At 53.1% G+C, this 70864-nt stretch overlaps 1 long non-coding RNA gene across 1 annotated transcript; it reads left to right on the top strand.

Annotated features, from left to right (window-relative positions):
* The first annotated feature begins 12084 nt into the window (after positions 1 to 12084).
* LOC140389569 (uncharacterized) lies at positions 12085 to 51640 on the top strand. Its single transcript, XR_011934423.1, has 3 exons — positions 12085 to 12756; positions 45450 to 45632; positions 50176 to 51640. It is a non-coding gene; the product is annotated as an uncharacterized lncRNA (long non-coding RNA).
* Positions 51641 to 70864: the final 19224 nt, after the last annotated feature.

Below are 70864 nucleotides of genomic sequence, written 5' to 3'. Positions count from 1 at the left end.
GGGAATGGCAGGAATCTATATCAACATATTAAACTCTATGCAGTCAGTGAGATTGGGAAACAGGAGGACGCAGTCTCAGGATAAGGGGACCGATCATTTAGGACTGAGATGCAGAGAATTTACTTCACTCAAAGGATTGAGAATCTTGGGAATTCTCTATCCCAGAAGGTGTGGACGCTCCATCATTGAACAAATTTGAAGCTGGGATCAACAGATTTTTGGACATTCAGGGAATCAAGGAATATCCCAGATGCGAAAGCTTGGGAAACGGCTGGTTCTGCTCCGACTTGGTCTTGTATTCCTTAAAATGGAACTTCAGTTCGGAGCAGTACCAGCCACTTCCAGGTTTATGGGGTTTTTTTTTGTCTTTTGGTTGGGGAGTGGGTGGGAATGTGGAGATGAAGCCCATGATCGGCCATGATTATATTGAATGGCGGAGCAGGTTCGAATGTCTGTCAGGCCTCGTCCAGCACCTGCTTCATGTGTTCTTGTGCGAAGGGTTTAGATAGAGTAAATAAAGAGGAACTACTTCCAATGGCTGAAGGGTTTTGTGGTGATATGCATCACTGTAGATACACAAGGGGTTAATGTAGATACACTAGGACTGAGTAAACACTAGAGGGAGCACCAGAGACATCATGACACACAGACATTCAACCAATAGGGCAGTAAGATAGGGCACGACCAATGGGCAGTCAAGACACACCCAGAGGTGACACTACCACAAGGGGGCTATCCATCTAAAAGGACAGGGCACACATGCTCTTTCTCTTTCCATAGGCGACACTCAGAGAGACAGGGACAGATCAGGAAGCATCACACCCACCACATGGATTAGAGCAGACTGGTTAGTTAGATTGAGTCACTATAGCAAGATCAGCAGGAGAGTCGAACTCAAGTAGGAAAATTGTTAACTGTTCAATAAATGTGTTCAACCTATCTCCAAGTCTGAACCTTCCTTTGTCAGAGTATACATCAAGGAAGCAGCCTATGCTACATGAAGAAGTATAACACAACAGGTTGGTGACCGGAAGGCACAGATTTAAGGTGATTGGCAAAAGAGCCTCACAGCGCCAGGGACCCGGTTTCAATTCCAGCCTCGGGTGACTGTGTGGAATTTGTACGTTCTCCCCGTATCCGCGTAGATTTCCTCCGGGTGCTCCGGTTTCCTCCCACAGTCCAAAGATGTGCAGGTTAGGTGGATTGGCCAGGATAAAATTGCCCCTTCGTGTCCAGGGATGTACAGATTAGCTGGGGTTACCGGGATAGGGCAGGGGAGTGGGCCTCTTCCTTCCAGAGGGTCGGTGCAGACTCAATGGGCTGAATGGCCTCCTTCTGTACGCAAGAGATTCTAAAATACGCGGCAAGAGATTAGGATTTGCAATGCACTGCCTGAAAGGATGTTCGATACATTCTATAATAATAATCTTTATTGTCACAAGTAGGCTTACATTAACACTGCAATGAAGTTACTGTGAAAAGTCCCTAGTCGCCGCATTCCGGCACCTGTTCGGGTACACAGAGGGAGAATTCAGAATGTCCAAATTACCGAACAGCATGTCTTTCGGGACTTGAGAGAGGAAACCGGAGCACCCGGAGGAATCCCACACAGACACAGGGACTCAAGCCGGGAATCGAACCTGGGACCTAGGTGCTGTGAAGCAACAGTGCTAACCACTGTGCTACCATGCTGTCCTGAAGAAATAAAAAAATTACATGGATATGGGTTAACAATTTGAAGGAGCCAGTACAAGGGTTGCCATGTTGTATTATTTTATGGTTCCATCGTTCATTGAAGAGCTGTGGGTTAGGAGTCTGGCTTCTTCCTTCCCTGAAGAGCATTACTGAACTAGATAGATTTGGTTAGATTTTTATTGAATTCAAATTTCACCATCTGCCGTGCTGTAACCCCAGAGCATTACTGCTGGGGCTCTAGATTCCCACTCCTATGATACTACTACTACCCCACCATCTCTCCATGGTTGCGATGCAGAAACTCTCATCTACCAAATATCCTGTCTGCCTGCTTAGTGTGGATATAAAAGATCCCATCTGGACACCACTCACGAAAGGACCAATGCAGTTCTCCTGATTTCTCCTGGTTAATATTTTATTCCCAATAAGACCCCTTAAAAAACAGATTGACATGGACTTCTCGCTGTTTGTGGGATATTTCTGATTGCAAATTGTTTGCTCATAAAGCAGTAGTGTCGACACTTAATAAATCAGCTCATTGGTCGTGAAATACTCTGGGATGCCCGTGGGCAGCACGGTAGCACAGTGGTTAGTACTGTTGCTGCACAGTTCCAGGGTCTCAGGTTCGATACCTGACTTGGGTCACTGATTTTCCATTCTGCACCCCCCGCCACCCCCGCTCCAAGTATATCAATCATCACATTTCTATCCCTCTTCAGTTCTATCCAGCATTTTCTGTCTTTGTTTCAGATTTCCGGCATCGACAGTATTTTGCTTTTATCAGCCAGCCTATCGACACTCGTTGCGAAGCTGATTCATGATGGATGGCCTTGGCTTGGTAGTTGGTAATTGTTTTAGAGGTCGCAGACAGAGGGGAAGGGATTAAGGAAAATGTGCCCTGGTTATAGAAACAGAGTACTTGATATTCTTCAGATTCAACAATTTCACCTCAAAATTGAATTCAACAATTTTAGATCATCGCCTTTGGTTTCATTTGCTCAGGTAGCAGCTGTTTGGGAATGATGTTGCTTTTCCCATTTACAGCTCCTTCAAACACATCTTGAATCCCATTACCAGCTCCTCTTGCCTTGCGCTGTTAGCCCCTTGTCAATTTATCTCTCCTGCCTTTCACTCTATCACGCACCATTCTTCTGGTTCTCTCCTCCCATCCTTGTCTTTCCCTGCTTCTGTACGTGCTCTGTACAGGCTGGTTTAGCTCAGTTGGCTGAACAGCGGTTTGTGATGCAGAGAGAGGCCAGCAGTGTGGGTTCAATTCCCGCACCGGCTGCTTTCTCAACCTTTCTGAGGTGTGGTGATCCTCAGGTTAAGTCACCACCTGTCAGCTCTTCCGACTTCTCAAAGAGGAAAGCAGCCCCGATGGTGAATTTATCCGGTATTAATATACTGCATTGGAGGCAGTACAGCGAAGGTTCACTAAACATGAATGTGGATGTGAGACAGCCTCCCAGAAGGCGACCTCATCAATATATATCGGGTAGGGTATTTAAAGTTGGTGAACGATTGACGCTTACCATCTGAGAGTCTGTGCCTAACAGGGTAACTGATGACACTAGAACTCCTCCCGCTGGCTTCTAATGCTCACTTGAACTTTGAGTGGGTGGGACTTTGGTCCACCCTTGGTCCACCCTTGGTCCAACCCAACCAGAATTAGAACTGCAGCGCTCTGCCTGGGATTACGTCCCGGAAACATAGGTACAGCAGGAGAAATGTTCCTCCTGGGGGGGAAGAAGTGAAGGGGAGTTTTGGGGGTGGGCGGAAGCAATTGCGGCATCGGGAGGTATCGATGACAAGGTGGGAGGGGTCCCTGGAGCTCCAATATCCAACCCCACCCCACCATCTCAGAATCTGCCTTGGTGAGCGTAAAATTCTACTCATAAGATTCTGAAGGGGTTTGGTAGGGTGGTTGGGGGGGTGCAGTCTCAGGATTAGGGACCAATCATTCGGGACGCAGATGAGGAAATAAATTCTTCAGTCAAAGGGTTGTGAATCTTTGGAGTTCTCTCCCCAGCGGTTTGTGGGTGCTCCTTCGTTGACTACATTTAAGGCTGAGGTTTTCGGTCTCTCGAGAAATGAAGGGGTATGGGGAGCGGGTGGGAAATTGGAGTAGAAACCTAAGATTCGTCACAGTGGTATTGAATGTTGGAGTATGCTCGGTGGGCTATGTGTTACGTCCATTCCCGCTCCTATGTCATGTGTTGTGTTAAAACCTGTTAAATGTCTAACGTTTTCTATTTTTGATCTGTCTCCCTCTCCACAGATGCTGCTGGACCCGCTGAGTACTTCCAGCATTCGCCGTTTTTAGTTTTGGTGTTCCCCAGAGACCGGTACCGGAGATTTTCACTAAACTACATCCCAATGACTTGGTGAAGCAGTGCGGGGTTGGACATCCAAGTTTGCACTAAGTTAGGAGACACAGTAAGTTGTGCAGGTGGTAACAAGCAAGTAAAAGGAGACACGGACACAGGCTGAACTGTGGCAGTTGATTGTGCGGATGTTTGAAGTCACCATTTTAGATGATGAGGAGGCAAATCGGAAGATTTTGTTCGTGCCAAGTGAGCAAGAACTGCTGGGGAGCGACCGGATTTGGCAACTAATTGAACTGTTTAAAATAACAAACCATGTGATCGGGTGGTTACAGGAAATTGATTCCCTCTGGAGGGGGAAATCCAGAACCAATCAGAGTTAGGCCATTCAGAAGTGAAAGCAGGAACCAGTTATTCAAATGAAGGTTGGTGGCATTCTTCGACCTGCTTCCCCCACAAATGACCGTGAAGTTCAGGAGGCCAAGTAGATAGTCAAGGTTAGCTTAGAAAAGGAATATGGAGTTTAGGCAGGAAAATTGAATTAGATAATATTTATGAATGAGGGGAGCATGCTCAAGATTTGGGCCAATGGACTCAATGGGTTCTCAGTCGCCTTCTTTGAGGCAATGCTCAGGGTGGTTGCATTAAAGGTGGAGCAATGCCCGTTAGTGGCAGGATTCGGGGTATTGGAGCATCCAGTGCTCTTTACAGGGCAAGGGGCCAACACCCTGGCCGTCGCCTCCCTGATCGCCCAGCGGAAGACTTCTGCTCGGATGCACCACTCAGCGCCTCAGACTGGCTCTCCGACCTAGCGGAGTTCCTAAAATTAGAAACAATTTAATTTCCAATTAGGGGATCAGATTAAGATTCCACCATACGTGGAAAAAATTCACCAACCTTTTGAAGACCATTTTGTGACCAGCGACTCGGTTGGGGGGGGGGGGGGCGGGGGGGAGAGCAGGAAAGAGGGGAGGGTGCAGGGGGAGAAGGGAGGATCAACCAGAGAAAGGGAGGGGGAGGAGGGAGCACCCATACCACAGAGAGGAAAAGGGGAAATAGGCCCCACGCACCGAAGGGGGCAGGTGGCCCCACATGGAAGACAAAGAACAATACAGCATAGGAACAGACCCTTCGGCCCTCCAAGCCTATACCGGTCATGATACCAACCTTGGCCCAAACCCTCAGCACTTTCTTGGGCCATATCCCTCTATACCCATCGTATCCATGTATTTGTCAAGATGCCTTTTGAACGGCGTTAATGTATCTGCTTCCACAACCTCCCCAGGCAACACGTTCCAGGCACTCACCACCCTCTCTGTAAAACACTTGCCTCGCACATCTCCTCTAAGTTTTGCCCCATGGACCTTAAAGCTATGCCCCCCTAGTGCTGACCCCTCCACCCTGGGAAAGGGGGCCTGCCCATCCATTCTATCCATGCCCCTCATAATCCTGTAGACCTCAGATCACCCTCCATCTTTCTAATGAAAACAGTCTGAGTCCATTCAGCATCTCCGCATAGCTCACACCCTCCAGACCAGGCAACATCCTGGTAAACTTCCTCTGCAACCTCTCCAAAGCCTCCACATCCTTCTGGGAGTGTGACGGCCAGAATTGTGCGCAATTTTCCAAGTGCGGCTGTACCAAGGTTCTTATACACCTGTAGCATGACTTGCCAGTTTTTACACTCGATGCCCCGTCCAAAGAAGGCAAGCACTTGTCCACTTGTGTTGCTACTTTCAAAGATCTGTGGACCTGCACACCCAGATCTCTCTGACTTTCTATATTCCTAAGAGTTTTGCCATTTACGGTATATTTCCCCTCAATGCTAGGCCTACCAAAATGCATGACCTCACATTTGTGTGGATTAAACTCCATTTGCCATTTCTCTGCCTAAGTCTCCAACCTATCTATGTCCTGCTGTATCCCAGACAGTAGGTAGGCCCAGGAAACGTAAAGAAACAACAGAGGGCTCAGAGAATAAAGCCAACACCTGCTTTAAAGTCAATTGATGCAATGCCTGGGGCGAAATTCTCCGGTATCGGCGCGATGTCTGCCGACTAGCGCCCAAAACGGCGCAAATCAGTCGGGCATCGCCCCACCCCAAAGGTGCGGAATGCTCCGCATCTTTGGGGGCCGAGCCCCAACCTTAAGGGGCTAGGCCCACGCCGGACGAATTTCCGCCCCGCAACTGGCGGAAAAGGCCTTTGGTGTCCCGCCAGCTGGCGCGGAAATCATGGGCGAAATTCTCCTACCCGCCCCGCCACATTTCTGCGCCGACCGGCCGGCGGGAGTCTCCGTAACACCGGCCGGTCAATGGGGTTTCCCATTGTGGGGCACCCCCACGCCGTCGGGAAACCCCCGAGCGCCGGCAGAACGGAGACTCCCGCCGGCGGAGAATGACGCCCGACATCTCCGGGTGGCGCATGCGCGGGAGCGTTAGCGGTTGCTGACAGCATTCCCGTGCATGCGCAGTGGAGGGAGTCTCTTCCGCCTCCACCATGGTGGAGACCGTGGCAAAGGCGGAAGGGAAAGAGTGCCCCCACGGCACAGGCCCGCCCGCGGATCGGTGGGCCCCGCCACCGTGGGGGCACCGCCCGGGGCCAGATCGCCCCGCGCCCCCCCAGGACCCCGGAGCCCGCCCGCGCCACCTTGTCCCGCCGGTAAGGTAGGTGGTTTAATCTACGCCGGCGGGACAAGCATTTTAGCGGCGGGACTTCGGTCCATCCGGGCCGGAGAATTGCGGGGGGCGGCCCCGCCAACCGGTGCGGCGCGATTCCCGCCCCCGCCGAATATCCGGTGCCGGAGAATTCGGCAACTGGCGGGGGCGGGATTCACGCCAGCCCCCGGCGATTCTCCGACCCGGCGGGGGGTCGGAGAATCTCGCCCCTGGTGTGGTTTTCTATTCATAGAATCATAGAATTTACAGTGCAGAAGGAGGCCATTCGGCCGATCGAGTCTGCACCGGCCCTTACAAAGAGCACCCTACTCAAGCCCACATATCTACCCTATCCCCGTAACCCCCACTTAACCTTTTTGGACACTAAGGGCAATTTAGCATGGCCAATCCACCGAACCCGCACATCTTTGGAATGTGGGAGGAAACCGGAGGAAGCCCACGCAGACACGGGAAGAACGTGCAGACTCCGCACAGACAGTGACCCAAGCTGGGAATCGAACCTGAGACCCTGGAGCTGTGAAGCAACTGTGCTAACCACTGTGCTACCGTGTTGCCCTATTGATAGTTGTGTGTCAGTTGCTAGCTCATTTCACGTGTTTTCTATTTTCTGTTATTTATTGTTATTTTGGTGTTTTGTTTTTCTCTTTTATTTTACTACCATGTTTTCCCCATTATTTTCTGTATACGCTAATGCAAGTAATGAAACGCCAACAAAAACATTTAATAAAAAAGATTGGGGCCAATGGAGACTGGCCACATCTCCATTTTAAAATTCTTACTTTTTGTCAAATCCGTCCCTGGCCTCTCTGTAATCTCATCAAGCCTCACCACCCCCCTGAGATCTCTGCACTCCTCCATTTCTGTCCTCGTTTGAATTCCTGGTTGAATAGCTCTGACCATACTTGATAAGGACACGGGGAGTCCACATCAGGTAAAATAAGAAATCAAGTTTTACTTACACCAACCATATGTGCACTGCCCGGTAGATTCCTACCGGCTCCCTAACCTGGTTTGTGCCTCACTGGCCGACCTTTACTACATTGGTTAATTGAGATGCCCCGCCCCCTAGTGGGGGGAACTCGTACTCCGCAAGGAGCACTGGGCATGCCCACCCCGTAGGTCCCATGCGGATATTGGGCGGCACGGTAGCATGGTGGTTAGCACTGTTGCTTCACAGCGCCAGGGTCCCAGGTTCGATTCCTGCTTGGGTCGCTGTCTGTGAGGAGTCTGCACGTTCTCTCGTGTCTGCGTGGGTTTCCTGCGGGTGCTCCGAGTTTCCTCCCGACAGACGTGCTGTTAAGTAATTTGGATATTCTGAATTCTCCCTCCGTGTACCCGAATAGGCGGCGGAGTGTGGCGACTGGGGGATTTTCACAGTAACTTCATCGCAGTGTTAATGTAAGCCTACTTGTGACAATGATAAAGATTATTACACCATGTTTGCAGATGCCTTGGCCTACATTGGTTGTTGTTGTGGGGCCATATGGCCTACTCCTGTGCTCAGGGGAGGGGCTGAAAGAGGGACATGGTCACCCCTGAAGAGCACAACCCTCTCCTACGTTTACTTCCCCACCGCGAATGAGTACCTTCCTGGGAGCGAGGAGAACATTTTTTTTTTTAAAAAAAGGATGGAGTGAATTGGTACCACTGTGGAACTTTGACCAGAATGTGCTGACAAGTTACCGTACTCCGTCGATCTACTTGTTTCTGGAGGAAACAGTGGCCTTTTGGTTAAAAAGGCAGGTTTGCGCTGCTGGAACTGGTGCAGACAGATAGCTCCAGTGCAGAAGCAGCTTCTCAGTGAGCTGGTTTCAGCAAGTGGCTGGGGAGCTGGTGAGGCAGGAAGGAAGGGTGGATCTGAATCAGATTGCCTTTGTTGGTGTGAGTCACCGATGAAGTTTTCGCAGCTCTGCCAGGCTTTTCTCAGCCCGAGCCGTGAAGAAACAGCAAGCTTCTGCTTCAGCTCAGAGAAGCCACTGGTTGAGACACGGAAGGAGGAAGGGGAACTGCTTACACTTTAGAAATTGATACTTGGGCCTGAAATTCTGGAGTAATTAAGTACATTTCAAATCCCAAATGGCTCAACGGGATGGGAGCAAGAACTCCCACGACAGAGTTCAAAGGAAGAAGAGAGGAATTCCTCCCCGTGGAGTTTATCCTTCAACCAATGACTCAAAAACAGATTATCTGGTTATTTACTCACCACGCGGTAGCTTGCTGTGCCCACATTTCAACGACATAGGGCAGCACGGTAGCACAGTGGTTAGCACAGTTGCTTCACAGCTCCATGGTCCCAGGCTCGATTCCTGGCTTGGGTCACTGTCTGTGCGGAGTCTGCACCTTCTCCCTGTGTCTGTGTGGGTTTCCTCCGGGTGCTCCGGTTTCCTCCCACAGTCCAAAGATGTGCAGGTTAGGTGGACTGGACATGCTAAATTGCCCTTAGTGTCCAAAAAGGCTGGGTTAGATGGGGTGACGGGGATAGGGTGGAGGTGTGGGGATAGGTAGTGTGCTCTTTCCAAGGGCCAGTGCAGACTCGATGGGCCAAATGGCCTCCTTCTGCACTGTAAATTCTATGAATCTATGAATAATAATAATCTTTATTAGTGTCACAAGTACGCTTACATTAACACTCAATGAGGTTACTGTGAAATCCCCTAGTTCCCAACTCCAGCGCCTATTCGGTTACACGGAGGGAGAATTCAGAATGCCCAAATTCACCTAACAATCACGTCTTTCGGGACTTGTGGGAGGAAACCGGAGCACCCGGAGGAAACCCACGCAGACACGCAAGAACGTGCAGACTCCGCACATATAGTCACCCAAGCCAGGAATCGAATCTGGGACCCTGGCGCTGTGAAGCAACAGTGCTACCCAATTAATTTTTCCAATTAAGGGGCAATTTAGCGTTGCCGATCTACCTACCCTGCACATCTTTGGGTTGTGGGGGCGAAACCCACGCAGACAAGGGGAGAATTTGCAAACTCCACACGGACAGTGAGCCGGGATCGAGCCCGGGACCTCATTGGCATGAGGCAGCAGGACTAACCACTGTGCCACCATGCTGCCCTTGAAGCAACAGTGCTAACCACTGTGCTACCGTGCCGCCCATACAACAAAATTCTGTGTTTACGCAACATTAAGGTAGCAAGTTTTCCCCTGGCTTTTCGTAGAATCATACGATCCCTACACTGCAGAAGGAGGCTATTCAGTCCAACGTGTCTGCACCAAGCCTCCGAAAAAGCACTCTACCTCGGCCCAGTCCCCCAGCCTATCCCTGCTGTAACCCCCCGTAATAATCATGGCCAATTCTCCAAACCTGCACATTTTTGGACATCTTACCAAACAAAGTTTTACACTGTCAAAAATGACGGCACTGTGGCACAGTGGTTAGCACTGTTGCTTCACAGCACCATGGTGCCAGGTTCGATTCCCACACCCACATAAAAGTTGGTCAAGCCTGTCTTACAGGCACCTTACTACAACGGCCATTCATAGTTTTAACTTTAACTGTGCCTATGATCACAATATACTCAATAAATATCAGAAAATATTCATAAAAGACTTGCATTTAAATAGCACCTTTCACAACCTGAGGCAGTTACAAAGCACTTTACATCCAATGAAGTACTTTTTATGAAGTGTCATCACAGTTGTGCTACAGCATAATATCTTTATAATAATAATAATCTTTATTATTGTCACAAGTAGGCTTACATTAACATTGCAATAAAATTACTGTGAAAAGCCCCTAGTCGCCACATTCCGGCACCTGTTCGGGTACACAGAGGGAGAATTCAGAATGTCCAATTCACCCAACAAGCACGCATTTTGGGACTTGTGGGAGGAAACCGGAGCGCCCGGAGGAAACCCACGCAGACACGGGGGAGAACGTGCAGACTCCGCGCAGGCAGTGACCCAAGCCGGGAATCGAACCTGGGACCCTGGCGCTGTGAAGCAGAGGCTCCAATCAGAGACTGTTTCTCTCCCTCATTCGTGAGCCTGTGTTTGGAGGAGCAGCCACTTTCAAAATCTGAAGTTGTACTTGCCTGTCTTTGCGGCATTTGGACCAGTGGCTCCAGGGGCAACAAAAAGCGGTTTCACGGGCCACAGTTCAGCCCGGGGCCTCCAGTTGGTTAGGTTTGCTTTCACAGTCAGCAGCATGCCATCGTCATAAGGGAAATGTGTCACCTGACCCAGCTTCAGTTTCACTTTGGCCTGGAGCAGAACACAGCACGCCCAGCTGGGGCGGCACAGTGGTTAGCACTGCTGCCTCACAACGCCAAGGACCCGGGTTCAATTCCGGCCTCGGATGACTGTCTGTGCGGAGTCTGCACGTTCTCCCCGTGTGTGCGTGGGTTTCCTCCGGGCGCTCCGGTTTCCTCCCACAGTCCAAAGATGTGCAGGTTAGGTGGATTGGCCATGCTAAGTTGCCCCTTAGTGTCCAAAGGTTAGACGGGGTTACGGGATTACAGGGATGGAGTGGGGGTGAGTGGGCCTGGATAGGGAGCAGTTTCGGAAGGTCAGTGCTGACCCGATGGGCCAAATGGCTTTCTTCTGCAATGTAGTGATTCTATTCTATGAACAGCTCTGCTGCTGATGTCCCCAACCTCTCTATCCATGTATATCTGTTCACATGTGCCCGTTGTTAATAAATGAACCCACAACATGCTTGCACAATCCCTGAGGAGCAATTGGTCTCTTTATATAATTATTACACATACAACATGGCAGCAACAGTTAATGTAATTTCTATGCTTTGCATTTTGCAGTAGTGACCCTTCAGTATCAAATTGATGTCCGGCTAAGGGCCTCAATCCTGCCATTGCTGGGATTTAGCCAGCAGGTGAGGGGGTAGGAGGGGTCGGGGGTAGAGGCCTACGCCAGACATGCAGCCTAGCAGCTTATGCAGCAAGATGGGGAGTACCTCTTTATCAGGCCCCTTCAGCCCATCGGAGAGCGCACACTCACCCTGCCCGCCTTCCGTTCTCCACCACCCCCCCCCCTCCACCACCCCTACCCCGGTTAGCTTCCCGCTCCCCCCCTTTTGCCCACTTCATTGGGCCTGCCAGTAGCAATACCCTCTGAACATCGGTTTTACTCAGATCCTCGTAGCAGGGTGTCGTCTCATTCCCAGCAGTGGCCATCGCATCTGGTGGCGCTACTGAGTCAGCAACAGATGCCCAGATTGGGGGGATTGTGCGGGGGGGGGGGGGGGGGGGGGGGCCGCAGAATCCAGCCTTGATGCAATTAACACCTCTCCCCTGAGTGTTTTCGTCAGCAGGGTGAGCCTCTGACATTTATGGTGGGGCTGCAGGCTGTAAAATCCAGCTCCCGAGGTGACTCGGCACCAAATAGTATTCAAAATCGTTTCTATGGGACCTGAGAAATTGTATTTAAAGGCACCTTCTAACTGCAAGTCGTCAATGCATTAGCTTCTGACGATGAACAGCAATGGACAGATTAGAGAGTAATTCTGTGGAGTACAGGCGTATGTTCTCCAAGATCAGATGACCTGGTATGTGGCTGTGTCTTGAAGCTTCAAGTGAGGGCTGTTTCGAGTGGTGCCTTTCATCATCCTGCAGTCCATTAAAACACTCATTAGATGACTCCGTTAAATACTTGTCTTTAGTGGCCTGGTTAATTTGTAGGGCTGCGCAATCGTAACATGACCCACACGGCATTTAAAATGCTGCATGAATTCTACTTAATAACAGGAAGCAGGAAGCTGCTTTCTCCTCTCGAGACTCGGGATTGCGAAATGACAAGCCCTGACAAGATACGTGTTTGGGAATCCAAAACATTTGGAAAAAAACGAAACAATCTTCCATCGATGGTAATTTGTAACTCCTCAGTGATGACACGAGGATTGCACGAAACGGAGGTGGCGATGGACTGTGAAACTGTCTGACTGCTCACACGCCTTTGCTGATGTCACGGAGCCATTCTGGTGAGCAGCTTCATTGGCATCTGGCAGGCAAGAATCAGCCAGGACGTCCTGTCCTGTCCTGCTTGCTAACCACTCCCAGCTGAGAAATGGCGGTCCTTGCATATTGGCCTAGGGTAAGTCAACGTAGCCTGCAACGGAAGCATGGTCAGATAAAAGGGCGGCACGGTAGCACAGTGGTTAACACTGATGCGTCACAGCGCCAGGGTCCCGGGTTCGATTCCCGGCTTGGGTCACTGTCTATGCGGAGTCTGCACGCTTTCCCCGTGTCTGCGTGGGTTTCCTCCGGGTGCTCTGGTTCCTCCCACAAGTCCCGAAAGACGTGCTGTTAGGTGAATTGGACATTCTGAATTCTCCCTCTGTGTACCCGAACAGGAGATTTTCACAGTAACTTTATTGCAGTGTTAATGTCAGCCTACTTGTGACAATAATAAAGATTATTATTGTTAGATAGTTCACTGGCTGCATAAATTGACTGAGGCCATTCCCCATCTTGATTCACTTTCAGAGCTATGTCATGGTCTCGGCAAAGCACCATCGATTATCCCGGGGTTTTTGCCACTATCACACTAACCGGGAGAACATTCCACCTGTCAATCGCTGTTCGGGCGGGATTTCTGGGGCGAAATTCTCCGACCCCCCGCCGGGTCGGAGAATCGCTGGGGGCTGGCGTGAATCGCGCCGCGCCGGTTGTCGGGCCCCCCCGTGCGATTCTCCGGCCCGGATGGGCCGAAGTCCCGCCGCTAAAATGCTTGTCCAGCCGGCGTAAATTAAACCACCTACCTTATCGGCGGGACAAGGCGGCGCAGGTGGGCTCCGGGGTCCTGGGGGGGGGCGCGGGGCGATCTGGCCCCGGGGGGTGCCCCCACGGTGACCTGGCCCGCGATCGGGGCCCACCGATCCGCGGGCGGGCCTGTGCCGTGGGGGCACTCTTTCCCTTCCGCCTCCGCCACAGTCTCCACCATGGCGAAGGCAGAAGAGACTCCCTGCACTGTGCATGCGCGGGAATACCGCCAGCGGCCGCTGACGCTCCCGCGCATGCGCCGCCCGGAGATGTCATTTCCGCGCCAGCTGGCGGGGCACCGAAGGCCTTTTCCGCCAGCTGGCGGGGTGGAAATTCGTCCGGCGCCGACCTAGCCCCTCAAGGTTGGGGCTCGGCCCCCAAAGACGCGGAGCATTCCGCACCTTTGGGGCGGCGCGATGCCCGTCTGATTTGCGCCGTTTTGGGTGCCAGTCGGCGGACATCGCGCCGTTTCCAGAGAATTTCACCCCTGACATCAGTCATGGACGTTGGTTTGTGCCAAATTGTAGGACCATGATCTACCTTAGCTGAGTTGGAAACTCAACAGGTGGTATTCTCACTGTCTGAGTCAGAGGGTTCTGGGTTTATGTCTCGCTCCAAAGACTTGAGTCAAATTAAAAGACTCCTTTCCTTCGAGCTCGACATCCACCCCCAGACTTGAAGGCCAAGGACGCCACTTTCAGGATGCAGCCAGACAGCTTGAGGGTTTGTGGTGGTGTGTATTAGGGGTAGTACGGTACCAAGTCTTGCCGAGAGGTTATTGGTGGACAGACACTGGGTCCTGATTGGATCTGCCGCTTGCTGGCTCCACCCAGTAAGGTGGAGTATAAGACCCCGGATTCTCCCAGCAGCCGCATTCTGTAACCGAGCTGCTGGGGAACGAGTCTGCGTAATAAAGCCATCGATTGACTTCATCTCTTCTCGCCTCGTGAGTGATTGATTGTGCTACAATTTATTACGCACACATTAAAGGACTATGGAGCTCTGGATCGTCCTGGAGTGTCTGCGAATCATCCCCCATGCGGCAAACTCAGCGGCCACTTTTAAACACTGGCTAGCGTGTTTTGAGGGATACCTCCGAACGGCCCCCGGCAGACCTACAGAAGACCAGAAAATGCAGGTCCTGCATTCCAGGGTGAGTCCGGAGATCTACACGCTCATCGAAGACGTGGAGGATTTCCCGACGGCGCTCACCATGCTGAGAGGGATCTACATTCGGCCCGCAAATCAGGTCTACGCATGCCACCAACTCGCGATGAGACGGCAAATCCCCGGGGAATCGCTGGACGGGATCTACAGCGCGCTGCTAATACTGGGAAGGAGCTGCAACTGCCCACCGGTGACGGCCAACGAACATACGGAACTCTTAATCAGGGATGCTTTCGTAGCAGGTATGACCTCATCCCAAATTCGCCAGCGACTGCTGGAAAGAAACTCGCTGGGGCTCATGGCGGCACGGGCCCTTGCGGCCTCGCTCGATGTGGCATCGCAGAATGCCCGCGCTTACGTCCCCGACCGCGCGGCAGCCCCTTGGGCTCCGTGGGCCCCCGCTGTGACCGACTCCCCGGCACCCCCCATCCTCCCGCAAGCCTGCGCGGCCAGAGCAGCAGACCACCCGGGGGGGCCGCGCTGCTACTTTTGCGGGCAATCAAAACACCCCTGGCAGCGCTGCCCGGCCCGCTTGGCCATCTGTAAAAGTTGTGGCAAGAAGGGGCACTATTCAGCGGTGTGCCAGTCCCGGGGGGTTGCCGCAATCTCCGGGGGAGAACTGGGATCACAGACTCAACCCCCCCAACGATCCATGTGCGGCCAATGGGCGCCGCCATTTTGGGTCCCGGACTCGATGCCTCCCCGATTGAGCGCCGCCATCTTGTGCCCCGCCGGCCGCGTGCGATTTATTGGCGCTGCCATTTTGTCCGCCCCCGACCGCGTGCGATCCGTGGATGCGGCCATCTTGGCTGACAGCCAAGGACCCCAGCATGGATGGCCCCATGGGGCCTGAAGAAAACGCCCCGATGCAGCAACCGCGACTGGCTTCGGTGACCCTGGACCAGTCGCGGCCCCGGATGCTCCAAACGGCAATGACGACGGTGCTGGTTAACGGGTACGAAACGCCATGTCTGATCGACTCTGGGAGCACGGAAAGTTTTATCCATCCGGATACGGTAAGACGCTGTTTTCTTTCAGTCCAACCGAGTACCCAAAAGATTTTTCTGGCAGCGGGATCCCATTCCATAGAAATCAAAGGGTTCTGCATCGCGAATCTAATGGTGCAGGGGAGAGAGTTTAAGAATTACCGACTTTATGTCCTCCCCCACCTCTGCGCTCCCACTCTCCTGGGATTAGATTTTCAATGTAACCTTCAGAGTTTAACGTTCCAATTCGGCGGCCCTATACCCCCACTTACTATCTGCAGCCTCGCGACCCTCAAAGTTGAACCGCCTTCCTTGTTTGCGAACCTCACCCCGGATTGCAAACCCGTCGGCACACGGAGCAGACGGTCCAGTGCCCAGGAACGAACATTTATCCGGTTTGAAGTCCAGCGGCTGCTGAAGGAAGGCATAATCCAGGCCAGCAATAGTCCCTGGAGAGCTCAGGTGGTAGTTGTAAAGACCGGGGACAAGCAGCGGATGGTCGTAGACTATAGTCAAACCATCAATAGGTACACGCAGCTAGATGCGTACCCTCTCCCCCGCATATCCGACATGGTAAATTGGATTGCACAGTACAAGGTCTTTTCCACCGTGGACCTTAAGTCCGCATATCACCAGCTCCCCATCCGCAAGTACACTGCCTTCGAAGCAAACGGGCGGCTCTACCACTTTTTAAGGGTTCCATTTGGCGTCACTAATGGAGTCTCGGTCTTCCAATGGGAGATGGACCGAATGGTTGACCAGCACAGTTTACGGGCCACGTTCCCGTACCTTGACAACGTCACCATCTGCGGCCATGACCAGCAAAATCACGACGCCAACCTCCGCAAATTCCTCCAGACCACTAACGCCCTGAACCTCACCTACAACAGGGAAAAATGCGTGTTTAGCACCAACCATCTAGCCATCCTTGGCTATGTAGTGCGAAATGGAATGATAGGCCCCGACCCCGAACGCATGCGCCCCCTTATGGATTTCCCCCTCCCTCACTGTTCCAAAGTCCTGAAACGCTGCCTGGCCTTTTTCTCTTAATACACCCAGTGGGTCCCCAACTACGCGGACAAGGCCCGCCCGCTAATTCAGTCCACTGTCTTTCCCCTGTCGACAGAGGACCGCCAGGCATTCAGCCACATCAAAGCGGATATCGCAAAGGCCACGATGCACGCAATCGACGAGTCCCTCCCCTTCCAAGTCGAGAGCGACACATCCAACGTAGCTCTGGCGGCCACTCTCAACCAAGCGGGCAGACCCGTGGCCTTTTTCTCCCGTACCCTTCACGCTTCAGAGATCCGCCCCTCCTCAGTGGAAAAGGAAGCCCAGGCCATAGTAGAAACTGTGCGGCATTGGAGGCATTACCTGGCCGATAGGAGTTTCACTCTCCTCACTGACCAACGGTCGGTTGCCTTCATGTTTGATAATGCACAGCGGGGCAAGATCAAGAACGACAAGATCTTGCGGTGGAGGATCAAACTCTCCACATATAACTATGAGATCTTGTATTGTCCCGGAAAGCTGAACGAGCCGTCCGATGCCCTATCCCGTGCCAACGTACAAGTGGACCGTCTCCGAACCCTCCACGAGGACCTCTGCCACCCGGGGGTCACTTGGTTCTATCACTTCGTGAAGACCCGTAATCTCCCGTACTCCGTCGAGGAGGTCCGAACAGCAACCAGGATCTGCCAAATCTGCGCAGAGTGCAAGCCGCACTTTTTCAGGCCAGATAGAGCGCACCTGATAAAGGCTTCCTGTCCCTTTGAGCGCCTCAGTCTGGACTTCAAAGGCCCCCTCCCCTCCACCGATCGCAACACGTACTTTCTGAACGTGGTTGACGAATACTCCCGATTCCCTTTCGCCATCCCCTGCCCCGACATGACCGCAGCCACAGTCATTAAAGCCCTCTGCACCATCTTTACACTGTTCGGTTTCCCCGCCTACATCCATAGCGATAGGGGGTGCTCCTTCATGAGCGACGAACTGCGTCAATTCCTGCTCAGCAAGGGCATCGCCTCGGGCAGGATGACCAGTTACAACCCCCGAGGGAATGGTCAGGTAGAGAGGGAGAATGGAACGGTCTGGAAGACCGTCCTACTGGCCCTACGGTCCAGAAGTCTCCCAGTTTCCCGTTGGCAGGACGTCCTCCCGGATGCCCTCCACTCCATGCGGTCGCTGCTGTGTACCACAACTAATCAAACGCCTCACGAACGCCTCCTTGTCTTCCCTAGGAAGTCCTCCTCCAGAACGTCACTTCCGACCTGGCTGGCAGCCCCAGGACCCATCTTGCTCCGAAAGCATGTGCGGGCGCACAAATCGGACCCGTTGGTCGAGAGGGTTCATCTTCCCCATGCGAACCCTCAATACGCCTACGTGGCATACCCCGACGGCCGACAGGGCAAGGTCTCCCTGCGGGACCTGGCGCCCGCCGGAGCTCCCCACACACCCCCCCAACACCAATCACCCCCTCCCTCCCGCCGGCGCACCCCACAGCCGCTCCCTTCCCGGGTGGATCGGTCCTCCCCCCGTGCCCGCCCAGGAGTAGTGAAACAGGAACAAACATCGCGACGCTCCCAGAGACGACAGTGCCCAAGCCAGCGCCTGCACCACCACCGGGGCTGAGATGATCGGTAAGGACGACCTGGGCACCCATTCGACTCATCGAATCTGCGTGACAGCAAGATCTGTAAATAATTCAGTAGCCCAGTAAAAGCGGCATTGTAAACAGTTAACAGTTGATATCGATGTATAACCACTGTGTTAATGGAATCCCAGTACCGACCTTGTAAACCCCTACCACCATGCGACCCACCACCCCGCCGGCTTCTTTTTTAACAAGGGGTGAATGTGGTGGTATGTATTAGGGGTAGTACAGTACCCAGTGATGCCGAGAGGCTATTGGTGGACAGACACTGGGTCCTGATTGGATCTGCTGCCTGCTGGCCCCACCCAGTAAGGTGGAGTATAAGAACCCGGGTTCTCCCAGCAGCCCCATTCTGTAACCGAGCTGCTGGGGAACAAGTCTGCATAATAAAGCCATCGATTGACTTCATCTCTTCTCGCCTCGTGATTGATTGTGCTACAGGGTTAACCTTCAAAGCCTTTCTGTGCACGAGAGCAGGAAAGATTCCTGATCCACAATGCGATGCAAAGAAAGTTGGAGCCTTTGCCATCACTGCCCACAGCTCCGGACAACAGCATGCAGGTTAGAAATTCACGTTACCACAGCAACTTGCATTGCCTGAGTGAACTGGAATACACCACCACCACCCAAAAATTATGCTCTTACCCCTGAACTCTTTTATTACTGGATGAATTTCAAAAAAATGTTATGCCCCTTTTTGTTGCTACTCTGTTCAGATATCTTTTCATATTTGCTTGGATTTTGTCTCATGGAACATTGGCCTGAATACTACACTCGGCCTGTGGGTCAGACCGGTGGACCCAGAAGCAGATTTAATATCCGCTTCCGCCACAACACGCGCTGCCGCGTCGTATGCTCGCCCCACACCTCAGTACTGGCACCTCGGCGGGTTGGGTGCGTCCATACAGACAGTAGCCCAGACTGGGTGCAGCACACCATTATTGCCTGAGCAGATGTTGGAGGCTGAGAGTCCCCAACAGTTAGAGACCAAGAAGATGCTGATCCCCGGCAAGATGTCCCGCCTCTGGAGTCGTCCACCGGGCTGCCCAATGCTGGTCCAGGGGGTGGTACACGGAGGTCTGCTGGAGCGTCTAGAGGGTATGCAGACCCTGGCCTGTGCAATGGAGGAATCTTTATCGGGCTTGAACCTTCTCTTCTAAACGTGCGGCAGCCTCCACCAAGGGACTGGTGACTTTGTTAAGTTCTTTCACGAGATGTGGGTGTTGCTGGTGGGGCCAGAATTCATCACCCACCCCTTATTGTCCTTCAGAAGGTGGTGGTGAGTCACTTTCTTGAACTGCTGCAGTCCATATGGTATAGGTACACCCACAGTGCTGTTAGGGAGGTAGTTCCAGGATTTTATCCCAGTGACAGTGAAGGAACGGCGGTACAGTTCCAAGTTAGGAGGGCGTGTGGTTTGAAGGGGAACATTTAGGTGGTCGTTTTCCCGCTCGTGGCAAGTCAGTTCCAACAGCTCAACTGAAGGGTTCCTGGGGCTGTGCTTTTTGGACTTACATGTCCACACACTGGCAGTGACCTCAACAGGGCATTGCCACTGTGAGAGAATGGTGAAGCATCTGGTGTTTCTGCCATCTGCCTGTCCATCGATGGGGTGCAGGGAGGTCCGAGCAAACCTCATGTTGGCGGAGGAACGGCAGATATCTGCAACTTGGTGTTCCTCTCAGGGCACTCCGAATGTGACAGCAGCTCCTCTGTCCCTCTGCCAGCGACAGTATTGTGTTAGTGTTGCCGCAGCAACCAAGCAGTGTCCTGTCACTATGCAGGACTGCCCCGCACAGCCAGGGTCCTCACAGCCTGCAACAACCAGAGAGCTACTGCCAAGATCATCCAGGTCAATGCCTGAGTCAGCAGCCAGCCTCCTATGGAAGGGGAGAACCAAGGTAAAGCATGTGTAAGCAGTTTAATAATAATAACCTTTATTGTCACAAGTAGGGTTACATTAACACTGCAATGACGTTACAGTGAAAAGCCCCTAAGAAATCACACTAAACACAGGGGGACAATCACAGGTGCTGTATTTGGTTGTGTAGCTTGTGTTTTGATGTTCCACCTCAACTTACTGAATTGAAGGGCAGCTTGGTGGCACAGTGGTTAGCATTGCTGCCTATGGCACTGAGGACCCGGGTTCGAATCCCGGCCCTGGGTCACTGTCTGTGTGGAATTTGCATATTCGCCCCGTGTCTGCATGGGTTTCACCCCCACAATCCGAAGATGTGCAGGATTGGTGGATTGGCCAAGCTAAATTGCCCCTTAATTGTAAGAAATAATTGGGTACTCTAAATTTAAAAAAACTTATTGAATTGATAATTCATATTTCATGTTCTTCCTGTGCTACGAGGAGCATGAAGTTTGGTTGCCTGCAACTCAATACCTAGAAATAATCGAGCATGAACATTGTTATTTCTTGGAGGAGGCACACAAAGAGGGTGTCAGGAAAGGTTCATATGCTCTGAGCAATGATGTAACTGCTTCTTTTTACTGACAAGGCCTGAGGACTTTGAAAGCTTATTGAAAATGCCTTTGAATGAAACTTCCCTGCTCTCCCTGGCTTCCAGAAACTGCCACCCTGTTGATTCCTCAGCAAACCGCATCTGGAGCACTTTCAGTCTCCATTTGTAAGAAAGGATTTACTTGCATTGGAGGAGATACAGCGAAGGTTTACTAAATTGGTCTCTAAGATGGAAGAGTTAAAAAAAAAAAAATGTTTATTCAAGTTTTTCAATAAATTTTTACAAAACACTCCAAAACGGGAAGAAAATATACATAAGAAAAGTAAAAAGGGAGGCCTTACGCCATCCCCTCCAACAACTTAACCCATTAAACATTAAACTATCGAACAAAATGAGAACAAAAATGGGGCAAATGCCCCTGACAATAATAAAAACAAGCCAAACCCCCCACCCCCCCTCTCCCCCCTGGGCTGCTGCTGCTCTTGACCTCCACCTAACGTTCCGCGTGAAAGTCTAGGAACGGTTGCCACCGCCTGGAGAACCCCTGCACAGACCCTTGCAAGGCAAATTTTATCCTCTCCAACTTGATGAACCCTGCCATGTCATTAATCCAAGCCTCCACTTTTTCGCATCCCTCCACATTAGTAGGATCCTCCTCCGGGCTACCAAGGACGCAAAGGCCAGAACTCCGGCGTCTTTCGGCTCCTGTACTCCCGGCTCATCTGATACCCTGAATATTGCTATCCCCCAGCTCGGTTTTACCTGTGTATCCAAGACTTTGGGCATAGCCTTTGCGAAGCCCTTCCAGAACCCCTCTAGCACTGGGCACGCCCAGAACATGTGGGCATGATTCGCTGGGGTCCCCAAACACCTCACACATCTGTTCTCCACCCCAAAAAACTTGCACATCCTCGCCCCTGTCATATGTGCCCTGTGAACCACTTTGAACTGGATCAGGCTAAGTCTGGCGCAAGACGAGGAGCAGTTAACCTTACCCCGGGCCTCCGCCCACAAGCCCTCATCCAGTTCCTCGCCCAGCTCCTCCTCCCACTTGCCCTTCAGCTCCTCCACCGAGGCTTCCTCCGCCTCTTGCAACTCCTGATAGATCACCGAGACCTTGCCCTCTCCCACCCATACACCCATACATTCGAGGTCACCCTGTCCTGAATCCTCCATGCGGGAAGCAGCGGAAATTCCCTGACCTGCCTTTTCACAAACATACCTGCATGTACCTAAAAGCATTTCCGGGGGGTAACCCAAATTTCTCCTCCTGCGCCCCCAGGCTAGCAAAAGCCCCGTCAATAAATAGGTCCCCCATCCTTTTAATTCCCACCCGATGCCAGCTTAGGAATCCGAGATCTATCCTGCATGGTGCAAACCTATGATTATTCCGTATTGGGGACCAAATTGAGGCCCCCAACTCACCCCTGTGCTGTCTCCAATGCCCCCAGATCCTCAGAGTCGCCGCCACCACCCGGCTCGTGGTGCACCATGTCGGCAGTAGCGGCAAAGGTGCCGTCACCAACGCTCCCAAGCTGGTGCTCACGCATGACGCCGCCTCTAATCTTTTCCACGCCACCCCCTCTCCCTCCATTACCCATTTCCGAATCATTGCCACATTGGCTGCCCAGTAATAACTACACAGGTTCGGTAGCGCCAGCCCACCCCTGTCCCGACTACGCTCCAGAAACAGCCTCTTGACCCTCGGGGTTTTACTTGCCCATACAAACCCCATAATGCTCCTGCTTACTCGCTTAAAAAAGGCCTTGGGGATGAGGATGGGCAGGCACTGGAACACAAACAGGAACCTAGGGAGGGCTGTCATCTTAACGGACAGCACCCTGCCCGCCAGGGAGAGTGGCAACACGTCCCATCTCTTAAAGTCTTCCTCCATCTGGTCTACCAACCGCGCCAAATTAAGCTTATGCAGGGCTTATGCAGGGCCCCTCAACTCCTGGCCACCTGGATACCCAAATACCGGAAACTCCTCTCCACCCTCTTAAGCGGCAGTTCCTCCAGCCCCCTTTCCTGGCCCCTCGCATGCACCACAAAGAGCTCACTCTTCCCCACGTTAAGCTTGTAGCCTGAGAAGTCCCCAAACTCCCTAAGGATCCGCATGACCTCTACCATCCCCTCCACTGGATCTGCGATGGACAAAAGCAGGTCACCAGCATTCAACGAGACCTGATGTTCCTCCCTTCCCGGACCAACCCCCTCCAGTTTCTAGATGCCCTCAACGCATGGCCAGCGGCTCAATTGCCAAAGCAAACAACAGAGGGGACAGGGGGCACCCCTGTCTCGTCCCACGGTACAACCTAAAATATTCTGACCTCCGCCGGTTCGTAATACGCTCGCCGCTGGAGCCTGATATAACAATTTGACCCATCCAATGAACCCCTCCCCGAACCCAAACCTGCCAAGCACTTCCCACAGGTAATCCCACTCCACCCGATCAAAGGCCTTCTCCGCGTCCATTGCCGCCACCACTTCCGCCTTCCCCCCCTCCGAGGGCATCATAATCACATTCAGGAGCCTCCGCACATTTGCATTCAGCTGCTTGCCCTTCACGAACCCCGTCTTGTCCTCGTGTATCACTCCCGGGACACAATCCTCAATCCTTGTGGCTAGGATCTTTGCCAGCAACTTGGCATCTACATTAAGGAGTGAGATCGGCCTATACGAGCCACACTGCAGCAGGTCCTTGTCCCGCTTAAGGATCAGCGGGTCCTTGTCCCGCTTGAGGATCAGCGAGATCAGCGCCCGAGACATTGTCGGGGGGAGAATCCCTACCTCCCTCGCCTCGTTGAAGGTTCTCATCAGAAGCGGACCCAGCAGATCCACAAACTTCCTGTAGAATTCGACCGGGAACCCATCAGGCCGCGGGGCCTTGCCCGCCTGCATACTCCTCAACCCCGTAACCAGCTCCTCTATCCCAATCGGGGCCCCCAGGCCTTCCACTTGCCCCTCCTCCACTCTCGGGAACCTCAAATGGTCCAGGAACCGCCGAATCCCCTCCTCCCCTCCAGGGGTTCTGACTTATACAGGTTCCCATAAAAATCCCTGAATACCTCATTTATTTTAGCCGAACTCCGTACCGTGTTCCCCCCCTCCGTCCCTGATTCCTCCAATTTCCCTCGCTGCCTCCCTCTTGCGTAGCTGATGCGCCAGCATCCGGCTCGCCTTCTCCCCATATTCGTATACTGCCCCCTGCACCTTCCTCCACTGGGTCTCAGCTTTCCCCGTGGTCAACAGATCAAATTCTGTTTGGAGGCTCCGTCACTCCTTCGGCAGCCCCTCTTCAGGGGAATCCGCAGATGTCCTATCCACCCTTAATATCTCCCCCACCAACCTCTCCCTCTCCGTCCTCTCTCTCTTCTCCCTGTGAGCCCTAATTGAGATGAACTCTCCGCTAACCACCGCTTTCAGAGCCTCCCAAACCACACCACACCAACCGGTACTTCCCCATTATCATTGGCCTTTATGTATCTCTGAATGCGCCCCCGGACCCGCCCACAAACCTCTTCATCTGCCAACAGTCCCACTTCCAAGCGCCACAGCGAGCGCTGGTCCCTTTCCTCCCCCAACTCCAACTCCACCCAGTGCGGGGCGTGGTCCGAAATCGCTATGGCCGAATATTCCGTTCCCTCCAGCCTTGGAATCAGTGCCGTGCTCTTCACAAAGAAGTCTATCCGTGAATAGACCTTATGCACGTGGGAGAAAAAAGAGAACTCTCTGGCCGCCGGCCTAGCAAACCTCCACGTATCCATTACCCCCATCTGATCCATAAACCCCCGGAGAACCTGGGCCGCAGCTTGCCTCTTGCCCGACCTCGACCTGGATCGGTCCAGCGCCGGGTCCAGTACCGTATTAAAGTCCCCCCCCCCCATTATCAGCCTCCCCGCTTCCAGATCCGGGATCCGACTCAGCATGCGCTTCATGAACCCTGCATCGTCCCAATTTGGGGCATACACATTCACCAGCACCACCCGGGTCCCCTGCAACCTACCACTCACCATCACCTATCTACCCCCATTATCAGCCGCAATGTTCAGCGCCTCGAATGACACCCGCTTACTCACCAGGATTGCAACCCCTCTATTCTTCGCATCCAGCCCCGAATGAAAGACCTGCCCCACCCATCCCTTTCTCAGCCTGATTTGATCCGCCACCTTCAAGTGCGTCTCCTGCAACATGGCAACGTCTGCCTTCAGTCCCTTTAAGTGCGCGAACACCCGGGCCCTCTTGACCGGCCCGTTCAGGCCCCTCACGTTCCACATGATCAGCCGGATCGGGGGAATGCCCGCAACCCCTCCCTTGCCGACAAGCCATCGCCTTTCTTACGCCAGCCACGTGCCCACGCCTCCCGCACTCTCCAGTCCCCCAGGCGGAGGATCCCCACCCCGACTCTCCCTCTTACCTCCAGCTCCCGTTCAGTCAATGCAGCAGCAACCCAGTCCCCCCCCGGCTAGAAAACTGTCCAGCCCCCTTGCACCCCCCATTGCACTCCCGTAAGTCAGCTGACTCCTGCTGACCCCAGCCGCACCCGCCTCTGCCAACGATCCCCCGTTTAGATTCCCCGTCAAAGTCCCCCCCCCCCGCCCCCTTCAAGTCGATAGGGACACCCCTCCGGCACCGCCCCTCCCGTCGGGCCACGCCCCCCTTCTTTAGCACGGGAAAAAAGCCCGCGATTTTCTACCTGGGCCGGCCCCACCCCTTGTGGCGCAGCTCCGTCCTCCTGCAGCCTCTCCCCAATTCCCGACGCCCCAGGGCCTCCTGCCCCCCTCCCCCCTTCGAACGCGAGGAGCGGCCCCTTCAAAACAATACCCATGCCCATTGAAACACACATATCACATCCAATCCCCCCTTACCACTCCCCAGCTTTCTCAAAACCCACAGCAAACCATTAGTTCCATGTCCAACTTTCCGTTCTGAATAAAGGTCCACACCTCCTCCGGCGTATCGAAATAATGCTGGAGGTCCTGAAAAGTGACCCACAATCGCGCTGGCTGCAGACAGCCCGAACTTCACCCCCTTTCGATGGAGAACCGCCTTGGCCCGGTTGAATCTTCCTCTTCTTGGCCAGCTCTGCACTCCAGTCTTGGTAGATGCGGATCTCCGTATTCTCCCACCTGCTGCTCCGTTCTTTCTTCGCCCATCTCAGGACGCACTCTCTGTCCGTAAAGCGGTGAAACCTCAGCACTACGGCCCTTGGCTCATTTGCCTTAGGCCTCCTTGCCAGGACTCGGTGAGCCCATCCAGCTCCAGGGGCCTCGGGAAGGCTCCCGCGCCCATTAGCGTATTCAGCATCGTGGCTACATATGCCCCGATGTCGGACCCCTCCACACCTTCAGGGAGACCCAGAATCTGGAGATTCTTCCTCCTCGACCTGTTCTCCAGGTCCTCAAACTTTTCCTGCTACTTGTTATGCAGCACTTCGTGCGCCTCCACTGTCACCGCCAGGCCCAGGATCTCATCCTCGGTTTCAGAGGCTTTCTGCTGCACATCTCTAATCGCCGTCCCTTGAGCCTTCTGGGTCTCCACCAGTCTCTCAATCGACGCTTTCATTGGGGCCAGCATCTCTGCTTTCAGCTCCGCAAAGCAGCTTTTCAGGAACTCCTGCTGCTCCCACGACCACTGCGCCCACGCTGCCTGGTCTCCGCCCGCCGCCATCTTACTTTTTCGCGCCCGTTCTCCTCTCTTCTCCAACATCGGTTTTTTGAGCGCTCCACTCCTGGTCCACTCCATGCAATGCTGGGGGAACCTCACTGCTGCCTCCCCACACCGGGAATCGTCGTCCAAGTGCCGCTGGGGCTCCTCAAAAGGGCCCAAATGTCCGTTCACGGCGGGAGCTGCCGAACGTGCGACCTACCCAGGCATAGCCGCAACCGGAAGTCACTAAGGTGAAAGAGTTGACCTGTGGTGAGAGGCGAAGTAAATTTGGCCTTTGTTCTCCAGAGTTTAGAAGAATGAGGGGCGATCTCATTGAAACCTATCCGATTCTGAAGAGGTTTTATGAAGTGGATACTGAGAAATTGTTCCCACTGGTTAGGAATCTTAAATGAGGGGACACACTCTCAGGATTAGGATCCGATCATTTTGGATTGAGATGGGGGAAGGTTTATTCCATGTCTGTGCAGACTCGATGGTTCGAATGGCTTCCTTTTGCCCTGCACTGATTTTATGGAATCACAAAGCAACTCATACACTCTGCCAGCGGGGTAGCGGCACCCTCATTGGCCACCTCCTTCGCAAGCCTCGCTGTGTGGCTGGGTGGATTGATGCTGTCTTCAGCTGGCTGATCTCCTCTCCCTTCTTCTCCTTTCCTCTCCATTTTATAAATTCATTTGCGGGGTGTGGGTGTCACTGGCTATTGTCCATCACTAATTGCCCTTGAGAAGGTGGTGATCAGCTGCCTTCTTTCACCTGAGGGAGAGCCTCCACCTAGGAGAACAATCCCCCTAATTGGATTACAGAGGTGCAGATGGAATGATGCCATGGCCGGTCTGTTCCTGACTCTTTAAAGGCAGAAGTCTCCTTACCCATCCCCCAAAATAAATTCAACAAAATGGTTCAGAAAACAATCTGGAAAGACAAAACTTAGGGAATGAAGATCATAGAATTTACAGTGTAGAAGGAGGCCATTTGGACCCATAACCCCATCTAACCTTTTTGGACACTAAGGGATAATGTAGCACGGCCAATCCACCTAACCTGGACATCTTTGGTGGGAGGAAACCGGAGTACCCGGAGGAAACCCACGCAGACACAGGGAGAACGTGCAGACTCCGCACAGACAGTGACCCAAGCCAGGAATCGAACCTGGGACCCTGGAGCTGTGAAGCAACTATGCTAACCACTGTGCTACCATGCTGCACAGTGATGTGGAGATGCCGGCGTTGGACTGGGGTGAGCACAGTAAGAAGGTCTTACAACACCAGGTTAAAGTCCAACAGGTTTGTTTCGATGTCACTAGCTTTCGGAGCGCTGCTCCTTCCTCAGGTGAATGAAGAGGTATGTTCCAGAATCTGTCTATATATATGTTTCTGGAACATACCTCTTCATTCACCTGAGGAAGGAGCAGCGCTCCGAAAGCTAGTGACATCGAAACAAACCTGTTGGACTTTAACCTGGTTTTGTAAGACTTCTTACTATACTGCACAATGGTTAGCACAGTTTTTCTTTTATAAATTTAGAGTACCCAATTTTCCAATTAAGGGGCAATTTAGCCTGGCCAACTTGCACATTTTTGGGTTGTGGGGGCGAAACCCATGCAACACGGGGAGAATGTGCAAACTCCACACAGACAGTGACCCAGAATCGAACCTGGGACCACGGCGCCGTGAGACCGCAGTGCTAACCCACTGCGCCACCGTGCTGCCCTGTGGTTCGCACAGTTACCTGCAGAACATTTGCTCCTTCTGCCTCATATCCCATTCTAGATTGAGGAAGTGTTCACTGTGGGGCCCCCGCCTATTTTAAAACAACGCATGCAGCTTAAAATTGGGTTGAATTGTCTCTTAAATGAGTTCAATTACCCCCATCAATTGGTATCGGGCAGGCTGCTGATGTGATGGTGATGGGGTCCTCCCGTGACCCATTCTACAGCGCATTCGGAGTATCAGCCCCCCCCACACCCAGCACAAGAGTTTTGGGTTGCAGGTGTCAAATTGTATCTTTCTAATCTCCTTCCTTCCCCGTGCACAGCTTTGCAGTGTTCCTGTAACCTACCACAGCTTCCTGAATGTTGGAAGATCACAACCACCTGGCTGATACACTTCAGCACAGCAGTCACCAAAACAGAAGTTGTTGGATTTATTTCCGGGCTTTAACTGAGAACCAAATGTCCAGCCATGCAGCCATGGCAACGCACCAACACGTCACTGCTTTTATTTGTATTTTAAGGTACGCAATGAGACCTGCTGACAGTTGAAAGCCGCTTGCCGCCACTAAACATTTGTTGTAGTTTCAGATTTGCTGACTTCATAGCACATTTGAATTTAAGCCATGGAGGTTGAGAGTCAAGCCCTACTTCCGAATGAGCTTCCAGTCCGTTACTGAGAGAATTGGAATCCATAAATCCCTTCAGTAGCGAAGGAGGCCATTCGGCCCATCGAGTCTGCACCGACCCTTCAAAAGGGCACTCGAGCCGGGTCCACACTCCGTCCACGACACCCTACCCCCATTCACCTAACCTGCATATCCCTCAACCTGAAGGGGCAATTGATCATGGCCAATCCACCTAACCTGCACATCTTTGGACTGTGGGAGGAAACCGGAGCACCCGGAGGAAACCCACGCAGACCCGGAGAAAAGCAAACTCCACACAGACAGTGACCCAAGGCTGGATTTCAACCCTGGTCCCTGGCGCTGTGAGGCAGCAGTACTAACCACTGTGTCACCACGACGCACGATATAGAACATGCAGGCCATTCAGCCCATCTGGTCTCTGCCAGTGTTTATCCTTCAAATGAACCCCATCTCACTCTCCCACACTTCACCCCACGGCCTCCTATTCCTTTCTCCCTCTTGTACTTATCTAGGTTCTCCTTAATGTATCTGTGCTATTGGCCTTGGCCACGGCACACGGCAGCAGGTTCCAGCTTCAAACTATTGCCTGATTAAAGAAGTTTCTCTTGGTTCCCCTCCTGGATTTATCAGTGACTATCTTGCATTAATGAACCTTAGATTTGGACTTCTGCACAAGTGCAACCACCCTCTTTATGTTTGACAACAACATCTTAGATTTATATAGCGCCTTTATCTTGGTGAAATGTCCCCAGGCCCTTCACAGGAGCATTATGAGGCCAAGTGCGACAGCGAACTACACCAGGAGACAGTGGGTGGGATATTCCGGCCCTTCCCACTGGCAGGATCGTCCAGTCCCAACGAAGGTTTCCCGGTGGCGGGACGTGAGATCCGGACGTTCCTGACTGCGACCAATGGCGGGTTGTCTCTGCCTCTGGAGCACACTTTGGGGTTGGGGGGACCGGACTGGTGGGGTGGGGGATGGGGAATCTGCTACAAGAGGTAAGTTTTTCCCCCCCTTTTTAAAAATAAATTTAGAGTACCCAATTCATTTTTTACAATTAAGGGGCAAGTTAGCGTGGCCAATCCACCTGCCCTGCACATCTTTTGACTGTGGAAGCAAACCTCATCACCCGGAGGAAACCGACGCAGACACAGGGAGAACGTGCAAACTCCACACAGACAATCACTCAAGGCTGGAATTGAACCTGGGACCCTGAAGCTGTGAGGCAGCAGTGCTAACCACCGTGCCACCGTGCCGCCCTTGAGGTATGGCAATGTTATTTTTGCCAATGCAAATCAGACTGCAAAGCCCATGTGTGTTATATGCAGGGAAGTACTGGGAAATGAAAGTTTAAATCGCTTAAAACGTCAAAGACATTTGAAGCATGGTGAGTTTGGGGATAAACCCCTGGATAGTTTTCAAAGGAAGGGTGGCATGGTGGCGCAGTGGTTAGCACTGCTGCCTGGTGACACCTGGGTCCCAGTTTGATCCTGGCTCCGGGTCATTATCCTGCGGAGTTTGCACATGTCTGCGTGGGTCTCACCCCCCGGAACCCAAAAATATGCAGGGTAGGTAGATTGGCCATGCTAAATTGCTGCTTATTTGGAAAAATGTTTTAAAAGATAAAAAGATATTTTTCAAAAGATGTAGCGAGGACTTAAACAGTCAGTTGAAGTCCTTAGCGGAAATGTAATATTGATTGACAAAGCAAATGAAATCGTGAGGACCAAGCAGGCTCACCTGTTGCACTAAAGGTAAACAAAAATAGTGAGGGCAGCACGGTGGCGCAGTGTGTTAGCCCTGCTGCCTCACGGCGCCGAGGTCCCAGGTTCGATCCCGACTCTGGGTCACTGCCCGTGTGGAGTTTGCACATTCTCCCCGTGTTTGCATGGGTTTCGCCCCCACAATCCAATGATGTGCAGGGTAGGTGGATTGGCCACGCTAAATTGCCCCTTAATTGGAAAAAAATAATTGGGTACTTTAAATTTATTTTTAAAATGTAAAAATAATAGTGGGTCGCGAAGGTCTAAATCTTCCAATCCGTTGTCGGTCACGAAGGTTGGTCGGTGTGGGTCGTGAAGGATGGTCGGTGTGGGTCGCGAGGGTTGGTCGGTGTGGGTCGTGAAGGTTGGTCGGTGTGGGTCGCGAGGGTTGGTCGGTGTGGGTCGTGAAGGTTGGTCGGTGTGGGTCGCGAGGGTTGGTCGGTGTGGGTCGAGAAGGTTGGTCGATGTGGGTCACGAGGGTTAGTCGGTGTGGGTCGAGAAGGTTGGTCGGAGTGGGTCGCGAAGGTTGGTCGGTGTGGGTCGAGAAGGTTGGTCGGTGTGGGTCGTGAAGGTTGGTCGGAGTGGGTCGTGAAGGTTGGTCGGTGTGGGTCGCGAAAGTTGGTCGGTGTGGGTCACGAAGATTGGTCGGTATGGGTCGCGAAGGTTGGTCGGTGTGGGTCGCGAAGGTTGGTCGGTGTGGGTCGTGAAGGTTGGTCGGAGTGGGTCGTGAAGGTTGGTCGGTGTGGGTCGCGAAAGTTGGTCGGAGTGGGTCACGAAGATTGGCCGGTATGGGTCGCGAAGGTTGGTCGGTGTGGGCCGCGAAGGTTGGTCGGTGTGGGTCGCGAAGTTTGGCCGGTGTGGGTCGCGAAGGTTGGCCGGTGTGTCGTGAAAGTTGGTCGGTGTGGGTCGTGAAGGTTGGTCGGTGTGGGTCGTGAAGGTTGGTCGGTGTGGGTCGCGAAGGTTGGTCGGTGTGGGTCGCGAAGGTGGGCCGGTGTGGGTCGTGAAGGTTGGTCGGTGTGGGTCGCGAAGGTTGGTCGGTGTGGGTCGCGAAGGTTGGCCGGTGTGGGTCGTAAAGGTTGGCCAGAGTGGGTCGCGAAGGATGGTCGGTGTGGGTCGCGAATGTTGGTCGGTGTGGGTCGCGAAGGTTGGCCGGTGTGGGTCGTGAAGGTTGGCCAGAGTGGGTCGTGAAGGTTGGTCGGTGTGGGTCGCGAATGTTGGTCGGTGTGGGTCGCGAAGGTTGGTCGGTGTGGGTCACGAAGGTTGGCCGGTGTGGGTCGTGAAGGTTGGCCAGAGTGGGTCGTGAAGGTTGGTCGGTGTGGGTCGTGAATGTTGGACGGTGTGGGTCGTGAAGGTTGGTCGGTGTGGGTCGTGAATGTTGGTCGGTGTGGGTCGTGAATGTTGGTCGGTGTGGGTCGTGAAGGTGGTCGGTGTGGGTCGCGAAGGTTGGTCGGTGTGGGTCGTGAATGTTGGTCGGTGTGGGTCGTGAAGGTTGGTCGGTGTGGGTCGTGAAGGTTAGTCGGTGTGGGTCGTGAAGGTTGGTCGGTGTGGGTCGTGAAGGTTGGTCGGTGTGGGTCGTGAAGGTTGGTCGGTGTGGGTCGTGAAGGTTGATCGGTGTGGGTCGCGAAGGTTGGTCGGTGTGGGTCGCGAATGTTGGTCGGTGTGGGTCGCGAAGGTTGGTCGGTGTGGGTCGCGAAGGTTGGTCGGTGTGGGTCGCGAAGGTTGGCCAGAGTGGGTCGTGAAGGTTGGTCGGTGTGGGTCGTGAATGTTGGACGGTGTGGGTCGTGAAGGTTGGTCGGTGTGGGTCGTGAATGTTGGTCGGTGTGGGTCGTGAATGTTGGTCGGTGTGGGTCGTGAAGGTTGGTCGGTGTGGGTCGCGAAGGTTGGCCAGAGTGGGTCGTGAATGTTGGTCGGTGTGGGTCGTGTAGGTTGGTCGGTGTGGGTCGTGAAGGTTAGTCGGTGTGGGTCGTGAAGGTTGGTCGGTGTGGGTCGTGAAGGTTGGTCGGTGTGGGTCGCGAACGTTGTCGGTGTGGGTCGTGAAGGTTGGTCAGTGCGGGTCGTGAAGGTTGGTCGGTGTGGGTCGCGAAGGTTGGTCGGTGTGGGTCGTGAAGGTTGGTCGGTGTTGGTCGTGAAGGTTGGTTGGTGTGGGTCGCGAAGGTTGGCCGGTGTGGGTCGTGAAGGTTGGTCGGTGTGGGTCGTGAAGGTTGGTCAGTGTGGGTCGTGAAGGTTGGTCGGTGTGGGTCGTGAAGGTTGGTCGGTGTGGGTCGTGAAGGTTGGTCGGTGTTGGTCGTGAAGGTTGGTTGGTGTGGGTCGCGAAGGTTGGCCGGTGTGGGTCGTGAAGGTTGGTCGGTGTGGGTCGTGAAAGTTGGCCAGAGTGGGTCGCGAAGTTTGGTCGGTGTGGGTCGTGAAGGTTGGTCGGTGTAGGTCGTGAAGGTTGGTCGGTGTGGGTCGCGAATGTTGGTCGGTGTGGGTCGTGAAGGTTGGTCGGTGTAGGTCGTGATGGTTGGTCGGTGTGGGTCGTGAAGGTTGGTCGGTGTAGGTCGTGAAGGTTGGTCGGTGTGGGTCGTGAAGGTTGGTCGGTGTGGGTCGTGAAGGTTGGTCGGTGTGGGTCGCGAAGTTTGGTCGGTGTGGGTCGTGAATGTTTGTCGGTGTGGGTCGAGAAGGTTGGCCGGAGTGGGTCGAGAAGGTTGGTCGGTGTGGGTCGTGAAGGTTTGTCGTTGTGGGTCGTGTAGGTTGGTCGGTGTGGGTCGTGAAGGTTGGTCGGTGTGGGTCGTGTAGGTTGGTCGGTGTGGGTCGAGAACGTTGGTCGGTGTGGGTCGTGAAGGTGTGTCGGTGTGGGTCGTGTAGGTTTGTCGGTATGGGTCGTGAAGGTTTGTCGGTGTGGGTCGCGAAGGTTGGTCGGTGTGGGTCGTGAAGGTTGGTCGGTGTGGGTCGTGAAGGTTGGCCAGAGTGCGTCGTGAATGTTGGTCGGTGTGGGTCGTGAAGGTTGGCCAGAGTGGGTCGTGAAGGTTGGTCGGTGTGGGTCGTGATGGTTGGCCGGTGTGGGTCGTGAAGGTTGGTCGGTGTGGGTCGCGAAGTTTGGTCGGTGTGGGTCGTGAAGGTTGGTCGGTGTGGGTCGTGAAGGTTGGTCGGTGTTGGTCGCGAAGGTTGGCCAGAGTGGGTCGTAAAGGTTGGTTGGTGTGGGTCGTGAAGGTTGGTCGGTGTGGGTCGTGAAGGTTAGTCGGTGTGGGTCGTGAAGGTTGGTCGGTGTGGGTCGTGAAGGTTGGTCGATGTGGGTCACGAAGGTTGGTCGGTGTGGTCACGAAGGTTGGACGGTGTGGTCACGAAGGTTGGTCGGTGTGGGTCGTGAAGGTTGGTCGGTGTGGGTCGCGAACGTTGGTCCGTGTGGGTCGTGAAGTTTGGTCGGTGTGGGCCGCGAATGTTGGTCGGTGTGGGTCGTGAAGGTTGGTCGGTGTGGGTCGCGAAGGTTGGTCGGTGTGAGTCGCGAAGGTTGGCCGGTGTGGGTCGCGAAGGTTGGCCGGTGTGGGTCGTGAAGGTTGGTCGGTGTGGGTCGTGAAGGTTGGTCGGTGTGGGTCGCCAAGGTTGGTCGGTGTGGGTCGCGAAGGTGGGCCGGTGTGGGTCATGAAGGTTGGTCGGTGTGGGTCGCGAAGGTTGGTCGGTGTGGGTCGCGAAGGTTGGCCGGTGTGGGTCGTGAAGGTTGGTCGGTGTGGGTCGTGAAGGTTGGCCAGAGTGGGTCGTGAATGTTGGTCGGTGTGGGTCGTGAATTTTGGTCGGTGTGGGTCGCGAAGGTTGGTCGGTGTGGGTCGCGAAGGTTGGCCGGTGTGGGTCGCGAACGTTGGTCCGTGTGGGTCGTGAAGTTTGGTCGGTGTGGGTCGCGAATGTTGGTCGGTGTGGGTCGTGAAGGTTGGTCGGTGTGGGTCGCGAAGGTTGGTCGGTGTGAGTCGCGAAGGTTGGCCGGTGTGGGTCGCGAAGGTTGGCCGGTGTGGGTCGCGAAGGTTGGTCGGTGTGGGTCGCGAAGGTTGGCCGGTGTGGGTCGTGAAGGTTGGTCGGTGTGGGTCGTGAAGGTTGGCCAGAGTGGGTCGTGAATGTTGGTCGGTGTGGGTCGTGAATTTTGGTCGGTGTGGGTCGCGAAGGTTGGTCGGTGTGGGTCGCGAAGGTTGGCCGGTGTGGGTCGCGAAGGTTGGCCGGTGTGGGTCACGAAGGTTGGTCGGTGTGGGTCGTGAAGGTTTGTCGGTGTGGGTCGCGAAGGTTGGTCGGTGTGGGTCGCGAATGTTGGCCGGTGTGGGTCGCGAAGGTTGGCCGGTGTGTCGTGAAGGTTGGTCGGTGTGTGTCGTGAAGGTTGGTCGGTGTGGGTAGTGAAGGTTGGCCGGTGTGGGTCGTGAAGGTTGGCCGGTGTGGGTCGCGAAGGTTGGTCGGTGTGGGTCGTGAAGGTTGGTCGGTGTGGGACGCGAAGTTTGGTCGGTGTGGGTCGCGAAGGTTTGCCGGTGTGAGTCGCGAAGGTTGGCTGGTGTGTCGTGAAGGTTGGTCGGTGTGGGTCGCGAAGGTTGGTCGGTGTGGGTCGTGAAGGTTGGTCGGTGTGGGTCGTGAAGGTTGGTCGGTGTGGGTCGCGAAGGTTGGTCGGTGTGGGTCGCGAAGGTTGGCCGGTGTGGTTCGTGAAGGTTGGCCAGAGTGGGTCGTGAAGGTTGGTAGGTGTGGGTCGCGAATGTTGGTCGGTGTGGGTCGCGAAGGTTGGCCGGTGTGGGTCGTGAAGGTTGGCCAGAGTGGGTCGTGAAGGTTGGTCGCTGTGGGTCGCGAATGTTGGTCGGTGTGGGTCGCGAAGGTTGGTCGGTGTGGGTCACGAAGGTTGGCCGGTGTGGGTCGTGAAGGTTGGCCAGAGTGTGTCGTGAAGGTTGGCCGGTGTGGGTCGTGAAGGTTGGCCAGAGTGGGTCGTGAAGGTTGGTCAGTGTGGGTCGTGAATGTTGGACGGTGTGCGTCATGAAGGTTGGTCGGTGTGGGTCGTGAATGTTGGTCGGTGTGGGTCGTGAATGTTTGTCGGTGTGGGTCGAGAAGGTTGGTCGGTGTGGGTCGCGAAGGTTGGCCAGAGTGGGTCGTGAATGTTGGCTGGTGTGGGTCGTGAAGGTTGGTCGGGGTGGGTCGTGAAGGTTAGTCGGTGTGGGTCGTGAAGGTTGGTCGGTGTAGGTCGTGAAGGTTGGTCGGTGTGGGTCGCGAACGTTGGTCGGTGTGGGTCGTGAAGGTTGGTCGGTGTGGGTCGTGAAGGTTGGTCGGTGTGGGTCGCGAAGGTTGGTCGGTGTGGGTCGTGAATGTTGGTCGGTGTGGGTCGTGAATGTTGGTCGGTGTGGGTCGCGAAGGTTGGTCGGTGTGGGTCGTGAAGGTTGGTCGGTGTGGGTCGTGAATTTTGGTCGGTGTGGGTCGTGAAGGTTGGTCGGTGTGGGTCGCGAAGGTTGGTCGGTGTGGGTCGCGAATGTTGGTCAGTGTGGGTCGTGAAGGTTGGTCGGTGTGGGTCGCGAAGGTTGGTCGGTGTGGGTCGCGAATGTTGGTCGGTGTGAGTCGCGAAGGTTGGTCGGTGTGGGTCGCGAAGGTTGGTCGGTGTGGGTCGCAAAGGTTGGTCCGTGTGGGTCGCGAAGGTTGGTCGGTGTGGGTCGTGAAGGTTGGTCGGTGTGGGTCGTGAAGGTTGGTCGGTGTTGGTCGTGAAGGTTGGTTGGCGTGGGTCGCGAAGGTTGGCCGGTGTGGGTCGTGAAGGTTGGTCGGTGTGGGTCGTGAAGGTTGGTCGGTGTGGGTCGTGAAGGTTGGCCAGAGTGGGTCGCGAAGGTTGGTCGGTGTGGGTCGTGAAGGTTGGTCGGTGTAGGTTGTGAAGGTTGGTCGGTGTGGGTCGCGAAGGTTGGTCAGTGTGGGTCGTGAAGGTTGGTCGGTGTAGGTCGTGAAGGTTGCTCGGTGTGGGTCGTGAAGGTTGGTCGGTGTAGGTCGTGAAGGTTGGTCGGTGTGGGTCGTGTAGGTTGGTCGGTGTGGGTCGAAAAGGTTGGTCGGTGTGGGTCGTGAAGGTTTGTCGGTGTGGGTCGTGTAGGTTGGTCGGTATGGGTCGTGAAGGTTTGTCGGTGTGGGTCGCGAAGGTTGGTCGGTGTGGGTCGTGAAGGTTGGTCGGTGTGGGTCGTGAAGGTTGGTCGGTGTGGGTCGCCAAGCTTGGTCGGTGTGGGTCGCGAAGGTGGGCCGGTGTGGGTCGTGAAGGTTGGTAGGTGTGGGTCGCGAAGGTTCGTCGGTGTGGGTCGCAAAGGTTGGTCCGTGTGGGTCGCGAAGGTTGGTCGGTGTGGGTCGTGAAGGTTGGTCGGTGTGGGTCGTGTAGGTTGGTTGGTGTTGGTCGCGAAGGTTGGTTGGTGTGGGTCGCGAAGGTAGGCCGGTGTGGGTCGTGAAGGTTGGTCGGTGTGGGTCGTGAAGGTTGGCCAGAGTGGGTCGCGAAGGTTGGTCGGTGTGGGTCGTGAAGGTTGGTCGGTGTAGGTCGTGAAGGTTGGTCGGTGTGGGTCGCGAAGGTTGGTCGGTGTGGGTCGCGAAGGTTGGTCGGTGTAGGTCGTGAAGGTTGGTCGGTGTGGGTCGTGAAGTTTGGTCGGTGTAGGTCGTGAAGGTTGGTCGGTGTGGGTCGTGAAGGTTGGTCGGTGTGGGTCGTGAAGGTTGGTCGGTGTTGGTCGCGAAGGTTGGTTGGTGTGGGTCGCGAAGGTAGGCCGGTGTGGGTCGTGAAGGTTGGTCGGTGTGGGTCGTGAAGGTTGGCCAGAGTGGGTCGCGAAGGTTGGTCGGTGTGGGTCGTGAAGGTTGGTCGGTGTAGGTCGTGAAGGTTGGTCGGTGTGGGTCGCGAAGGTTGGTCGGTGTGGGTCGCGAAGGTTGGTCGGTGTGGGTCGTGAAGGTTGGTCGGTGTGGGTCGTGAAGGTTGGCCAGAGTGGGTCGCGAAGGTTGGTCGGTGTGGGTCGTGAAGGTTGGTCGGTGTAGGTCGTGAAGGTTGGTCGGTGTGGGTCGCGAAGGTTGGTCGGTGTGGGTCGCGAAGGTTGGTCGGTGTAGGTCGTGAAGGTTGGTCGGTGTGGGTCGTGAAGTTTGGTCGGTGTAGGTCGTGAAGGTTGGTCGGTGTGGGTCGTGAAGGTTGGTCGGTGTGGGTCGTGAAGGTTGGTCGGTGTTGGTCGCGAAGGTTGGTTGGTGTGGGTCGCGAAGGTAGGCCGGTGTGGGTCGTGAAGGTTGGTCGGTGTGGGTCGTGAAGGTTGGCCAGAGTGGGTCGCGAAGGTTGGTCGGTGTGGGTCGTGAAGGTTGGTCGGTGTAGGTCGTGAAGGTTGGTCGGTGTGGGTCGCGAAGGTTGGTCGGTGTGGGTCGCGAAGGTTGGTCGGTGTAGGTCGTGAAGGTTGGTCGGTGTGGGTCGTGAAGTTTGGTCGGTGTAGGTCGTGAAGGTTGGTCGGTGTGGGTCGTGAAGGTTGGTCGGTGTGGGTCGTGAAGGTTGGTCGGTGTGGGTCGCAAAGTTTGGTCGGTGTGGGTCGTGAAGGTTTGTCGGTGTGGGTCGAGAAGGTTGGTCGGTGTGGGTCGAGAAGGTTGGTCGGTGTGGGTCGTGAAGGTTTGTCGGTGTGGGTCGTGTAGGTTGGTCGGTGTGGGTCGTGATGGTTTGTCGGTGTGGGTCGTGTAGGTTGGTCGGTGTGGGTCGCGAAGGTTGGCCGGTGTGGTTCGTGAAGGTTGGCCAGAGTGGGTCGTGAAGGTTGGTAGGTGTGGGTCGCGAATGTTGGTCGGTGTGGGTCGCGAAGGTTGGCCGGTGTGGGTCGTGAAGGTTGGCCAGAGTGGGTCGTGAAGGTTGGTCGCTGTGGGTCGCGAATGTTGGTCGGTGTGGGTCGCGAAGGTTGGTCGGTGTGGGTCACGAAGGTTGGCCGGTGTGGGTCGTGAAGGTTGGCCAGAGTGTGTCGTGAAGGTTGGCCGGTGTGGGTCGTGAAGGTTGGCCAGAGTGGGTCGTGAAGGTTGGTCAGTGTGGGTCGTGAATGTTGGACGGTGTGCGTCATGAAGGTTGGTCGGTGTGGGTCGTGAATGTTGGTCGGTGTGGGTCGTGAATGTTTGTCGGTGTGGGTCGAGAAGGTTGGTCGGTGTGGGTCGCGAAGGTTGGCCAGAGTGGGTCGTGAATGTTGGCTGGTGTGGGTCGTGAAGGTTGGTCGGGGTGGGTCGTGAAGGTTAGTCGGTGTGGGTCGTGAAGGTTGGTCGGTGTAGGTCGTGAAGGTTGGTCGGTGTGGGTCGCGAACGTTGGTCGGTGTGGGTCGTGAAGGTTGGTCGGTGTGGGTCGTGAAGGTTGGTCGGTGTGGGTCGCGAAGGTTGGTCGGTGTGGGTCGTGAATGTTGGTCGGTGTGGGTCGTGAATGTTGGTCGGTGTGGGTCGCGAAGGTTGGTCGGTGTGGGTCGTGAAGGTTGGTCGGTGTGGGTCGTGAATTTTGGTCGGTGTGGGTCGTGAAGGTTGGTCGGTGTGGGTCGCGAAGGTTGGTCGGTGTGGGTCGCGAATGTTGGTCAGTGTGGGTCGTGAAGGTTGGTCGGTGTGGGTCGCGAAGGTTGGTCGGTGTGGGTCGCGAATGTTGGTCGGTGTGAGTCGCGAAGGTTGGTCGGTGTGGGTCGCGAAGGTTGGTCGGTGTGGGTCGCAAAGGTTGGTCCGTGTGGGTCGCGAAGGTTGGTCGGTGTGGGTCGTGAAGGTTGGTCGGTGTGGGTCGTGAAGGTTGGTCGGTGTTGGTCGTGAAGGTTGGTTGGCGTGGGTCGCGAAGGTTGGCCGGTGTGGGTCGTGAAGGTTGGTCGGTGTGGGTCGTGAAGGTTGGTCGGTGTGGGTCGTGAAGGTTGGCCAGAGTGGGTCGCGAAGGTTGGTCGGTGTGGGTCGTGAAGGTTGGTCGGTGTAGGTTGTGAAGGTTGGTCGGTGTGGGTCGCGAAGGTTGGTCAGTGTGGGTCGTGAAGGTTGGTCGGTGTAGGTCGTGAAGGTTGCTCGGTGTGGGTCGTGAAGGTTGGTCGGTGTAGGTCGTGAAGGTTGGTCGGTGTGGGTCGTGTAGGTTGGTCGGTGTGGGTCGAAAAGGTTGGTCGGTGTGGGTCGTGAAGGTTTGTCGGTGTGGGTCGTGTAGGTTGGTCGGTATGGGTCGTGAAGGTTTGTCGGTGTGGGTCGCGAAGGTTGGTCGGTGTGGGTCGTGAAGGTTGGTCGGTGTGGGTCGTGAAGGTTGGTCGGTGTGGGTCGCCAAGCTTGGTCGGTGTGGGTCGCGAAGGTGGGCCGGTGTGGGTCGTGAAGGTTGGTAGGTGTGGGTCGCGAAGGTTCGTCGGTGTGGGTCGCAAAGGTTGGTCCGTGTGGGTCGCGAAGGTTGGTCGGTGTGGGTCGTGAAGGTTGGTCGGTGTGGGTCGTGTAGGTTGGTTGGTGTTGGTCGCGAAGGTTGGTTGGTGTGGGTCGCGAAGGTAGGCCGGTGTGGGTCGTGAAGGTTGGTCGGTGTGGGTCGTGAAGGTTGGCCAGAGTGGGTCGCGAAGGTTGGTCGGTGTGGGTCGTGAAGGTTGGTCGGTGTAGGTCGTGAAGGTTGGTCGGTGTGGGTCGCGAAGGTTGGTCGGTGTGGGTCGCGAAGGTTGGTCGGTGTAGGTCGTGAAGGTTGGTCGGTGTGGGTCGTGAAGTTTGGTCGGTGTAGGTCGTGAAGGTTGGTCGGTGTGGGTCGTGAAGGTTGGTCGGTGTGGGTCGTGAAGGTTGGTCGGTGTTGGTCGCGAAGGTTGGTTGGTGTGGGTCGCGAAGGTAGGCCGGTGTGGGTCGTGAAGGTTGGTCGGTGTGGGTCGTGAAGGTTGGCCAGAGTGGGTCGCGAAGGTTGGTCGGTGTGGGTCGTGAAGGTTGGTCGGTGTAGGTCGTGAAGGTTGGTCGGTGTGGGTCGCGAAGGTTGGTCGGTGTGGGTCGCGAAGGTTGGTCGGTGTGGGTCGTGAAGGTTGGTCGGTGTGGGTCGTGAAGGTTGGCCAGAGTGGGTCGCGAAGGTTGGTCGGTGTGGGTCGTGAAGGTTGGTCGGTGTAGGTCGTGAAGGTTGGTCGGTGTGGGTCGCGAAGGTTGGTCGGTGTGGGTCGCGAAGGTTGGTCGGTGTAGGTCGTGAAGGTTGGTCGGTGTGGGTCGTGAAGTTTGGTCGGTGTAGGTCGTGAAGGTTGGTCGGTGTGGGTCGTGAAGGTTGGTCGGTGTGGGTCGTGAAGGTTGGTCGGTGTTGGTCGCGAAGGTTGGTTGGTGTGGGTCGCGAAGGTAGGCCGGTGTGGGTCGTGAAGGTTGGTCGGTGTGGGTCGTGAAGGTTGGCCAGAGTGGGTCGCGAAGGTTGGTCGGTGTGGGTCGTGAAGGTTGGTCGGTGTAGGTCGTGAAGGTTGGTCGGTGTGGGTCGCGAAGGTTGGTCGGTGTGGGTCGCGAAGGTTGGTCGGTGTAGGTCGTGAAGGTTGGTCGGTGTGGGTCGTGAAGTTTGGTCGGTGTAGGTCGTGAAGGTTGGTCGGTGTGGGTCGTGAAGGTTGGTCGGTGTGGGTCGTGAAGGTTGGTCGGTGTGGGTCGCAAAGTTTGGTCGGTGTGGGTCGTGAAGGTTTGTCGGTGTGGGTCGAGAAGGTTGGTCGGTGTGGGTCGAGAAGGTTGGTCGGTGTGGGTCGTGAAGGTTTGTCGGTGTGGGTCGTGTAGGTTGGTCGGTGTGGGTCGTGATGGTTTGTCGGTGTGGGTCGTGTAGGTTGGTCGGTGTGGGTCGTGAAGTTTGGTCGGTGTGGGTCGTGTAGGTTGGTCGGTGTGGATCGCGAAGGTTGGTCGGTGTGGGTCGCGAAGGTTGGTCGGTGTAGGTCGTGAAGGTTGGTCGGTGTGGGTCGTGAAGTTTGGTCGGTGTAGGTCGTGAAGGTTGGTCGGTGTGGGTCGTGAAGGTTGGTCGGTGTGGGTCGTGAAGGTTGGTCGGTGTTGGTCGCGAAGGTTGGTTGGTGTGGGTCGCGAAGGTAGGCCGGTGTGGGTCGTGAAGGTTGGTCGGTGTGGGTCGTGAAGGTTGGCCAGAGTGGGTCGCGAAGGTTGGTCGGTGTGCGTCGTGAAGGTTGGTCGGTGTAGGTCGTGAAGGTTGGTCGGTGTGGGTCGCGAAGGTTGGTCGGTGTGGGTCGCGAAGGTTGGTCGGTGTGGGTCGTGAAGGTTGGTCGGTGTGGGTCGTGAAGGTTGGCCAGAGTGGGTCGCGAAGGTTGGTCGGTGTGGGTCGTGAAGGTTGGTCGGTGTAGGTCGTGAAGGTTGGTCGGTGTGGGTCGCGAAGGTTGGTCGGTGTGGGTCGCGAAGGTTGGTCGGTGTAGGTCGTGAAGGTTGGTCGGTGTGGGTCGTGAAGTTTGGTCGGTGTAGGTCGTGAAGGTTGGTCGGTGTGGGTCGTGAAGGTTGGTCGGTGTGGGTCGTGAAGGTTGGTCGGTGTTGGTCGCGAAGGTTGGTTGGTGTGGGTCGCGAAGGTAGGCCGGTGTGGGTCGTGAAGGTTGGTCGGTGTGGGTCGTGAAGGTTGGCCAGAGTGGGTCGCGAAGGTTGGTCGGTGTGGGTCGTGAAGGTTGGTCGGTGTAGGTCGTGAAGGTTGGTCGGTGTGGGTCGCGAAGGTTGGTCGGTGTGGGTCGCGAAGGTTGGTCGGTGTAGGTCGTGAAGGTTGGTCGGTGTGGGTCGTGAAGTTTGGTCGGTGTAGGTCGTGAAGGTTGGTCGGTGTGGGTCGTGAAGGTTGGTCGGTGTGGGTCGTGAAGGTTGGTCGGTGTGGGTCGCAAAGTTTGGTCGGTGTGGGTCGTGAAGGTTTGTCGGTGTGGGTCGAGAAGGTTGGTCGGTGTGGGTCGAGAAGGTTGGTCGGTGTGGGTCGTGAAGGTTTGTCGGTGTGGGTCGTGTAGGTTGGTCGGTGTGGGTCGTGAAGGTTTGTCGGTGTGGGTCGTGTAGGTTGGTCGGTGTGGGTCGTGAAGTTTGGTCGGTGTGGGTCGTGTAGGTTGGTCGGTGTGGATCGAGAAGGTTGGTCGGTGTGGGTCGTGAAGGTTGGTCGGTGTGGGTCGTGAAGTTTGGTCGGTGTGGGTCGCGAATGTTGGTCGGTTTGGGTCGTGAAGGTTGGTCGGTGTGGGTCGCGAAGGTTGGCCGGTGTGGGTCGCGAAGGTTGGCCGGTGTGGGTCGTGAAGGTTGGTCGGTGTGGGTCGTGAAGGTTGGTCGGTGTGGGTCGTGAAGGTTGGTCGGTGTGGGTCGCCAAGGTTGGTCGGTGTGGGTCGCGAAGGTGGGCCGGTGTGGGTCGTGAAGGTTGGTCGGTGTGGGTCGCGAAGGTTGGTCTGTGTGGGTCGCGAAGGTTGGCCGGTGTGGGTCGTGAAGGTTGGTCGGTGTGGGTCGTGAAGGTTGGCCAGAGTGGGTCGTGAAGGTTGGTCGGTGTGGGTCGTGAATGTTGGTCCGTGTGGGTCGCGAAGGTTGGTCGGTGTGGGTCGCGAAGGTTGGCCGGTGTGGTTCGCGAAGGTTGGCCGGTGTGGGTCGCGAAGTTTGGTCGGTGTGGGTCGTGAAGGTTTGTCGGTGTGGGTCGCGAAGGTTTGTCGGTGTGGGTCGCGAAGGTTGGTCGGTGTGGGTTGCGAATGTTGGCCGGTGTGGGTCGCGAACGTTGGCCGGTGTGTCGTGAAGGTTGGCCGGTGTGGGTCGCGAAGGTTGGTCGGTGTGGGTCACGAAGGTTGGCCGGTGTGTCGTGAAGGTTGGTCGGTGTGGGTCGTGAAGGTTGGTCGGTGTGGGTCGTGAAGGTTGGTCGGTGTGGGTCGCGAAGGTTGGTCGGTGTGGGTCGCGAAGGTGGGCCGGTGTGGGTCGTGAAGGTTGGTCGGTGTGGGTCGCGAAGGTTGGTCGGTGTGGGTCGCGAAGGTTGGCCGGTGTGGTTCGTGAAGGTTGGCCAGAGTGGGTCGTGAAGGTTGGTCGGTGTGGGTCGCGAATGTTGGTCGGTGTGGGTCGCGAAGGTTGGTCGGTGTGGGTCACGAAGGTTGGCCGGTGTGGGTCGTGAAGGTTGGCCAGAGTGGGTCCTGAAGGTTGGTCGGTGTGGGTCGCGAATGTTGGTCGGTGTGGGTCGCGAACGTTGGCCGGTGTGGGTCACAATGATTGGTCAGTTGGTAAATGTGAGTCCCGGGAAAAAAAAGTTTGGAAAACACTGGACTAGAGGGCATAGATTTAAGGTAAGGGGCAGGAAGTTGAGAGGGGATGTGAGGAAAAACGTTTTCACCCAGAGGGTGGTGGGAATCTGGAACTCGCTGCCTGAAAGGATGGTGGAGGCAGAGACCCTCATAACATTGAAGAAGTATTTATTTGTGCACTTGTGATGCCAAGGCATACAAGGCTATGCGTCAAGTGCTGGAAAATGGGATCAGAATAGTTAGGTGGCTGATTCGACCAGCGCAGATGTAATGGGCAAAAGTGCCTTATCTGTGCTGGAGGCCTCTATGAATCTATGATATGAGGAATCTGATGCCCTGTATTTAGATGATGTCGCCAAGGGGCGGCATGTAAATGAGAAAAAGCAGGGGGATGAGGATTGATCCTTGGGAGCACCAGAGTTAACAGTGTGGGGGGGGGGGGGGGGGGTGGTATTATCATACATGAAGGTAATGTAAGGGCTAATGAAATGGCTAACAGACAGCCACTAGAGAGAGCTAATCCTAGCAGTATATAAGAGATGATGCTGAGCCTTGTGGGACAGAAGGTTGGAGTACGTGGCAGGAGCAGGAGCTGGCTAGGAGCACTGAAGATAGTGAGAGAGCAAGAGAGTAGTTAATCTGTTAGTGAGTTGGATGTTAGATGAATATAGTTTATGCGTGTTTAATCAACTGTTTGTTTCTGAGCGATAAGTGTTGAATCCGTTGAAGTGTTTAATAAATAATTTTGTTAGTTTTCAAGACCTGTTCTCTGATCAACACTACACATCAAAGCCATCTGGTTAGAGCAAGGCAGAGAACAACGCAGCGGGGAGGAAGAACAACATTTGGAAGTGATACTCTGCTTATGATTAGACAGACAAGAATTCAACCAAGTGAAAGCAGTTCCACCCAGCTGGTCGACAATGGAGAGGCATTGGAGGAAGATTGTACGGCCAACCCTGTCAAAAGCTGCAGGAAGGTCGAGAAGGGCGAGGAGGGGACATTTACCTTTGTCTTAATCTCCTTTAGAAATGTAGAGACCTCTCTATTCTCTCATTATTAGGAACTACCTAATAATGTAGGTAGTCCATTGGCCTCGGGTGGGAAGTTCCAGATCCGGAGCGGGCAGGACAGGAACGTCCCACCTGTCGAATGATTTGCAGCACAGAAGGAGGCTATTTGGGATGAGGCAAGGATGTGAGATGTGCCATGTTAAACTGAGGTTCCATCTGCTCTCCCAGATGGACATCAAAGGTTCCATGCCACTATTCTGAAGAGGATGTTCCCCCCCACCCCCCCCCCCCCGTGTCTTGGCCAACATTTATCCCAGGACCAACATCAGTGTCAAAAAGAAGTATCGGTCATATCGTTGCTTATAGGAGCTTGTTATCTGCCAACAGGCTGCCATGTTCCCAGTATTGTGCATATGCTTCAGAAGTACTTAATTGGTTGCACATTCTACATAAATATATATATTCAATATCATCAAAAAGAGAAGCTCGAACTGTTATCTCCCTTCCTGTTTCGCTGCTACTATTGGAGATCACATTGAATAGTGACTTCTCTAATTATAACTGCTGTCAGTTCCTTTTGCCCTTGTGTCTTAACCCAACAGTTATATTAACCTGCACCACTTCCTGTTTTGTTGTTTAAGCGGGGATCATCACCCCCTGCCAAGGTAGAACAACTCGCATTTATATAAGCGTCATTTTTACAACAACAACAAAAAATTGCCTGGTGCTCCTCATTTTGAAATCCTTGGAAATGTCTGTTTTGAGCACAGTAATAACTTACGTTCCGTTCAAACAAATGACAAAACTTCTGTATTCACATGAATAAAACTGGAGCACCTTCTCTTTCTTTCTTTATTCTTTCAGGGGATTGGGGAGTCGCCGGCAAGGGCAGCATCTGTTGCCCATCCCTAAGTGCCCCTGAAACAAGTGGCTCCCTCGCCACTTCAGAGGGGAGTTCAGAGTCGGCTGCATCGCTGTGCGTCTGGAGTCACATGAGGGTCAATAAGAGCGGCAGACTTGTGTCCCTAAAGGGCGTTCGTGAAGCAGGTGGGTTTTTGCAACGGTCGACGGTACCATCACTGAGCCCAGCTTGACATTTCAGATTTTATTAATTGAATTCAAACAAGCAGACATCATGATTCTTGGAAAGATATATTTGCAACACGATGGTGGTTTTCGAGCTAATGTGCAATAAAATTGCATGTGGCCGAATTGCGTTTGTTCAACTCTTTCTATCAAGAATTTGAAGATCACAGATAGTTCAATCAGCATTAATCCAATCAGCTTGGCCAGTGGGCAAGGTAACCTGTGACTAGCAGGTACACGTAATGTTACTCTGTGAGATTATTGTGATTTCCCCAATGAAACTGACTTGCAGCTTTCAAGGCCGCAGGACGGCCAAAGCGCTTTACAGCAATTTAAGCACTTTTGGAGTGCAGTCACTGTTGTAATGCGGGAACGGGCAGCAAAGGCACGCACAGCAAGCTCCCACAAGCAGCAATCTGATAAATGGCCAGAAAATGGCCAAAAGACCAAGGTAATTTAAAATGGTAATGTGGTAGTCTTTTAACCATGAAATGGCTGCCATGTTTGTGAAGGAAAATGCAGTGACAAGATCTGACATTAATGTTGTGACTCGACTGTAGTAAAAATATCCCAAAGATCTTCACAGGAAATTTAATCAATTCGACACTGCGTCACGCAAAGAGATATTAGGACAGGTGATCAAAAACTGGGTCAAGGAGGTAGTTTTTAAAGAGTGTCTTAAAGGGGGAGAGACGTGGAGAGGCAGTAAGTCTGAAGGGGAGAATTCTGCGGCTTGGGGCCAGGCAGCTGAAGGCACGGTCGCCAAAGGTGCAGCAATTAAAGTTGGGGCTGTGCAAGTGGCTAGAATTGGAAGAGCACGGAGATCTCAGAATGTTCTAGGGCTGAAAATGGTTCCACAAGTCAGGAGGAGAGAGGCTGTGGGGGGATTTGAAAACCGTGATGGGCAGTCACTTTCAGGCTCCCCAGCACAGATTTGGGGGGGGGGGTACCCTAAAGATGGGCTGGGAAACCCCTTTTTGAACCTCCCAGGTAAGGAATTACACAGCAATTGTCCAGAAGCGCTAACTTCCCCTGGTCGATTACGCTGGGAACCATCCGAAAATGTGATTTAATCATTAACTTTGGATTGGTTTCATCAGGGTTATGCTAATAGTTACTCTGGAAAGGTCAGAAGAATTAAAACCTCTTCTAACTTCTGTCTAACTATTTTAGACACCCAGAGCGATTCCTTCATGGGACTTGCCCCAAACCCCTGACCCCCCCCCCCGGGGTTCCTCATCCCCCCCACCCGTCCCCCAAATTTACCACCCCCCTGCGGTATGCCCCAGACCTGACCTGTCCACTACATGAAATACCACCGCCACCACGGGGCTCACATCCGCCTTAAACCCCCTACACCACACCCATGACTCGACTCACCCACCCTGCACCCCCCCCCCCACTCCAACCCGACTGGCCCACCCCCCCCACCCCACCTCACAGACACCCAACACCCCACCGATATCCAACACCCCCACTCACCCCCTCCACACCCCACGGTGTCCGGCCACCCCCATCCAACTATCTGATGCCTCCCCCAGCCCCTGACCTCCAAATCCCCCCCCACCCCGAAATCCTGTCCAGTTACCTCAGACACCATCATCCTGGCTTGTCAATTTCAATGGGACTATTAAACATTCTTGCTTAATGGAAGCACGTGCAGTAAACGAGGAAGAGTGACGTCATCACTCCAACTCTCTTAGACACTGACCCTGGGCTTCGAGGACAGTTGTGCTGCCTGATCCCACCCGGCCTGAGACAGGAATTTCGGGCAAGACTGGCACAGGAGGAATTTGTCACAGATAAGCAGGTACGGATTAGCAGTCCAACGCTGATTACTATTCTGAGGAATTTACAGCCAAAACCTCTTCTAACTCCTGACAGCTCTAATCAACACCCAGACTGATCCCTGTATGGGTCTGCCCCAACACCCCTGGCCCACCAGGGTACTCACCCACAACCCCCAGGGTATTCCGCACCTCCTGACCACCCCCATTGGAATCCCCGTGCCTCCCCCCCAACACCGCACTCAATTGGCACTGCCCCCACAACCTGTGAGCCCACCCCAAATCCCTGACTCAGCCCGAGACAGCTACAGCTCCCTTCCTTCCACCACATCGACCGGACTTCCCCACCAACCTGACCCCCCCACCCCACAAAACATGCCCTCCCCTACCTCGATCCCCCTGCCCCAACCCGATGGCCAAATCCCCCACCACCTACCCAACCTCCCATTGCCCTCCCACCCCCCAATTCCTATCCACTCACCTTAGAGACTTCTCCCTGGCCTGTTATTTTCAATTGGTCCGTTAAACCTACCTGTTTCCCAGCAGCGAGTGTTGTAAAGGAAGGGGAGTGTCCTCCTCCACTCCGACTCTCTTACACCTCGACGCTGGGCTTCGAGGACAGTTGTGCTGCCTCCACCTCACCCAGCCTGAGACAGGACGTGCGAGACAGGCACTGGAGACATTTGGCACAGCAAAGTGGGCATGTAGTAGCAACCTGATGCCGATCGCCACTCCAAGGAAGTGATGGCCCACTGGGACTTTTTACATTGGAACCTGGCATCTTCTAGTCTGCTTTGCTCAGTGCCAGGCGAGTGCACAGCCTTTTTGGTGTTTGTGATGTGTATTTGGCCTGGTTTTGAGTTGAAATGTCCAGCATTATCTGACACTGACAATTTAGAAGTTCCACGTCATTAATCGCTGGAAAAGTCTGCGTCACTGATGAACATGAGGGAGATTTAATAATCTATGTGAATGGATTTATATTCTGTGTGCAGTTAAATTTGGACAAAGAACTTTCTGTGTGTTGGTGTGCTGGGGACGGTCAGCAGGGATGAATCCAGTTCCTGCCCTTTGATGTGGTTTTACTGCACATTTGACTTGAACTCTGATCAGTTGTCCTGTGTGAAGACATCTTTCTGTAATTTGTCCAGATTATTAATAAAGCAGCTAAATTAGTTGCTCGGCCTGTTTTAATTGCGTACTACCCAAACTAAGCTCCCTTGTATTTTCACAGCCACTTCACGTTTCAACAAAACAAAATGCATTTATTAAATATTGGGATGGATTTTCCCGGAGGCCTGCTATTGTCTCGACCAGTGTCTGCATTCTCACAGCCAGGGGGCATAGGGAGTAGACCACCTCCGTCTGGGACTGCGCCACATCGCGCTGTGACTATGCCACCACCTTCTGGAGCTGTGCCACATCAGCCAGTGACTGCGCCATCTCCCTCTGGGACTAGGCCATCTCCCTCTGTATCTGCGCCACGTTGGCCAGCGCCCGGCAATGCCGCCGACGCTCCCAGCCATGGCCTGCTGTGACTGGGTCATGCTGAGGAGCGCCGCTGTAATTTCCAGGTGGCTCTGGCACATGGCTGCCTGTGAGAGGGCCGCCCTGTCCTGGGCCTCGGCCAGCGCCTGCACAGATTGCCCCAGGCCTTGGACATGCTGAGAGGGGAGGAATGGGGAGCGACTGGGTGACGAGTCGGTGGACTCGGGGTCTCCCCCTCGGGATCGGCCTGGCTCAGACCGCCATTGCTTCAGTAATTGGTGCTACTTACAGGCCCCTGGCTGCTCACTCTGCTGACTGCTCACTGTGTCCTGGAAATATTCAGAGAGACCCTGATCATCTGGGAACCCACCAAGGCCACCCCTACGGAAAACCTCAGACCCCAACAACAGGATGGGCGTGGCCAAGCTCAATCGCGAGCCAACCAGGGGCTGCCACTCCACAGCGCTCTCAATCGAAGCTCTGCCCCACTGCAGGGGAAGAAGGGGAATAGCAGAGCTCACCCCAAATAAAGGACACATACACCGTGGTATTTGGCACCCTCCCTGGCACACCGGCCCTCTCAGGGCAGAGGCCTCACTATTGACACTATCAACTAGCCCACCCCTCAGGATCACCAGCTGTCTCCAAGCCCTGCCTCCCACCGTGCCCCTGCCCCCATCCATCCTGACCCTGGTCAGGTAGTCACAACCTGTGTGTCATACCCACGACCCACATCACACTGCAGATGCACATTTCCCTCGCACACCCCCACTTGTAGGACCTGCCCATGCACAAGCCTCCAAGCATGGAGGTGCTTTGTGCACAAGGACACCTGCTCAACCGTACAGCCAGGTGCCACCCTGCTTGTGCTATAACACATGGCCCAGCCAATGAGGAAACCTACAGTAGACTGAGCTGGGGAAACAGGACAGGGGCCACAGAGGATATCGCTGATACAGATTGTGGCAGCCGTACTCCGGTTCACAGGGATGGGTGGTGAGGATAGAGTCTTCCCACATCACGGGCCCAGTGCCACTCACTGATGGGGACAGGGGTGGAGTGCAGATGGCAACATATCGGGAGGAACAGCTGAGGGTTGGGGGTGGGGTTGTGGGGGACATATTGAGGGGGGCGCTGAAGTGCAACTCAGGGTCACCATGTAGTCTGTTGGCGGTGGATGGTAAACGGAATACTCATCTTGCTAACATGTCTTATTCCCCCTCCTGCAGAAATGTATTTCGGAGTACAGCCAGCAATGGAGGCCGGAGGCCAGGGCCTGCTCAGGGAGGACCCTGCACAAGAGGGGCTTGCCCCAGAAGAGCCAGTGAGGCTCGAGTGCCGGCCGTCTAACAGGCCGAGGAGTTGGTGCGAAAGGAGCACCTAATCAGGGCACGTGTATACTGTCGCCGTCTGTCCTTCGAGGAGCTGCCGGACCATGGACTTAAGTTAAAGTTGGCTATACGGTGCGCTAAGCGGATGTTTCTCGCTGCAGCACTGAGAAACAGCCCACCATTTTTTTGGCCTTGGGGAGGTTTTCCCAATGAGACCGTACTGAAGCTCGCCAATAGGAATTGCTCCTTGCAGATCAGGGTGCCATTTTGACTGGATGCCCCCATTTCTGCGTGTCCTCCTTTACCGCCCCCCCAACTTTGGCGTGGCACCCGGGGACCCCGCCCGCCGTCACCCTCCTCTACCTGGCAAGGCCCCTCCAGAACCGACCCCTGGCAGTGCCAACCTTGCTCCTGGGGACCCCGGCACAGCTAGCCTGGCTCCCTGGCAGTGCCACCTTGGTAGTGACAGGGTGGTACTGCCAGGGTGCAGGCTAGCAGTGCCAATGTGCCTGGATTTCAATGGAGTGCCAGAGTGTCATCCTGCCCTGTCCCCAACCACCCGTGTGCCTCCAATGGCCTGGGGGACCCACCAGGTGCCATTACGCCTGGTCCACGTTTGTGTGGGCCACGCTAAACGGCGCCCTGGCGATGTCTCCCAGGCACAGCTGTTGAGTCCTGGGAATCGGGTAAATCTGGCATCTGGGTATTGAAATGAGTCTTACGAGAGGGAGAGAAAAAGAGAGAGATAACTAAATTCTGATAAACTGATTGGAAAGAAGGAAAGTAGAATCCTGAATACCACTGGTAATTGCCTAATGTGAGGTAACATATTTACAATGGTTCAAAAGGGTGTATATTAAAAGCAAAACTTGCGATTACCTTAGAGCAAGAATTTAAAATATGGTGGGTCGGTTTGTATGTCCAGGGGGATTGAATTCCACACATCTGCAACAACGTGTCTTATTGATTTTTGTGTTGAACCAGTTTTTGGATTGACCAGAGATACGATACAGGACCTTTGAGGAGGGATGATTGTGAAGGGCACAACTCAATTGAATCATTTTGTCGAATGAAGATAGCAGTTGATCGGAATGGAATCGAAGAAGAAGGGCCGGGATTTTCCAGCCCTTCCTGGCAGTGCGATCTTCTGATCCCGCCAAAGGTGACTCCAACCCCCGCCTCCGCCGCCGCGGGTTCTCCGGCGGCCAGCGAACAGCGCAAGCGGAAGATGCCGCCGGCAGCCACTTGCGCTGCCGGAAAGCCCTCCGCAGAGGACGGCAGAAAACCCAGACCAACGAGGGCGTTTGCACGTCTTCAATTCTCAAAACTTTATAGCGAATAAATAATGGATCGGTGTTGTCAACATAGTCTGCGCCTGCACAAATTTGTACAGCCATCGTCTGTAATAGGGTGTTTGATTTATGCCACGCCCACAAAAGGGACGGAATTTTCCGGTCCCGCCAATGGTGGGCGGAAGGGGAAAATCTGGAGTGAGGCTAAAAGTCGAAAATCTGCTCATGGGGAAAACAGGCCCCCAGCTCCTCCTCAGGACTTTCACGGAGGTTTCAGGGTGAGTCGACTGTCCCGCGGGTGAACGTGGGGATTGCATTTTGCAGGTCATGAATGTTCATTAATGAGGCGACGGACTGGAACCTCGCGACCACCTGAAAACCTTCCGCCTCACCAATGAGAAATCAGACCATTCCGGTTCCCGTTCCGCAAATGTGATGTGCCCCCCGGTGCAGGAGATTGCTTTCACACATGGCCTCAAGGAGCTGCCTTTGCCGTTCATAACGCTTTTGTCCCAGATGCTGGCGAGGTCTGGGCGGGTAGGTGATGGGCAAATCTGCAAGGGGGGGGTTCTGGGGGAAGCACAGCTCTGCAAGGGGTGGTGGTCCAGGTACCTTTTAAATATGGCGTCCGGACATGATAATCGCCTTTATTGTTGTCACAAGTAGGCTTAGATTAACACTGCTATGAAGTTACTGTGAAAAGCCCCTAGTCGCCACATTCCGGCGGTGTTCGGGTACACAGAGGGAGAATTCAGAATGTCCAATTCACCTAACAAGCACGTCTTTCCAGACCTGTGGGAGGAAACCAGAGCAGCCGGAGGAAACCCACGCAGACACGGGAAGAAGGTCGAGACTCCGCACAGACAGTGACCCAAGCAGGAATCGAACCTGGGATCCTGGTGCTGCGAACCAACAGCACTAACCACTGAACTACCGATAGCAGGGCGGTTGACCTCCCGTCGGACCCACCGTAAGATTTGACGTGAACCTCGCGATTGCAAAATTAATGAACTGGGCAACATGTGATTTGGTGGATTTACCCGTCGCGCTCTGCACCGGGAGTCCCTCTGTCTCTCTGTCCCTGTCGCGGGGACTTAATCGCAGAGCAGGAGATTCCATCCATTGTTACGGTAAATTGTGTGCAGCAGGATAATAGCATCAAGTACAGGAAATAACTTTTGAACTGGCAAATGATATTTTAGTTTACACAATATTCCTAAGCAACGAGAAGCATTTTTCACCATGTCTGCTCTTTGCTGATTCCAATTTCAACATACAAGGCAACTTGGCAAATAATGGTAATTGCTGCTCTTGTCCCTCTCAGTGGCAGAGCTCTCAGGGCTGTTGATTGCCCATTAGTCACCCATCAATGTGATCACAATCTCAGAAATTATTCCAAGAATGAAGGACTTCAGTTCCGTGAATAGATTGGAGAAGCTGGGCTGCTCACTTTAGAGAAGAGAAGATTGAGAGGAGATATGACAGAGGCGTTGAAAATCATGAGGGGTGTGGACGAAGTATTTTGTAGAATTTCATAGAAACCCCACAGTGCAGAAGGAGGTCATTTGGCCCATCGAGTCTGCACCGGCCCTCTGAAAGAGCACCCAACCTAGGCCTACTCCCCAACCCTATCCCCCTAATGTCGTGTTAACCTTCACATTCTTGGACACGAAGGAGCCATTCAGCATGGCCAATCCTAACCTGCACATCTTTGGACCATGGGAGGAACCCGGATCACCCGGAGGAAACCCACTCAAACACGGGGAGTGTGGTAAACCACTGTGTTCTGATATTAGAGGTTGTACGGTAGAACCTGCACTACAGGTTCACCTGTGGCCCCTGCATGCTAGCTCCGCCCAGGAGGCGGGGTATAAATATGCGTGGCCTCCAGCTCGCAGCCATTTCGCCAGCTGCTGTGGGAGGCCACACATCTGATACTAATAAAGTCTCAGTTTGGATTCAACTTCGTCTCCAGTCAAATTGATCGTGCCTCACGGAGAACGTACAAACTCCACCCAGACAGTCACCTGAGGCTGGAATTAAGCCCGGGTCTCTGGCGCTGTGCTAGCCACTGTGCCGTGGTGCCCAGAGCAGATAGGGAGCAACGATTTCCATTGGCAGAATGTTTGAAAATCAGGGGATTTAAAGTCAATGCCAAAGAATCCAAGGTGACAGAAGGAAAAATGTGTTTTATGCAGTGTGTAGTTAGGATCTGGAATGTAGTCTCTGAGGGTGTGGTGGATGCAGACTTAGTTGTGGCTTTCAAAATAGAATTGGATAATTATCTGAACAAAAACAAAATTGCAGGGCTGTGGGGAGATGTACAAAATGGGGCCAGAGATAAAAAGCATGAAGCGGATGGGCTGAAGGTCTTCCTTCCGTGTTCTAACCATGCTGTGATTCTATCCTATGTTTCTATGTCGAAGCTTCACATGCAACAGAAGGTTTTCAGTTCAGCAATTTTGCGAAAAGCAAAGAAGTAACATTGATACCACCGAGTGATTGGTTTCGGTTGCCCTTGGAGTAGAGTGTCCAATCCTGGGTATCGTAAGTAAGTGAAGAGGAGATTGGCTAAGATGGTACCAAGAAAGAAAATCTATATTTATGAAAAAGGAAAAGAGAAATGGGGCTTCATAGAATGAGGACGAGGAAGAGGGGACTTCACAATACTTTGGATGAGGAAATTAGTGAGAACTATTTGATGAGTTGTCACCTCGAAAGAGTAAACTTAAGACCAAGGACAAAGGAAGACGTTAGCAGGTTTTGCTTGGAGGTTTGATAAAACATGGAATATCTTACCAGAAACCACGTTGGAAGAGGAATCCATAACATTTTTAAATGAGCTTACTCGAATAAATATTTGAAGTCAAACATTGAAAGAGCCCATGGTGTTAAGGGTAAGATCCTGGCATGGATAGAGGATTGGCTGACTGGCAGAAGGCAGAGAGTGGAGATAATTAGGGTGGCAGCCGGTGACTAGTGGTGTGCCTCAGGGGTCTGTGCTGGGACCACAACCTTTCACAATATACATTAATGATCTGGAAGAAGGAACTGAAGGCACTGTTGCTAAGTTTGCAGATGATACAAAGATCTGTAGAGGGACAGGTAGTATTGCGGAAGCAGGCGGGCTGCAGAGGATTTGGACAGGCTAGGAGAGTGGGCAAAGAAGTGGCAGATAGAATACAATGCGGAAAAGTGTGAGGTTATGCACTTTGGGAGGAGAAATGGAAGTATAGACTATTTTCTAAATGGGGATTGCTTTGGAAATCAGAAGCACAAAGGGACTTGGGAGTGCTTGTTCAAGATTCTCGTAAGGTTAACTTGCAGGTTCAGTCTGCAGTTAAGAAGGCAAATGCAATGTTAACATTAATTTTTTAAAAATAAATTTTGTGTACCCAATTCATTTTTTTCCAATTAAGGGGCAATTTAGCGTGTTCAATCCACCTACCGTGCACATCTTTGGGTTGTGGGGGCGAAACCCACGCAGACACGGGGAGAATGGGCAAACTCCACACGGACAGTGATCCAGAGCCGGGATCGAACCTGGGACCACCGTGTTGCCCTGGAATTCTCCATTTCTGAGACTAAGGGCTGGATTCTTCTTTTCCCGACCCCGATTTCGTAATCGTTGATTGGGCGGAGAATCCATTTTTACGATGGTATCGGGAGCGGCACTTTTATACTCAGGTTTCGCATGCACTGCCCCCTCCAAAATGGCATAATTGTGGAGCGTGCCGCGCGCCATTGGGACGGCCTCAGGACATCACTTGAAGGCCCACCCACCCCCGCCCCCCCCCCCCCCCCCCCCGCCCGATGCTCCACCTCCGATGGGCGAGTTCACTTAGGCGTGGTTGACGTGTGGTCCCAGCCGTGCGGGAACCCGGCGAGGCGGCTGAGTTGGGCGGGAGCCTTGCTGCTGCCTGTAGGGGCTTCGGCGAGGGTTGGGGGGACTGGTGGGGGGTGGCCAGGGGGTGGCCAGGGGGTGCCCAGGTCAGGTCCACCTGCGTGGCCACGGACCCGGCAATTCTCCGGCCGTTTATTTCATGGAGGCGAGGAGGTTTACGTGGCGCGGCTACTCGCCCTTCACCGGTCGCAGCATCGAGGGGGCAGAACTCCACGGTTCCTCCGCACTTAGTCTCAGAATCTGGCGGCATGGTAGCACAGTGGGTAGCACTGTTGCTTCACAGCTCCAGGGTCCCAGATTCGATTCCCAGTTTGGGTCACTATCTGTGTGGAGGAGTTCCAGAGCTTTGCCCCAATGACTGGGAGGGGACGGTGACATATATCCAAGTCAGGGTGGAACCCGGGTCCTCAGCGCCGTGAGGCAGCAGTGCTGACCACTGAGCCACCGTGCCGCCCAGGATTAAATGTTTAAGGTACCTAATCTAGGATACACCCCAATGCGACTTGATTGCTTCTCCTCATCGACACCGTATCAGCTTAAAAGTGAACGTTTCCTACAGATCATGAACAATTTTCAAACAATCTGGAGCAATCAGTCACATACTCTTATCACAAGATAATTATACCAATTTGGAGCTATAATAAAATCATTTGTTGTCAGTGATTGATGGGAAGAGAGCTTCTCTTTATGGATATCCATCAGGAACACTGAAGTAAAGAGACAGGGAACGATGCACAAAGTTTTCCTAGAATACCATGTGCATCTCCAGCACTGATTGGTCTGAACAACTGACAATAACCTGTATATTTGGAGGAAATCTCGTCTTGAGCTCTACCGCCATTCAAGGTCTTTGCGTTTTTCAATTTGGACTCATGCTCCTCTCCAACTTTAATCAACATTGGTGGATATGGGGCGGGATTCACCGTCAGCCGACACCAAATCACGAAACGCAAATGGGCGGAGAATAGCCTCCGACACCATAATCGCGGTCGGTGCTGGTTTGACACCAAATCGGGATCCTCTGGCACCCCAAAAATGGCGTAAATGCGTTGCTCGCCATGACGGCTTTTAAGCACCGTTGGCATATCATTAGTGCGCCTGACCCTCTATTCTCCGGGGCCACCGCCATTCACCGCCTCCGATGGGCCGAGTACCCGACCGCACGGTTCACTTGTGGTCTCAGTGGTCAGGAGCCCGGCGTGGCGGCTGCGGACTGTGCCCAACGCTGCCACGGTCGGTCGGGAGCTGTGCTGCTGGCCGGGGGGAGGGCTTCCATGAGGGTGGGGGAGACTGGTGGGTGTCGCCAGGGGATGGCCAGACCCAGCCATTCTCCAGCTGTTTTTGTCACGGGAGTGTCACTCGGCGCGGCTGCCAGCCCCTAACGTGTCGCAGGATCGGTGAGGGTTTGGCGCCGATTTTTGCATCGTAAAACGCCACTGTTCCCACGCCAGTGTTGGCACTTTCCCTCAAAATCAGTGAATCCAGCCCGTGGCTTCTGCTGCTGAGGCTCTAAGCTATAGAATTCCCTCGTCAAATAGGAACATAAGAACTAGGAGCAGAAGTGGGCAATTCGGCCCCTCGAACCTGCTCTGCCATTCAATATTCCCCCATCCCGCTAATAATTAAAAACCAATCTATCTCCTTAAATTTGTGTCATGTTCCGGCTTCCACTGCACTCTGGGGTAGAGAATTCCACAGATTCACGACCCTCTGAGTGAAGTCATTCCTCCTCATCTCTGTTTTAATTCTGCCACCCACTTAACTTAAAACCGTGGCCCCTCGTTCTAGAATGTCCACCAAGGAGTGACACTTGCTCCACGTCTGCCCGATCAATCCCCTTCAGCATCTTACACACCTCAATTAGATTTCCACTCATTCTTCTTACTCCAGCAGGTAAAGGCCTAAATTGCTCAATCTCTATTGGAGTCAATCTAATGAATCTTCTCTGAACCACTTCTTTTTATAAATATAAATTTAGAGGACCCAATTATTGTTTTTTCCAATTAAGGAGCAATTTTAGCATGGCCAATCCACCTAACCTGCACATCTTTTGGGTTGTGGGGGTGAAACCCACGCAGACACGGGGAGAATGTGCAAACTCCACATTCGCAGTGACCCAGGGCCAGGACTCAAACCCGGGTCCTCAGCACCGCAGTCCCAGTGCTAACCACTGCGCCACGTGCCGCCCTGTCTGAACCACTTACAATGCATTTACATCCTTCCTCAAATAAGGGCTGTGCGCAGTAGTCCAAATACAGTGGGCGTCATTCTCCGACCCCCCAGCGGGTCGGAGAATGGCCGTTGGCCGCCGTGAATCCCGCCCCCGCCGGTTGCCGAAGTCTCCGGTTCCAGATATTCGGCGGGGGCGGGAATCGGGCCGCGCCGGTTGGCAGGCCCCCCTCTCGATTCTCCGGCCCGGATGGGCCGAAGTCCCGCCGATACATTGCCTGTCCCGCCAGCGTAAATTAGAGTACCTATTTACCGGCGGGACAAGGCGGCGTGGGCGGGCTCCGGGGTCCTGGGAGAATGCTGGGGCGCGGGGCGTTCTGACCCCGGGGGTGCCACCACGGTGGCCTGGCCCGCGATCGGGGCCCACCGATCCGCGGGCGGGCCTGTGCCGTGGGGGCACTTTTTCCCTTCCGCCTCCGCAACGGTCTCCACCATGGCGGAGACGGAAGAGACTCTCCCCACTGCGCATGCGCGGGAAACTGTCAGCGGCCGCTGACGCTCCAGCGAATGCGCCGCCCCGACATGTCATTTCCGTGCCAGCTGGCGGGGCAACAAAGGCCGTTTCCGCCAGCAGGCGGGGCGGAAATCCCTCCGGCGCCGGCCTAGCCCTTCAATGTTGGGGCTCGGCCCCCAAAGATGCGGAGCATTCCGCACCTTTGGGGCGGTGCGATGCCCGTCTGATTGGCGCCGTTTTGGGCGCCAGTCGGCGGACATCGCGCCGCTTGGGGAGAATTTCGCCCAGTGTCACCGATGCCCTATACAGTTGCAACAACACCTCCATACTTTTATACTCTATTCCATTAGCAGTAAATGCCAAAATTCCACTTGCCTTCCTTACAAATATGACACAGTGTATGGAAAGGCTTAGTAAACCAAGGTCCACCACACTAAGAAAACAAAAAGGGACAGTCAATAGAGAATTAAAGGTGCTATATTTAAATGCGCGCAGTGTACGGAACAAGGTAGATGAGCTTGTGGCCCAGATTGTGACTGGCAGGTATGATGTGGTAGGCATCACAGAGACTTGGTTGCAGGGGGTTCAGGACTGGCATTTAAACATCCAGGGATTCACAACCTATCGAAAAGACAGAGAGGTGGGCAGAGGGGGCGGGGTTGCCTTGTTAATTAGGAATGAAATTAAATCAATAGCACTAAACGACAGAGGGTCAGATGATGTGGAGTCTGTGTGGGTAGAGTTGAGGAACCACAAAGGCAAAAAAACCATAATGGGAGTTATGTACAGGCCTCCTAACAGTGGTCAGGACCGGGGGCACAAAATGCACCACAAAATAGAAAATGCATGTCAGAAAGGCAAGGTCATAGTGATCATGGGGGACTTCAATATGCAGGTGGACTGGGTAAATAATGCTGCCAGTGGACCCAAGGAAAGGGAATTCATTGAATGTTTACAGGAGGGCTTTTTGGAACAACTTGTGATGGAGCCCACGAGGGAACAGACCATTCTGGACTTAGTGTTATGTAAAGAGCCAGACTTGATTAAAGATCTTAAAGTAAGGGAACACTTACGAGGCAGTGATCATAATATGGTAGAATTCAGTCTCCAATTTGAAAGAAAGAAGGTAGAATCAGATGTAAAGGTGTTACAGTTAAATAAAGGTAACTACAGGGGCATGAGGGAGGAACTGACGAAAATCGACTGGGAGCAGAGCCTAGTGGGAAAGACAGTAGAATAGCAATGGCAGGAGTTTCTGGGAGTAATTGAGGACACAGTACAGAGGCTCATCCCAAAGAAAAGAAAGGTTATCAGAGGGGGGATTAGGCAGCCATGGCTGACAAAGGAAGTCAGGGAATGCATCAAAGCAAAAGAGAAAGCCTATAATGTGGCAAAGAGTAGTGGGTAGTCAGAAGATTGGGAAGGCTACAAAAACAAACAGAGGATAACAAAGAGAAAAATAAGGAAAGAGAGGATCAAATATGAAGGTAGGCTAGCCAGTAACATTAGGAATGATAGTAAAAGTTTCTTTAAATACATTAAAAACAAATGGGAGGCAAATGTAGACATTGGGCCGCTCCAAAATGACGCTGGTAATCTAGTGATGGGAGACAAGGAAATAGCTGAGGAACTAAATAAGTACTTTGCGTCAGTCTTCACAGTAGAAGACATGAGTAATATCCCAACAATTCAGGAGAGTCAGGGGGCAGAGTTGAATATGGTAGCCATCACAAAGGAGAACGTGCTAGAGAAACTGAGGTCTAAAAATTGATAAATCTCCAGGCCCAGATGGGCTACATCCTAGAGTTCTAAAGGAGATAGCTGAAGAAATATTGGAGGCGTTAGTTATGATCTTTCAAAAGTCACTGGCGTCAAGGAAAGTCCCAGAGGATTGGAAAATCGCTGTTGTAACCTCCCTGTTCAAGAAGGGAACAAGGAAAAAGATGGAAAATTATCGGCCAATTAGCCTAACCTCGGTTGTTGGCAAGATTCTAGAATCCATTGTTAAGGATGAGATTTCTAAATTCTTGGAAGTACAGGGTCGGATTAGGACAAGTCAGCATGGATTTAGTAAGGGGAGGTCGTGCCTGACAAACCTGTTAGAGTTCTTTGAAGAGATAACAAATAGGTTAGACCAAGGAGAGCCAATGGGTCTTAGCTATCTTGACTTCCAAAAGGCCTTTGATAAGGTGCCTCACTGGAGATTGCGAAGTAAAATAAGGGCCCATGGTATTCGAGGCAAGGTACTAACATGGATTGACGATTGGCTGTCAGGCAGAAGGCAGAGAGTTGGGATAAAAGGTTCTTTTTCGGAATGGCAACCGGTGACGAGTGGTGTCCCGTAGGGTTCAGTGTTGGGGCCACAGCTGTTCTCTTTATATATTAACGATCTAGATGACGGGACTGGGGGCATTCTGGCTAAGTTTGCCGATGATACAAAGATAGGTGGAGGGGCAGGTAGTATGGAGGAGGTGGGGAGGCTGCAGAAAGATTTAGACAGTTTAGGAGAGTGGTCCAAGAAATGGGTGATGAAATTCAACGTGGGCAAGTGTGAGGTCTTGCACTTTGGAAAAAAGAATAGAGGCATGGACTATTTTCTAAATGGTGACAAAATTCATAATGCTGAAGTGCAAAGGGACTTGGGAGTCCTAGTCCAGGATTCTCTAAAGGTAAACTTGCAGGTTGAGTCCATAATTAAGAAAACAAATGCAATGCTGTCATTTATCTCAAGAGGCTTGGAATATAAAAGCAGGGATGTACTTCTGAAGCTTTATAAAGCATGAGTTAGGCCCCATTTAGAATAATGTGAGCAATTTTGGGCCCCACACCTCAAGAAGGACATACTGGCACTGGAGCGGGTCCAGCGGAGATTCACACGGATGATCCCAGGAATGGTAGGTCTAACATACGATGAACGTCTGAGGATCCTGGGATTATATTCATTGGAGTTTAGGAGATTGAGGGGAGATCTAATAGAAACTTAGAAGATAATGAATGGCTTAGATAGGGTGGACGTAGGGAAGATGTTTCTATTAGCAGGGGAGACTAGGACCCGGGGGCACAGCCTTAGAATAAAAGGGAGTCACTTTAGAACAGATCTGAGGAGAAGTTTCTTCAGCCAGAGAGTGATGGGTCTGTGGAATTCATTGCCACAGAGGGCGGTGGAGGCCGGGACGTTGAGTGTCTTTAAGACAGAAGTTGATAAATTCTTGATTTCTCGACGAATTAAGGGCTATGGAGAGAGAGCGGGTAAATGGAGTTGAAATCAGCCATGATTGAATGGTGGAGAGGACTCGATGGGCCGAATGGCCTTATTTCCACTCCTATGTCTTATGGTCTTATGGTCTTATTACCTGCTGACCCTGCTTACTAACATTCCAATAATGTTTATTATTGTCACAAGTAGGTTTACATTAACATTGCAATGAAGTTACTGTGAAAATCCCCGAATCGCCACATCCCGGCGCCTGTTCGGATACACAGAGGGAGAATTCAGAATGTCCAATTCACCTAACAGCACGTCTTTCAGGACTTGTGGGAGGAAACCGGAGTACCCGGAGGAAACCCACACAGACACGGGGAGAGCGTGCAGACTCCGCACAGACAGTGACCCAAGCCAGGAATTGAACCAGGGTCCCTGGCGCTGTGAAGCTACAGTGCTAATCGCTGTGCTACCGTGCTGCATCCTGTGATTGGTGCACAACGACACCTGATCCATTAATATAGATTGCAAATTGTTGGGGCCCATGGGCCAAACCCTGTGGCACCCAGCTAGCAATTTAGCATGGCCAATCCACCAAACCTACGCATCTTGTGGACTGTGGGAGGAAACAGGACCACCCGGAGGAAACCCACGCAGACACGGGGAGAACATGCAGACTCCAGGCAGACAGTCAACTGAGGGTGGAATTGAACCCGGGTTCCTGGTGCTGTGAGGCATCAGTGCTAACTACTGTGCCGCCCTGGAAACTATAGACCAGTTAATTTAACATCTGTTGTTGGAATCCATTATTAAGGAAGTAGGAATGGGACACTTAGAAAGTCAAAATGCAATCCATCAGCAGGGACTTTTCACAGTAACTTCATTTGAAGCCTACTTGTGACAATAAGCGATTTTCATTTCATTTTTCATTTTCATTTTCATTTCATTTCATTTTCATTTATGAAGGGTAAATCATGTTTGACTAATTTGTTGGAGTTCTATGAAGATGTAACAAGTAAAGTGGATAATGGGGGTCCTGTAGATATAGGGGGCGGGATTCTCCAACAATGGGGCTATGTCCCCACGCCGGCGTGAAAACCGGCGCCAACCACTCCGGCGTCAACTGCCCCCGAAAGTGAGGGATTTCTAGGGGGCTAGGCTGCTGCCGGAGCGGTTCCCGCACCTCCAGCCGGCGGCGAACGGCCCGTGCGAGTTCGCGCATGCGCGGAATGGCCGGCGTATTTCCGCGCATGCGCGGGCATTCCCTTCTCCACGCTGACCCCCAGGCAATATGGCGGAGCCCTACAAGAGCCCGGTGCGAAGTAAAGTAGGCCCCCACGGAACCAGCCCGCCCGCCGATCAGTAGGCCCCGATCGCGGGCCAGGCCACCATGGGATGTGTTCCCCCCCCACCCGGGTCGGATCCCACCACACCCCCTCCAGGACGGCCCGAGCACATTTATCTTCCACGTCTCGCTGTGTGCGAGGTGAGTAATCTACACCGGCGGGCATCGGCCAAACCCATTGGCCACTCGGCCCATCAGGTCCCGGAGAATCGCCATGGGGGCCGCTGTCAACGGCTCCCAACTGGCGTAGCGGGAATTCTGTGGGTGCCTGAATAATGGCACCAGAGAATAGGGAAGTTGGCATCGGGGCGGCGGGGCGGGATTCGCGCCTCCTCCCGGGGATTCTCCGATCCGGCGCAGCGTCGGAGAATCGCGGCCAGGGTGTCTGGACTTTGAGAAGGCATTTGATAAGGCACCACACAAAAGGTGAATGCGGGCTCCGGGGTCCTGGGGGGGGGCGCGGGGCGATCTGACCCGGGGGTGCCCCCACGGTGGCCTGACCCGCGATCGGGGCCCACCTATCCGCGGGCGGGCCTGTGCCGTGGGGGGCACTCTTTCCCTTCCGCCTCCGCCACGGCCTCCACCATGGCGGAGGCGGAACAGACTCTCCCCACTGCGCATGCGCCGGGAAACTGTCAGCGGCCGCTGACGCTCCCGCGCATGCGCCGCATTTCCGCGCCAGCTGGTGGGGCAACAAACGCCATTTCCGCCAGCTGGTGGGGCGGAAATCCCTCCGGCGTCGGCCTAGCCCCTCAACGTTGGGGCTAGGCCGCCAAAGATGCGGAGCATTCCGCACCTTTGGGCCGGCGCGATGCCCGTCTGATTGGCGCCGTGTTTGGCGCCAGTCGGCGGACATCGCGCCGTTGGGGGAGAATTTCGCCCCTGATCTCCTTGTAACCATGTCTCAGTAATTGGCACCAAACGCCTCCAGCCTCCCTATCTCTCGCTCTCTGCTTAAGTCAGTCCTTAAAATCTACAAAAATCTTGGTTACCTATCTTAATATCTTCTCATTTGGTTTGGTTTGGACGATGTGGTGGTATGTATTAGGGGTAATACGGTACACCACGATGCCGACAGGCTATTGGTAGATGGATACCGGGTCCTGATAGGATCTGCCGCCTACTGGGCTCCACCCAGAAATGCCGGTATAAGAACCCAGATTTCCCCCAGCAGCTGCATTCTGTACCCAAGCTGCTGGGGAACAAGTTCTGCTCAATAAAGCCTTTAATTGACGTTACTTCAACCTGCCTTGCGTCATATTGATGGTACAACAGACGAGTACCTGGGTCTGTACTGGATGAAGTTTAGAAGGGTGCGGGGAAGATCTTATTGAAAGTTACAGAATACTGCGAGGCCTGGATAGAGTGGATATGGAGAGGATGATTCCACGAGTGGGAAAAACTAGAACCTGGGGTCACAGCCTCAGACTAAAGGGACGATCCTTTAAAACAGAGATGAGGAGGAATTTCTTCAGCCAGAGGGTGGTGAATCTGTGGAACTCTTTGCCGCAGAAGGCTGTGGAGGCCAAATCACTGAGTGTCTTTAAGACAGAGATAGATAAGTTCTTGATTAATAAGGGGATCAGGGGTTACAGGGAGAAGGCAGGAGAATGGGGATGAGAAGTATATCAGCCATGATTGAATGGCCATGATTGAGCAGACTCGATGGGCCGAATGGCCTAATTCTGCGCCTATGTCTTATGGTCTTATGGGAATGTTTTACCACATCAAAGTTGCAACAATTTTTACTGTTTCACAACTGAAGATAATATAGAACCAAGCCACAAGCACCATATCTAATCCCAGGAAACTGACAAAGTTCTCATCACTTACGCTATCATTTTTATCATCGACAGCTGGGTAAATCAGTCAGATAGTGCTGACTAGTCACCATTTTAATAAGTGTTGATTACAAAGGTGCCTCTTAAAATGTGCAAAGTCCACTGATTATTTGGTGCATTTGAAAACACTTTTCTTCAATCAATTATCTGAAGCTGCTCTAAGTCTTCACCCTTCTCCTGCCTCCTATACCATTTAACATTGAGGACAACGGATGCTGGTGGCTCCATACAACCTCTCATAGATACATAGAAGATAGGAGCAGGAGGAGGCCTTTAGGCCCTTCGAGCCTGCTCTGCCATTCATTACGATCATGGCTGATCATCCAACTCAATAGCCTAATCCTGCTTTCTCCCCATAGTCTTTGATCCCATTCTCCTCAAGTGCTATATCCAGCCGCCTTTTGAATATATTCAAAGTTTTAGCATCAACTACTTCCTGTGGTAATGAATTCCACAGATTCACCACATTTTGTGTGAAGAAATGTCTCCTTATCTCTGTCCGAAATGGTTTACCCTGAATCCTCAGACTGTGACCCCTGGTTCTGGACACACCCACCATTGGGAACATCTTCCCTGCACCTACCCTGTCTAGTCCTGTTAGAATTTTATAAGTCTCTATGAGATCCCCCCTCATTCTTCTGAACTCCAGCGAGAACAATACCAACCTAGTAAATCTCTCCTCATATGACAGTCCCACCATCCCTGGAATCAGTCCGGTAAACCTTCGCTGCACTCCCTCGAGAGCAAGAACATCCTTCCTCAGAGAAGGAGACCAAAACTGCACACTCTCCAGGTGGTTTTACCAGCCACCAGATGCAGGGAGTAAATCACGTCAGCCAAAATGATGGCCATGCTACATACGTGGCAGGAATGGCTAGAGAATCAATCCCCGAGAGACAACCGAGGGGAATCTCTCTTAGTGAAGTAATTTGAAACAGGAGCCAATGCTCCTTCGGAGATCTCTGCACTCCTCTAATTCTGGCTTCAAGCATTGCCGAATTAATCGCTCGACCATTGGCGGTCATGCAGTCAAAAGCTGCCTTTGTGCTAACTCTGGAATTTCCTCCCTAAACCTCTCTGCCCACCTTTTATTTTCCAATTCAGGGGCAATTTATCGTGGCCAACCCACCTACCCTGTACATCTTTAGGTTGTGGGGGTGAGATCCACGCAGACACGGGGAGGAAGTGCAAACTCCACACGGACAGTGACCTGGGGCCGGGATCGAATCCGGGTTCTCAGCGCCGTGAGGCAGCAGTGCTAACCACTGCGCCACCGTTCCGCCCTCTCTTCCCCACTTTAAGACACATTGTAAATCTACCTCTTTGGTCAGGATTTCCGCTTTAACATCCCGTCATACAGCTATGTGCCAAACTTTAGTTTTAGAATGCTCCTGTGAATGCCGAGGGACATTTTTCTATGCTAAAGGTGCTTTCGAAAAACTAGCTCTTGTTTGGAAGAGAGAGCACCTGGAGTTTGCATACAACCCAGAAACAAGCAAATGTCAGCCATCACAGTGTGAAGTCTCAAGCTGAAACTGGTCCATCTACTTCCAGACACAAGTGCATCACAGCCCCGTGGGCTATAGAGTGATTCAGTTTCGATTGGAATTCCAAACTCCGTCATGCACAGAAACACATGGCAGTGTGCCGTGCCATACTGGACTGGTAATTGTCCTGTCAATCCCCTCGGTTTCGGAGGATAGATGACTCCCTATCCTATATGACTGACAGAGGGCTATATGTCTCCTGCTCACTGGCATTTTGATGAATGTCAGATTGTAGGGCCAGCTATCCATTTTTAAGACACCTTTGCTTTTGGGAACTGGACAATGGAGAGCTGGGATGCAAGGGCAAAAAGTAACTCCATCAGTATTTTGCTTTGTAAATCTTAAGTTACCAGCAAGGCAGGCTACTTCTCTCGAGAATGAATTTATTTGTCCTTAAGAAAAGGACGTTTCCAAAGAATCTTATCTCGTACAAGGGAACAATCCTGCTGGGACTGCTCAACAGTTCTATCAGCATGTGTAGACAGAGAAGCAGGGTTTACATTTCAGATTGGCTGTCCGTCATTAGCACGATAGACACCCAGCAGTGACAAATGATCATCATCCCGAAGCACGGTCTCTCTCTCTCGCTCTCGCCACACAGGTTGGCAGACCCGCTGAGTTTACCAGCACGTTCAGTATCTCTAACGTATCCCATTTTCCTGTCTGCTTAACCCTTCACAAACTGGCTTAGATTATTGGACGTTTAAAGTGAACTTCAATCATTTGCCAATACTCTTTGCTGCTGAAAGCAACTTTATCCATGCGCTGTCTTAAACTGTTGTTTGAAGTATTTGGCGTGACTTATACTAACCGCCTTATGAGGTGCAGTGTACCATCTGGTAACAATAAAACCTTTATTCTTTGCCCAGGACATATTAAAGGAAGAAAGAAAAGCTTTGCATTTTCGAAGCGCCTTTCGTTAGCATGAGGCATCCCAGAATGCTTTACGGCCAATCAAATGCTTTTGGAGTGTAGTCACTGTTGTTAATACAGGGATCGAGACAGCCAATTAGCGCATAGCAGGATCCCACAAACAGCAATGTGATTAGTGTCCAGATAATCTATTTAGTGATGAAAATTAAGGTGCATCAAACATGGCTCCATCGGTATCATGCTTGATTCTGGATCACAAGGTTCTCAGTTCACATCCCACTCCACGGTTTGGGAACGAAAGTCAAGGCTGACACTCTGGTGCAGTACTGAAGGGGCGTCGCACCGTTGGAGATGCTCTGCGGGATTCTCCGTCGGTGGGATCCTCATTTTCGCCAGTAGTGCACCCACGGCCGCAGATTTCCCGACGGCGTGGGGGTGGCCACAATGGGAAACCCCAATGGCCGGCTGCGGAGAATGCCGCTGCCGGTGGGGGCGTGCCGCACTGGAAAACGGGGTTGGCGGGACGGAGAATCCTGCCTGCTGTCTCTGAGATGAGACATCAAGTTAAGGCCCCATTTGCCTACTTGGGTGAATGTAAAAGATCCCATGGCGTTATTTCAAAGAAGAGCAGGGGAGATGTTCCTGGCCAAGTCCATTGCCAAAAAAGAAGAATATTATAAACACAACGCTACTTGTGGGAGGTCTCGGAGAACAGATTAGCTGCTGCATTTGCTACATTCCATTAGGGACTACACTTTGTGATATTGTGTAGTCATAAAAAACAGTCTACAAATTGTCATGGGAGTGTCCCTTTAAGAAAATTCTTGTCTTATCACATGGCTTCAGTGATGTCATTTTGTGGGTGGAGCTGAGCTGTGGCTGTGAGGTTTTTTAGATTCATTTTCAGTTTGACTGCTGTGGACTCAGAAGGAGAAAGAAGTGTTTTTTCCGTGTCTTTCAATGGTTTCATTTTAAAGAGCTGTTCCAGTAAAACACCCATTGGTTATAGCTACCTGCTTTGGTAACTTAAAATATATAATTTGCTTTCCGGAAGGACTTTAAAACTGCTGGTGAGACGGGATCAGAATCTCAGGGAAATCCAGTCTCATTCAAGTGAGAATGCAGAGTGCTGGGCCATGCCCTTGTAAAGGGTTATTGGTTTATTGGATTTTGTTTTTGAATTGGAACAGTAAAGGGGGAATTCATTGTGTTATACATAGATTACTGCAGCTGTGTGGTGTCGTTATGTTTGTAATTGATAAAAATTCTTGCTGTGTGTTTAGATATATATGTTAACTAAGTTCTTAGAATAAAGCTTATTTTGATTAAAGAGTTTGGGAAGACTGTTGAATCACATCTAAAGGGAAGGCTCTTGTGCTCATCCTAGCCAAATTCAACATAAAGGTTGTAGGTCAGGTGAACATCATAATATACTTTGGAGTTTCTAAGCCCTGGCCCATAACAAAATTAAAGTCCTTTTTATGATCATTGGCCAGGAGAATGTGGGGGTGGGGCAGGGCTTGCTCCACTACTCTTTTACAAAAAAGTGCCACAGGTTATTTTATGTTCAACTAAAAGGGTAGATACTGCCTAGGTTTACCAATTCATCTACAAAGTGGCACCTCCGACAATGCAGCAATCCTTCAGTCCAGCACCCAAGCATCAGTTTTGACTTTTGGCTTAAGTCTTGAGAGTGGCATTTGAAAACGCAACGTTCTGACTCAGGAAATGCTACCAATGAAATGAAAAAATGAAATGAAAATCGCTTATTGTCACAAGTGGGCTTCAAATGAAGTTACTGTGAAAAGCCCCTGGTCGCCACATTCCGGCGCCTGTTCGGGGAGTTGACACTATAATAGCTCACAAATAATTAGTTATTTGGTTCACTGGGGCCTACTCAGCCATTCAGCAAAAATCATGCCTGACCTTTGGCATCACTTCTACTTGTCTGCCTCTCCCCAAATCCCTTGATTCCCCTTGTGTGCAAATATTAATGTCAGCTTTGAATGTACAAGGAGCATTCACAGCTCTCTGGGGCAGAGAATTCCAAAGATTCACCACCATGTAAGTGAAGAGACTGTGACCCGTGAGTTCTAGGCTCTCCTGCAGCGAAAACAATCTCTCTACCCTATCAAGCCCTAAAAAATCTTAGAGCAGGATTCAACAAAAACATTTTCAGGGGCGCGATTCAACGGCCACACTATGCCGGAAAGGCAGCACGCTGCAGTGCAGTGTGGCCATTGAAAGCCGGGAGACCCGGCCCCCTGGATCTACCTGGCTCGCAATGTATTGAATCTCGCGAGACGTTGTGATGTGAATCCAGCCCACAATGGACGGAATCACTTTTTTAGCAAATCTGCATATTAGAGCGAGGCAGTAAACCTCACTCCAATGTGCAGATTCCCGTGATACCTGAGGTATTGGGATTCAACCCTTTTGCCTCAGAGACTTCGGTTGAGCGCTGTTCAGCCCTGGTCCCCACCACACGGAACGGCACTCATGGGGGCCTCCCAGGGGATCAGAGGCCCCCAGCACCATGCCCTATGGGCAGGACGGTGCCCTGGCACTGCTGGTGCTACCTGGGAACCCTGGCAGTGCCACCTAGGTTCCAAGCTTTGACAAAGGGTCATCTGGACTCGAATCGTTAGCTCTTTTCTCTCACGACAGATCTGCTGAGATTTTCCAGCATTTTCTCTTTGGCCACCTGGGTGTCAGTCTGGCACTGCTAATGTGCCCAGGTGGCACTGCCAGATGGCATGGGCACTACCATAGTGCCAAGCTGGCATTTGTTTGTGCGCGATCGGGCTGTGGGTGCCCAGCATGGGTGTTGAGGGGGTAGCATATAGTGTTCAGGTTGGGGGAGAGATTGGGGATCATTTTGAGGATCTCAGAGATTGGGAGGCCATTTAAAAATGGCCTCCTGATCTCTCACTACAACAGGGAGTTCTGGCGAGCAGATCTTCCCACTTTACAAAATGGGGTTATGTGCGCCTTGTCATGATATTTAGATCAGCATATCATGGTGCAATCACACACACACTGATGGACATGCAGTAGGACCAACCAACACACACACAACATCTCAGCCAATCACCCGTGAGAGCACACGCACTATAAAAACAGGGGACACTACAGTTCCCGCTCATTCCAGCAGCAGCCAGCTCAGAGCACCGAGCTCAGAGCCTGCCACTCAGACATTCACCATGTACTGAGTGCCTCACCCAGATAGTGATAGGACAGGGTCCACAGATTAGCTGGTAATGCACGCACCCAAGTTAGCAGTGTGCTGTTATAGAACATAGAACATAGAACAATACAGCGCAGTACAGGCCCTTTGGCCCACGATGTTGCACCGAAACAAAAGCCATCTAACCTACACTATGCCATTATCATCCATATGTTTATCCAATAAACTTTTAAATGCCCTCAATGTTGGCGAGTTCACTACTGTAGCAGGTAGGGCATTCCACGGCCTCACTACTCTTTGCGTAAAGAACCTACCTCTGACCTCTGTCCTATATCTATTACCCCTCAGTTTAAAGTTATGTCCCCTCGTGCCAGCCATATCCATCCGCGGGAGAAGACTCTCACTGTCCACCCTATCCAACCCCCTGATCATTTTGTATGCCTCCATTAAGTCTCCTCTTAACCTTCTTCTCTCCAACGAAAACAACCTCAAGTCCGTCAGCCTTTCCTCATAAGATTTTCCCTCCATACCAGGCAACATCCTGGTAAATCTCCTCTGCACCCGCTCCAAAGCCTCCACGTCCTTCCTATAATGCGGTGACCAGAACTGTACGCAATACTCCAAATGCGGCCGTACCAGAGTTCTGTACAGCTGCAACATGACCTCCCGACTCCGGAACTCAATCCCTCTACCAATAAAGGCCAACACTCCAT

Source organism: Scyliorhinus torazame, chromosome 14, assembly GCF_047496885.1.
Source record: "Scyliorhinus torazame isolate Kashiwa2021f chromosome 14, sScyTor2.1, whole genome shotgun sequence".
Lineage (NCBI taxonomy): Eukaryota > Metazoa > Chordata > Chondrichthyes > Carcharhiniformes > Scyliorhinidae > Scyliorhinus > Scyliorhinus torazame.
This window is presented reverse-complemented; position numbering and strand designations above follow the sequence as displayed.